Below are 71,436 nucleotides of genomic sequence, written 5' to 3'. Positions count from 1 at the left end.
ATGGTTTCTTGATCTATGTCCTGGGCTCAGTTTTCTTATTACACTTCATCACATTCAACATGGAAGAACTATCGACATTACTTACTAATTGTTTCCTCTGTGTTTGTCTCCCCCCAGTTAGACTCAAACTCCTTGAGGTCAGGAATAACTTCTTATACTTTGCTCTCTACCTGCACAGTAGGTGATTAATAAATACTTTCAGATTGATTAACTGTTGGGAGAATGCTCAGTGAGTGAGGGAAGAAATTTTAAGTCCAAGTTTCAGTAAAAATAGAGCTCAAAAGTTATTGTGTGTATGCCGTGCGCCACAACTACTGAGCCTGTGCTCTAGAGCCCGCGAGCCACAGCTACTGTGCCCACGTGCCACAACTACTGAAGCCCGCGTGTCTAGAGCCCATGCTCCGCAGCAAGAGAAGTCATCGCAATCGGAAGCCTGCGCACCGCAACGAAGAGTAGCCTCTGCTGGCCACAACTAGAGAAAGCCCCGCACGCAGCAACGAAGACCAATGCAGCCAAAAATAAATAAATAAATTTATTTTTTAAAAAAGTTATTGTGTGCATGTGTTTGCTTGTTTTCCAGGACCTCTGGTGGCAAATTTCTACTTCATTTACATTTGAATAACTGTGATGGTCATAGTGTTTGATATTAGCCATATCTTTGATAGCCCATTAGAGGGCAAAGTGCTTCAGTAAACCATCAGCATACAGATAGAGAGGAACTCACCTTGGATCCCTGGAATTGGAGATTTTTCATTTTAGCCTGATACTGTCCCAGACTGTGTGACTGGGGCAGATCACTGAACATCTCTGAGCCTCAGTTTTCCATCCACTACATGAAACTACCTCTACTTACGCTGCCTACCTCTCATGGTTTTTTTTTTTTATCAAATGAGGCTTTGGTAAATGAAAGAGCAGGGTATTACATAATTTGAAAGAGAGAAGGTGGTGGGAAAGAATAGTGATGAAATATTTTTGTGATTCATTTTATTATAGTCTGCATCAGAGGCTTATTGTTTGAAATAGGGCAGCATAAAAATACTTCCGCTTGCTGTTTTAGAATATATGAAAACTTCTAGAAGAGGGTTTTGATCATCTGAGTCAAGCTGAAGGACATCAAGTACATACCCTTTTTTTCTTTCTTAATAAATTACCCTCTAATGGGTTTGACGTATTCACCATCATTCTGCTGTTGTGGGATTATACCATTGTAGTGAGAATTCAGTGTATGCTTGCCACTAATGGCCGTAATTTTAGTAGGATGTCTCCTACTAGGGGAAAACATTTACACAAGGACTGAACCATCATTCCTACCAAATGTCCTACCAGTTGGTCAGTGGCCAGGTAAAGACCAACGGCAAGCTAGTGTTGATTACTCATCCGCATTCTATCTCATGTTTGTTGACAGCCATCAGAGCACCTTATAGTCATAGGTAGGTGACAGGAACAATTATCAGGTTACTCAGAAAGTTTTTTCCAAGAAGCCTCAGTGAATCTCTTACAGAACTTTAAAGATACACTATGATGGGGCTTCCCTGGTGGCGCAGTGGTTGAGAGTCCACCTGCCGATGCAGGGGACATGGGTTCGTGCCCCGGTCCGGGAAGATCCCACATGCTGCGGAGCGGCTGGGCCCGTGAGCCATGGCCACTAAGCCTGCGCGTCCGGAGCCTGTGCTCCACAACAGGAGAGGCCACAACAGTGAGAGGCCCGCGTACACCAAAAAAAAAATAAAGATACACTATGATGGCATCCTGACTGCCCTCATCTTTGGAACCAGAAATCAGCATACAACAAAAGGCTCTGAGAGCTAGATGCGGGATTAATTAGAAGGTACGGAATGGTTGCATCAAGGATAGAGCGCCCTGCCACCTTATGTTCTCCTCCTCCATCACCTCCCATGGATACTGCTACTGGACCGTATCTGAAGGTATGAAGGCAGCCGGGCAGAGGGCTCATCCACTGTCCAACCACCACCATTTCTTCTGTCCACATCCAGGGAATAGGAAGCAGATCAGCCTTGGAAGACGCGCCATAGGCAAGATCCACCAGCATGTAGATTGTTGAGAATAGCCAGGTTCGAGGGACACTTGGCCAGTCCCTTCCCTCTGTCTCCTCAGCAAGGAGAAGGAAGCCTCATACTTAGGAGCCATTCTGATGTTTAAATATGCTTACTATCATGAAATCTTTTGGAGCAAAGCCCAGGTGGAGATTGAGCCTGTGTGTGTGTGTGTGTGTGTGTGTGTGTGCTCCCAGCCTAAGGAGAGAGGCTTCAGAAAACCCCTTTGCAGTTTGGGAGAGACACTTTGGCCCTTGGGAGACAGTTTGGCAGACAATTTAATTGTCTGAGGGTTTGGATTCAAAGCAAGCTATGGGAGCAGGGGGAGTAGGAGGGGAGAAGAAAATATGTGTGAGGAAGGATGTGTTTCTGTGAGCTTGCAACTGCCAGAAGCACACTGACACTAAGCTCTGGACTCATTCTGCAGGTGCGACTATAGAGAGAAAGGAACTGCGGTGGGGACAGTACCCAGGACAGGAGCTGGAATAGCAGACTCGTCTGGGACCAAGTTCTAGGCCCCCTCACCCAGGCAAGATGCCATTTCAGATCAGGCCACCATCCATTTTTGAGCCTTTGGTTAGTTCCTTCAAGGCAGCCCAGATGTCCCCCTGGACATTTACAGCCTCAGGAGACATTTAAGGGGCAGGGGTTGGGGAGGGGGGGCCGTTGGGGACTAGGTTACTTTATCTTTCCAGGCCTCATTTTCATTATTTGAAAAATAAAAATTCTACTTAATAATCTGTTGGGGGTTTCCCTGGTGGCGCAGTGGTTAAGAATCCGCCTGCAAATTCAGGGGACACGGGTTCGAGTCCTGGTCCGGGAAGATCCAACATGCCGTGGAGCAACTAAGCCCATGCACCACAACTACTGAGCCTGCGCTCTAGAGCCCACGAGCCACAACTACTGAGCCTGTGGGCCACAACTACTGAAGCCCACGCGCCTAGAGCCCGTGCTCGGCAACAAGAGAAGCCACTGCAATGAGAAGCCCGCGCACCGCAACGAAGAGTAGCCCCCACTCGCTGCAACTAGAGAAAGCCCGCGTGCGGCAATGAAGACCCAATGCAGCCAAAAATAAATAAATAAATAAAAAATTAAAAATATCTGTTGTGGGGGTTTAAATAAAATAACATGTGTAAAGCATCTAGCATAGCGACTAACATGTAGTAAGAGTTCCATAATTACCAGGTTTTTATTGTTTCACATGATACTTCTAGTAGAGTAGTTTGCATATCGGCAAGTCACTCCCGTTAGATTATAAGTCCCTTGGGGGCAGACTCTGAGTCTATTTATCTTTGTCTTTTTTTAGGAACTAAGAGCTCCTTGAAAGCAGGGACCTTTTCTTATTCTTGTAGATATCTGTTCCTTAGCAAAGGGCCTGGCACATGGTAAACAATGTAGAAACAATGTTTTTGAGTGAATGAGTGAATGAATGAATGCATGAGTGAGTGAAAACCACAGTAAAGTGAAGAGAATGGAAATCTGAGAGTGGGGTGTGATTCCGTGTGTCTGTTATTTTTGCTTGAAATTAATTCTCAGCTCTCCTCTGCTGGGATCCTGGCTGACATACATTTACTGGGGCTGACTGGATTATATAATTGCCATTTTCTGTCTCTAACTACTGTGATTATGACTCAAGTAGTGGATATATTTATGGTGCTACGTAAATAATAATTATTTTAATTATGGTTTGACCTGTACAATATATTCTAACAACATAGCTGACTGTGCATTTGTGTATGTGCACTCTTGAGAGTGGTGGAAAAATCTCCTATTATGAAAGTACAAAGGAATCTCCCCTCTATGCACATGGTAATTTTAGAATTATAACATGGAGATGTACAATACCACTGTAATTATAGCAAGTTTGCAGAAAGAAATGGCTTTGAAATAGTATATAATTTGTGTTGTATTTAGAGAATATAAAATTTAATGTTATTGACAATATTTTATTTTTGATGCCAGGAAAAATTAGTAATGGTGATTTTTCAGGCTCCCTTTAAGAGTAGGAAAGTGCCTTGTAGATTTAAGTGTGATTTAAGCAACATAATCTGTGTACAATGCTTAGTCAAGTGCCTGGCATGTGGTAAGTGCTCAGTATTAGGTGTCCACTTGGCAAAAGCATACACCTAAGTAAGCATTCTATGTAAATGATGAGCTGTATGCTTTTTTTTTTTTTTTTTGGCCATGCCACACAGCATGCAGGATCTTAGTTCTCTGACCAGGCGTCAGACCCATGCCCCCACTGCAGTCAAAGCACGGAATCCTAACCACTGGACCGCCAGGGAAGTCCTGTATGCATTTTTTAAATGACCTACACAAAGAACTCAGGTTTTATCCACAAGGCACCTGGGAGAACTTTATCAATTGCAGCAACATTATTTTTTGCACTTGAAATGCACACAGGACCGTCTTAGACACTGGAGGGGGTGGAGAATGGTTGGGACCCATGGGTAGGGTACAAAGACGAACAGCAGAGTATTTGCTTCTGAGGAACGTACAATGAAGAGACAAGACACTCATGGAATAATAGTAGAACTCTTACTGAGCCCTTACTACATGCCGGGCACTGTTCTAGGTGCTCTGCTTATACTACTCCATTTAATCTTCACACAGAAGGGGAAACTGAGGCACAGGAAAATTAAGTAAGGTGTCACAGATAGCAAGCAGCAGCTGATTCCATTCTAAGCTGTCTGACCCCAGAATCTGCTCTCATGACCCTACACTAAATTGCCCCCTCTAAGGGCATGCAAATAGCAGTAATACAAGTATAAACTTTAGGGAGGGGTAAGAAAACCCACTGTGGGAAAATTCCAGCCAAGAGATTGGGAATGTTTCTCCAAGGACTGGCATTTGAGCTGAATTTTGGAAGACTGGGGGAAAGGAATGTCAAAAGAGAGAACAGCTTCCTAGAGACTTCGACAGCGACCCCCATTCTGGGGTAAACTTTTGTAACCCTTAGTACCTTTTATTGCAATAGCCTGTTTAGCTGTCTCCTCCCTTGTTAAACATAAGCTCTTTGAGGACAGAGACCTGTCTGGACATCTTTTTATCCTGAGCACCTTGGAGACCCTCAGGTTTTACTGATATGATCTCCCACCAAGTTTTTTTTCCCCCTGAAATAAGATATTTTACACAACAAAATGACTACATTTAATTTAAAATACCATATGACCTACAGAAATGCCTGTTTACATAGTGCTAAGATATGTTGAACAGCAGTTCATTATTTGAAACATACTTTTGTGGGTAAATCAGTAGGATTACTGGAGCCAAAGTAAACCTTTTAAATGTACATGCCATGGAGGATAAATGCCTTCCAATTATCTGGCAAGTTAATTTTAAATGAAAATGACAATAAATCCTTCTCTTGTTCTCATTTGAATACTCTGTACTTTCTATTCTACTCATATCTGGCGGGTGCTCAGCCTCTCCCGTCCAGTAGGAAATCTATAGTAGTGGTTGTCAGATGGGTGCTATTTGATGGAATAGACAATAGAGGGAAATCAGGTTAGCACAAGAGAGACCGAACATACTTAAGAAATGCACAAAATTACCAACTTATAGTAATTAATGTATTTTCAAAATTCTTGCCAGGAATACTACTTTTCACAATATCAAATTCTGTCCCCATTGTTATTGAAATGTTATTGAAATATCTGAAGGATATTCTTTCTTACACTAAAGTTACTGGCTTTAGGATCTGAGCCAGCTGATCCCTAATGCTTGCACCACTCCCTAGGAATGACTGAAGCCCTTAAGAAAAGGGCATTCCCTCTTGGAAGATATTAAGATGCTTCCTGGGGATAGGAAGGACTATTTGATTCTTTTAAAAATTTCACTTACTGGGGGACTTCCCTGCTGGCGCAGTGGTTAAGAATCCGCCTGCCAATGCAGGGGACATGGGTTCGAGCCCTGGTCCGGGCAGATCCCACATGCCACGGAGCAACTAAGCCCAAGTGCCACAACTACTGAGCCTGCCCTCTGGAGCCCGTGTGCCACAACTACTGAAGGCCACGCCCCTAGAGCCCGTGGTACACAACAAGAGAAGCCACCCCAATGAGAAGCCCATGCACCTCAACGAAGGGTAGCCCCCGCTCACCGCAACTAGAGGAAGCCTGCACACAGCAACGACGACCCAACGCAGCCATAAATAAATAAATTTTTAAAAAATTTCACTTACTGGAATACCCACACCTTCCCCCAAGGACTAGGTCTTTTACCCTTCTTTATAGGTAAACTGTCTTTTTCTGGAGACTCCTCACTCGTGGACAAGCTCTGGGCTGTTTGTCTAAGTGTTGCTGGTTCATCCCTCAAACCCTCTCCCTGTCCACGTCTGGCCACGTTTTTGCCACACACCCAGGAAAATATTCCTTCCTTGAGTGGATGTCAAAACTCCACACCCAAAGACGATATTAAACATTATTTTACTTATAGTCTAAAATAGACTGGAGTCATTCACTCGTTTTTTTCAGTTAACATTTGATGAGTGCCCGGTCTGCCAGGCATAGGGGCTATAGAGTGGGTTATGAAGCAGACAGACTCACAGTCTTCATGGACTTTACAATCAGACCAAAACAAGGGGGCGAGGGAGAGAGAAATATGTAACTACAAACTGCTTTAATCACTATGCAATTAGTTCTGTGAAGGGAAAAACAGGAGGGAGGGGTCAGGGACCTCTTACGGACAGACTTTAAATCTGAGATATGAAGGGTTGGAAGGAAGGCTTGTGACGAGGGCGGGATGCAGTGAAATTCTGAAGGCTGAGGGAGCTGTATGCAGGTCCAGAGTGGGAAGCAGCTTAATAGATTTTAAGAAGGAAAAGGCTAGTGTAAAAAGAGAGAAAGAGAGCGACATGCAGTGACATTGGAGGGGTACACAGGGCCATATTTAGGAGTCTGGGTTTTGTTTTAAATCCAGTGAGAAGCCAGGGACTTCCCTGGTGATCCAGTGGTTAGGACTCCACGTTTCCACTGCAGGGGGCACAGGTTCGATCCCTGGTTGGGGAACTAAGATCCCACATGCCGTGTGGCACAGCCAAAAAAAGAAAAAGAAAATTCAATGAGAAGCCATGGAAGGCCATTAAGTAGGAAGTGACACTGGTCAGATTTATGAAAGGGCACACTGCCCATGGCTAAAATTAAAAAGACAGGTAAAATCAGGAGTTGGCAAGGATACAAGGCAAATGGAGTGCTCACATCTTGCTAGGGAGAGCATAAACGGATACAACTACTTGGAAAATCGGCAGCATCTACTAAAGCGCTCGCACCCCACCACCCAGGATTTCCACTTCTAGGTATATTCTTGACAGACATGCGTACATAGGCTCACCAAGAATCAGGCATGAGAATGTCCGTAGCAGTTTTATTCTTGATAGCTAAAAACTGGAAACTACTCAAGTATCCATCAACAGTAGAACGGGTAAATAAATCGTGGTGAGTTCATAAAATGGAATACTTCCCAGAAATGAGAATAAACAAACTACGACTGCAAGCAACAACATGGATGAATTTCATTAACAAAATGTTGAGTGAAAGAAGCCAGACACGGAAGAGAACACACTGTATGATTCTATTTATATGAAGTTTTAAAGCAGGCAAAACCCATCTATGATGTTGGCAGTTAGGACATGGGTACATTTGGTAGGCGGGTAGCATGGAAAGCGTGTGAAGGGATTTCTGAGATACTGATCATAAATGTGTTTGTTTTATGTAAAATCACTGTCACACATTTTATGTAGAATCGCTGAGTTATACAGTATGGTTTGTGTTCTTTTTGTATATATATTTTTCATTTGCATAAAAAAGAATTTACATTTCCCAAAAAAAGAATTTACATTTCCAAAGGAGCACCCTGACTGCTATTTGGGGAATGAATTGACAGTAGGCAAGAGTAGGTGTAGAGAAGCAATTGGAAGGTGATGACTGGTGAGAGGAATCTCATGGGAATAGGTGGATATTGTGGAGATAGAGAGGAATGAACAGGTTTGAGACACTCTTGGAAGGAAAAATCAATAAAACCTGCTAATGGCCTGAATATGGGGGATAAGGGAGAAGAAAGAACAAAGTAAACTCCTAGATTTGGGACTTGGGCAACTGAATGGCTGGTGGTGTCGTTGCCTGAGATGGGAAAGACTAGGGGAGAATCAAGTTTGGGTGAAAATCTATAGCTTGTGAATCAGGACTTCCCACCACCTCTGTTGGTGCAAGGCTAATCCCCAGGGAAATGAAGAAGGTCAAAATGACTCAGAACATCTACACCCTTGCCAGCCCTGAACTCTCAGGAAAGAAAAAGGAGGAACATTTCCATTCGGAATGAGATACTCTCTTCCTAGGAGTCCATAGCCTCTCCAATTTCTTCCCACCCCTGTAGCTCTGGATCAACAAGCAAGCTTTTGCCACCAGGAAGGCCGCAAAGATATCTTTAACATTATTCTCTCTTGGCCGGAAAGTAGAAAATCTCCAGCTCTTCCCCTTAGGTCATAGATAGTTGAAATCAAAGAAAAATCTTTTAGTTGGAAAAAAAGGAAAGGAGCCCAAATACCAACCAGAGAACACAAGAGGGAAGAAAAAGTAAATGAGTGTTTTCTGAGTTGTCCAGGTTTGACCCAAACAACAGGATGTTGAAAGCAGCTGGGTGCATGCAGGGGTGTCCAGGGCAGGGCTGGGAATGTGATCAAGGGCTCTATGGTGGGCTTCGTAGGCAGTGCCAAGGATTCTGGAACTGGATCTTATAGTACTGGAGGACTACTGAAAAGCTTTGCGGGGGTCACAGCCAGATTTGCACTGTAAGTGGTTGTGAAGGGCATCAAATAAGCTAGCATATTCAGAAACACTTTTGGAAGGTGTAAAATGGCATTTAAAATGGAATAGAGAGAGTTCCCTGGCGGTCCAGTGGTTGGGACTTTGCCTTCCAATGCAGGGGGTGTGGGTTCGATCCCTGGTCAGGAAGCTAAGGTCCCACATGCCTCGCGGCCAAAAGAACATAAAACAGAAGCAATATTGTAACAAATTCAATAAAGACTTTAAAAATGGTCCACATCAGGCTTCCCTGGTAGCGAAGTGGTTGAGAATCTGCCTGCCAATGCAGGGGACACGGGTTCGAGCCCTGGTCTGGGAAGATCCCACATGCCGCGGAGCAACTGGCCCCGTGAGCCACAACTACCGAGCCTGCGCGTCTGGAGCCTGTGCTCTGCAACAAGAGAGGCTACGATAGTGAGAGGCCCGTGCACCACGATGAAGAGTGGCACCCGCTTGCCACAACTAGAGAAAGCGCTCACACAGAAACGAAGACCCAACACAGTCAAAAATAAATATAAAAATAAATCAATTAATTAAAAAAAAAAAGTGGTCCACATCAAAAAAAAAAAAAAAAGGAACAAGGCTTCCCTGGTGGCGCAGTGGTTGGGAGTCCGCCTGTCGACGCAGGGGACACGGGTTCGTGCCCCGGTCCGGGAAGATCTCACATGCCACGGAGCGGCTGGGCCCGTGAGCCATGGCCGCTGAGCCTGCGCGTCTGGAACCTGTGCTCCGCAACGGGAGAGGCCACAACAGTGAGAGACCCGCGTACCACGCACACAAAAAAAAGGAACAGAAAAACTGAAATGAAAGAAAAGTGACCCATATTTCCAGTGGTTTGTCAGGATTTTGAAAGTTTAGGATAACTGAAATATTTCTTTTTCATCCAACCTTCAGGTATTATGTAGACTTGAGGCATTTATCCTCTGAACGGTATGTGTGGTTGTAATAAGTTTGAGCTTTAGAATGAGACTTGTATGGTCATGGAGAAGGCTGTGCGTTTTAACCAGTCATCTTGGCAGGTCACTGTGCTCAAAGACCAAGGATTACGCAGCACCCAATCAGACAAGCTCTTTCTCTGTCTTCCAGGTATGGTAGGGGCAGGGAATTCTTGAGTGGCCAATTCTACTTTCTCAAGTTTTATTGGTGGCTTAGGGGAAAGCACCCAGTACTCATGCAGATAAGATAACCACTATTTGAAGTGTAAGCCTGCAGTTTTAAATTGTCTTCTATTTGGAAATACATTCGATCTCATTTGAAGGCCAGGGTGAAACTTAAATATTCAAGTATCTAGCTATAGACAATTCCTTCATTAAGTGTGCAGAAGAAATGTTTGATGTACCTTTCTACCTGCAATAATAGACTAGTTTAGTAGGCTAGGTATTAGGTTAAACCATGTTAATTGCTGATGTCCAACCATTTTTAGACCTATAGAAACAGCAGCTACAAATGGTAGAGTTGTCAACCTAATACAGATTCTGTCACTGGCAAATTTAGGTGACCCACAGGAAACTTCGATGAAATTTATATTAGCTATTCCTTTTGTGTGTGTGTGTGTGATAGTTTGGTGTGTCTCTATCTCAAGGAGTGTTGAAATACGTCTTAAAACAAACTTACTTCCATGTGCTTTTACAAATAAAATCATGTCATTGCACCCTTATTTAGTAGAAGATGGGTTAGTGGTAGAGAATTAAATTCAAAGATTGGAAGTCGGGTGCGGGGAGTGGTGGCGGTGGGGTGGGATGAATTGGGAGATTAGGATTGACATGTATACACTAATATGTATGAAATAGGTAACTAATAAGAACCTGCTGTATAAAAAAACAAAATAAAATTCAAAATAAAAGAAAGATTGGAAGTCATCACAACCATGCCTGAATTTGACTAGAATGGAAATAGGTATTGGGTCTGAATTATTAAGATTCTTCTTAAAGATGTGTGCATGTGTCAGTCAAGTGTTATTTGGGTCTATGGTAACATGACAACATAAAAACATGAGTCTCTTAGCTGGATATATCACTGTGGTTCAATTGACCTTAATGCTCCCAAGTTACATAATGGGGCTAAACTACAGTAATAATATCAGGTTTTTCACAGGGCTGCCATGGAAAATTATTTGAGAAGAAATATTTCCCATGTTGCCTGTTGATTTTAGAGTACTATCTCCATGGGAGAGCCTCAGAAAGTTAAATCTTGTAGCTCCACGATGCAGGACAGTCTGTCAAAATACTGTACTGTTTTTGTGGTGCTAAATGAAGAACTTACTATGACATTCCTTGCCAGCAGCTAAGGTTTTTGTTTCAGTGTTTGAGAATGCTAGCAATCGATGCAGACTCAACATTACGAGGCAGTGATATTTGTTACAGGAGCCCATTTGGGACATTTTAATTTGAGTTGAACTTAAGTTCAGGTCCTGAGTTGTCTCTTTGAAGTCCCTAGGGGCTGTCAGATTTCAAATCTGCTAGAGTTGCTCACAAAGGCAAGGGGTGCCCGTCCCTGCCTCTGATGGGGTACATGGCCTCCCCTCTCCCCAGCCTCTATGCCTGTGCTTAAGCCATTCCCTCTGCAAAGAACACATCTCTCGCCTTTCTTCCCGGGTTATTTCTACTTACTCTTCAAGACTTAGCTCAGGAAGAAAAAATAAATAAATAAAGACTTAGCTCAGACACAGCCAGGGGAAGTCTTCCCTAACCTCTGGTTTGGTAAAGCGCCCCGATTCTGTGCTTTCATGGCCTTATATTTGCACCTCTATGTTATCGCTGACCTTTTTATAGAAATTACCTGTCTACGTAGCACAGAGCCTGACACTTGGTTGGGGATGGAAACTGGCTGTAGTTTTAATTGCATCGTCCTCCCCTCCCCCTTGTACTGACACACAAACCTTAGTGTTCTAGGGATGACTCCAGACAGGGTCAGTCCTTCTGGTGGAACCTTAGCTTATTGAGGGCTGGACTGGAACTGAAGCGGTTTCTAGGGGTGACTGGGGAGTCTTGGGGGAAGGGAGAGGCCCTGACCTGGTTTCTCTCCAGAACATTTGGGAACACTTGGCTTGGTTTCAGGCACTAATTATGAACTCACCCAGAGTGGACTGAGATTCTGAGCTGGCCTCTTGCGCCCTCTGGTGGTATCAAATCACAGCTGAGCAGAGCTAGAACTCAACCAACTGGTTGGGTTTTCTCCAAGCAGGAATCATCATTAACTATTCAGACATCTACCACGCAGTGAAGTCATTTCATAAATACGCTTAGAGAGCAATAAAATAATTAACCAAATGCACACACGATCAGGAATTTGGAACCTCTTGTGGGATCCTTGAAGGGCCTTGGGTTTTTTATTTTGTAGCACAAACTCTAACAGGCTGTACGCACCCAGGGGATAATCGAAAATGTGCCTTAATCAAAGGCAATCACTCTGTCATTGTCAGCCTGTGAAACATTAGCTAAGGGGGCTGGATGACACTATATGTGTCTTATCTCCCCAAGACAACTCCACCCCCAGGATGACTGAAGCACCAGCTTTGGGGCTGTCATGAGGTCACGAGAGTCTCGATTACATTCAAATATCACGATAACCAATCCCAGGGGAAACAAATTCTCTCTCTCTCTCTCTCTCTCTCTCTCTCTCTCTCTCTCTCTCTCTTTGGCTGCGCGGTATGGCTTGTGGGATCTTAGTTCCCAGGCCAGGGATGGAACCCATGCCCCCCGCAGTGGAAGCACAGAGTCCTAACCACCGTACCGCCAGGGAATTCTCCAAATTGTCTCTGTTGAACAAGGACAGTTCGTCAGTTGAGTGTGTTCAATCATTTTGTGATTCAATCTCAGAATACTACAGTTCCTTTGGGGGCACTCAAAACTCATTTCTAGAAACAGGAGAGTGTGATTTGCTATCTTCGTAACTGCCCCAAACATACACTTCTTGTGGGATCTAACTTTCTGAATGACTTAAAAATAATAGCAGAATATAGCTACTTTCTTCAGAATTGCTCGCAGTTTTATTTATTTATTTTATTTTATTTATTTTTGGCTGCATCGGGTCTTCGTTGCTGCGCGCGGGCTTTCTCTAGTGGTGGCGAGCGGGGGCTGCTCTTCGTCGCGGTGCGTGGGCTTCTCATTGCGATGGCTTCTCTTGTTGCGGAGCACGGGCTCTAGACGCCCAGGATTCAGTAGCTGTGGCTCGTGGGCTCTAGAATGCAGGCTCAGTAGTTGTGGTACACGGGCTTAGTTGCTCTGAGGCATGTGGAATCTTCCTGGACCAGGGCTCGAACCCGTGTCGCCTGCATTGGCAGGCGGATTCTTAACCACTGCGCCACCAGGGAAGCCCTTGCATGAAGTTTTTTGTTTTGAATTTTATTTTATTTATTTAGTTATACAGCAGGTTCTTATTAGTTATCTATTTTACACATATTAGTGTATATGTGTCAATCCCAATCTCCCAATTCATCCCACCGCCACCACCACCCACCCCCGCTTTTCCCCCTTGGTGTCCATACGTTTGTTCTCTACATCTGTGTCTCTATTTCTGCCCTGCAAACCAGTTCATCTGTACCATTTTGTTCCACACATATGGCACGAAGTTTTAAATAGCACCTTCTCAGGGAAGATCCTTTGAGGCACTGGACCAGCTGAGGCTTCCTAGGATAGCCTCACACAGCCCCAGATGATGGCAGAGCACTTTAATCAGGGCCTGGTTTGTTTTTGGTCTGTCTCCCCCCAACAAAAGCTAAGCCCCGCAGTGCAGAGATCTTGTTTGTTTCTCCACCATGGTTCCACAGAGTCTAGCACAGTGCCTGGCACAGGTGGGGCTGAACGAACGTTTGTCAGCTGACTGATGCAATCCAGTGGGGTAAATGCTGAGGAGACAGGCCACAGAGGAAAACTGATTTTGATTCTTATTTAAGGCTATGAAGGACTCCCTTCCCTCAAATTTTGAGCAGAAAAAGTATATGATTCAAGACTCAGTGATAGCTGGATTGGAGGCTTGAGTTAGCACCCAGAGGTCGATGTACATTTGTAGCTGTGTTAGGGCAGGGAGAGGAGAAACTCAGAGTTCTCTCATTCAGTTCCTGAATCAGTCAGGAATCATCATCTCCTTGCCTCGTGGGGCTGCATTTCTCTGCCAAGAGCCTGGTGGAAGTTGGCCTAAACTCCGTGGATGGTTTACCTGCAGGATCGTTTTATGACCTCGAAATGTGGGCATGAAGTTTACCCTGAAGGCATATTTTTAAAGCATGAAAAATCGAACGAGGATGTAAATATGTTGAGGATCTGAAAGTGGCAAAGAGAGGAGGCCAGAAATGTACAGACTGTAAGAATATATGCAGGGTAAGAACAAGGATATCACGAAAACTGAAACCACGAGGCCAGGAGAAAGAAGATGAAAAGAGAGCTAACGTGTCCTTCCTTTTGTCTTCTTCCTGTTTCCTTTTGTGTCACTAACTATCCAAAGACAAATTAAGTTGAACAAGCAGCGCTTCTGAATGAGTGTTTTAAAACACACGCGCGCGCGCGCGCACACACACACACACACACACACACACTTAGAATTCCACAGGAACGTCGTAAATGTGAGCACGTCGCAGGGAGACATCCAGTCTTGGTAGGCTTAATGGGGATGTCATGCAGCTGTGTGTGTGTTTTCAGCCCTCCTCTCCCCAGACAGCTTTCATTTTTTAGTGAGGGTAGTTGTATTTGTAGTTAGAACGAGCAAACCCTTTCTGACTTCGTTAGTTAGGATCAAGCTTGGCTGCAAGTCACAGAAAAATTCAAAAGAAGAGACTTAACAAGATAGAACTGTATCTCTGCTACATTTCCCAGAAGACAATAGGTAGTTTATAAGGGGTTGTTTGGAGCTTCTTGGGTCCGGGACCTTCCATTTTACTGCATTACAGGGTGTAGTTTCCATTTTCAAGGTTGCCTCATAGTCTAAAATTGCTGCTGAAGCTCCAGTCATCACCTGTTTTCCATCCAGCAAAAAGATCAGATTGAAAACGATATGCCCTTTATTATTAAGGACACTTCTTGACAGTTGCACCCACAACTTCTGCTTACATCCTATTGGCCAGAACTTTTCTTCATGACCACATCTAGCTTCAAGAGAGACTGTGAAAGGAAGATTTTGTCCCAAGAAGCAAAACAAAACAAAAAAACCAAAATAACAACAACAGTGACCCAGAGGCTCAATTACTGAGTAGGAGGGGAGAATGATTACTGGAGGACAATACGCAATCTTGGTCACTGGAATCATACATATTTTTTTGTCTCTGAAAGTGAGCCCTGCCTTAAGTTCTCCAGTGCCTGCCAAAGACTGCAAGTGTGGGGTACAGAGCTAGCACTGAGTATCCTTAGGACAAGAATCTGGCTTCAACCTCACTCCGTGATCTGAAATCCAAATGTGGATACAAATATGGATATAAATATTTAAGAGTATGAAAAAAACAAAGGTTAGTTATTGTCTAAATGGAAAAGTATCTCTTCAGTTTGGGGGTAGTTTTTGCAGTTAATTTACATAATTCTGTTTATTACTATTAAAATGTTCTGCCTATTTATTCATGTTAGAAAACCTTGTAAAATAATGATTATTATTGATTTGTATTCCAAAAATTTCAATTGCAAATAAATTCTCATACTTGTCTAAAAAAAAAGAGTGGGCTTCCCTGGTGGCGCAGTGGTTGAGAGTCCGCCTGCCAATGCAGGGGACACGGGTTTGTGCCCCGGTCCGGGAGGATCCCATGTGCTGCGGAGCGGCTGGGCCCGTGAACCATGGCCGCTGAGCCTGTGCGTCCAGAGCCTGTGCTCCGCAACGGGAGAGGCCACAACAGTGAGAGGCCCGCGTACTGCAAAAAAAAAAAAAAGAAGAAGAATATGAGTGAGGGAAAAAATAATCTAGTATTGCCACTCATATACAATTAAAGCTTTCATGTTTTCATAGAATGTTTATAATCACTCATAAATATAAAATCACCTGATATGTCTGGCCACATTTTATAATGTTGAACTTAGATGGTAAGCATAGATAGCTCTTTAAATTCGACCAAAGCCCGTCATATGGATTCAGAGACAAGAGCTGAACATTCGGGAGATAAAGATTCCTAGCTGTTTCTCAGCAACTTCTTTGCTCACTGGAAAATGCTAGAGTTACTCAAGATTCTGTTCTGGATTTTCTCCTCATTTTAATCCTTCCCTGCCTAAGTTTTTTTCAAATGTATCAGGTTGAAGAGTGGACTCCATTTTCCTTCCCAAATTTGTGTTCCTTTTGTCCCCCAGCTGTGTCAACAGCACCAGCTATGGCCTAAGGTAAGGACTCCACTCTCTCTCACAGCTCACATTCAACTTCCCTCTCTCCGGATTCACTTTCTCCAAATTCCCTGCCCTCAGCCCCAGGCCAGGGAAGCACCCACTCCCGCTAGATTACAGTGGTAGCCTCCCTGCCTCTTGGCATCCTCCAGGCTAATCTTGCCTAAAATTCAACTCTGCTCCCGTCCTGCCCCTCCTTAAATCAATTCTAGTATCTCCATAGAATTCAGTCCAGATTCTTAACATGGCCTGGAAGGCCTCCAGGATCTGACTTCTTTCTAGCTCCTCCCCGTGTGGACCTTTACAAGTTCCAGTCGCTCCAAACTTCTTTCACTGCTGATGGCCTCCTGCTGTCTCTCATCTCCAAGCCCATGCTTGGAGACTCACAAGAGTCTTGCTGAACTAGATTCTTATTCCTTTTAGCTTCACAGAGAAGATGCCCCTTCCCTCTAAGAAGTCTTCTCCAACCTCCAAGTTGGGGTTAGGCTCCACCTATGTGCTCTGACATCACTGGGCACCCCAACATTCGCTTACAGCACTATATTCCAACTTTATGTTTTATTGATTATTTGCTCAACTAACTCTATGCAGGCAGGGCTGTCTCCTCAACCCTTGACATGGAGTCTTGGGCATTTCTGACTCTGTAAGTATTTATTATATTGAATTGGATAAAGATAAGCTCCTCTCCAGCCAGGCTGGAGATCCCAGTTGTACACATTCTGGAGAGTTCGGGGGTGGGGGGGGGTGTGTGTGCGTTCTGTGGCCCACGATTCAAGAGGTCTGCCTTCTCTAGTCATCTTCTTCATTACAGTTTCATGAAAAAATGAGTGTTATTCTAATGGGGGCTCTCTCATTGCAGCAGTGAGTCTGCAATGGGGAGGGGGCACTGGTGGCTAGACAAGAAAATTGTAGCAAGTCCCTCAAGGCAAGGACCATATCCATTCTGTTTACTATTGTAACCCTAATGCCTAATATAGAGCCAGACACAAGGCATATGCTCAATAAATGTTTCTTGACTCAATCAACTCTCTCTCTCTTTTCTTTTGGCTGCGCGGCTTGGATTTTAGTTCCCCGAGCAGGGATTGAACCTGGGCCCACGGCAGTGAAAGTGCTGAGTCCTAACCACTGGACCACCAAGGAATTCCGTGAACCAATTCTCTCTAGCTGAGAGGAAACTCTGATTGGCACATGCCATAAGTTTTTTTTTAAACTCCCTTTTTAAAAATTTTAAATTTTATTTTATATTATAGTTTATTTACAATGTTGTGTTAGTTTCAGGTGTGCCTTCAGTTTTTTATTTATTTATTTTTTGCAGTATGTGGGCCTCTCACTGTTGTGGCCTCTCCCGTTGCAGAGCACAGGCTCCAGACGCACAGGCTCAGCGGCCACGGCTCACGGGCCCAGCTGCTCTGTGGCATGTGTGATCTTCCCGGACCGGGGCACGAACCCACCTCCCCTGCATCGGCAGACGGACTCTCAACCACTGCGCCACCAGGGAAGCCCTGCCTTAAAGTTTTTGATGAATTGAAAAATGGGAAAAGAAATGCTTCCAAAATCAAGGTTGGGGGAAGTCTGGTGGGGGAGGGTGGCTGTCTGAGAGATGCATGCATGGGACACCTTGCCCTACCAAGTGCATCCTCTCAAAGTCCGGGCATCTGGTGCACAAGACACCCCAGAGGCTCCCTCACAGGTCCTCACCCCGAGGCTAAGGCCTCAACTTCTCTTTTTCCTGACTTTCTTACAGACCCTCTTGTTGGTGATGCCAGGCCTGTCTTCTCATTTCAGTTGGTTTTTCTACTCCTTCCTGGCTCCCCCCCTTGCGTTCTTGCCTAGGCCCCCTTTTTTGAGAGGGCCTGAAACATTGGGGGTTAATAGTCGGGAACCAAGATGCCCCTGACCCACCCTTAATTGAGAATATGAACTAGAAAACTAGACTGGCCTTCACCCAGCTCTGGAGGCCAATCCAGGGGAAGCAGAGAACTGGAGGTGACTGTGACAGTGACTGTGCCTGTGGAAAAGCCTGAAGAAAGATGAGAAAGAGAAAATTTATCTAGTGCCTTCCTGGGCTCTTATACTTCATTTCATTTAACCTTCCCAACAATCTGGGGGTGTAAGGCAGACATTACGTCCATTCATACAGATGAGACTGAGGCTCAGAGACATGACCTCTCTTCACCAGATCACACTGTACCTGGTACCTGTTAGGCAGATCCTGGCACTGCTGTGTACACATTGCTTAACCCCTCTGATTTCGTTTGCTCCTCTGTTAAACGGGGGTAATCATGCACAACACACGGGGTTGTCTCGGGGATTAAATAATACCCTGATCAAATAATGTGGCTCATATTCAAACTTAGGTACTATAATTAATGTAGTTGTGGAACCCAGTTTCCACTGGCTTTCCCCTGAACAACGTTTCAGCTGGAAGCTTTTTGCTTTGCTTTGCTTTTTTTTTTTTTTTTTTTTTTAAATAACATCACTGGGCCTTGCTGTACTCCTGGGACTTCCAGAGGACAAGGCCCTTTCTTCAGTCAAGCTGACCTAAACAGAGCCAGCCCTCCTTCCCCTCCCAAGCCACAGCTGTGTGTTGGAAAGCTGGATGCTGAGGCCCCTAATAAAGAGCAGACCTCCCAATCTCCTCTATCCGTCCCTCTCCCCTCACACGGGCTTCAAATTAAAAGTAACTAAAAGCTAAGGCCTAAGAGGAGGAGAGGGGAGTAGGAGGTACAGAAACATCCCTAGATTGAGGAAGTGGGGCTCTCTCCCTAGGAAAAGGGTGTCCATAAATCCAGATCCAGGAGTCTAGTCCTACCACATCTTTCCCAACTCCACAGTGTCTGGTCCTCAGGTCAGTAAGCAGGCTGAAGTGTTAGGGACCCTAGCAGAGGGTGCCTCTGGTCTCCAGCCACGGGGAACTGCTTTCTACGTCTCTCGGGAGAGAAATCTCTGCAGAGAGAGCAAGGAACCCAGAAGAGACGCTGCACCCTTAGCCAGCCACTGGGAAGAAGAGGAGGTGTGCTAGGGGCCCCAGAGAGAACTGTCACCCCAAGTTACACAGGCCAGTCTGGACCCTCTTTCTCCTCCCTTTCTAAGACTTGGGCCTCTCTGTGTTCTGAGCGTGCAGAGAGAGGCTCGCAGCAAGCTTCCAAGCCTCAGCCGGGGCAGACCCGAGGCAAGGGCGGGGTTCCCGGCGCTCTGCGGGGACTCCACACATCTGTGCACCACGTCCACAAGCCTCCTCCGAGCCTTCCCGACGAAGGTCCCTTCGGTGGGCCCACGGAGGCGTCTCTTCCAGGCCCAATCAAGAATTGAAGGGGGTGGGAAAAGAGACAGAGCCTTTTTTCCCTCCCAACCATCAAACGGCCCTTCATTTTCGATTCAAAAAGCCAGAAATGTGCCCCCCTCATCAATTTCATTTGAAAAACCAGTTGCAGGTTGGTGTAAATGTGGTTTTCGTTAACTAACGGCTTTGATAACTGCTGCAACCAAAGGTCTCCTAAAGCCGAAGGACCTTCTGAATTCTCCGCGGAAAGTAGAATTGGGGGGTGGAGCTGGAGAGGAGAGGAGGAGTAAAGGAGAAACAAAAAGCCAACTCAGCGGGGAACGCCCACGAAAGCCGAAGGTGTGACGCCCTGAGCTGCGGCAGCGGTCTCCCAGGGGTGGGGTGGGGTGGGGACCGAAAGCGCGAGCCCGGGAAGCAGGGCAGGGGGAGATTTTGTTTTTGTTCTCAGGAACCATTTCGAGTTGGTTGTAAAAACTTTGTGGAGTCCTCTTTTTGATGGCTGGCTCTGCTACATCTTTTGCTTCCACTTTCACAGTCGCTTGAGCGCCTAGATGCGCAAGGTCACGCCAGAAACACCGCACTCCCCAAATTTCCCACTTGGCTCAACTCCCGAGTTGGGCCTCCTTCCCAGAGGGTCGCAGCTGCCCAGACTCCGGGTTTGGGGAGAAAACCCTCATTCTTAACCCCATGATGATCCCTCAAGGGAAAAGCACAAGAGGTTGAAAATCAAAATCCGGGTGCAGGCTGAGACCTTCGCTCAGCTGCCCAAGCCGGCGAGGGTCACTCCTCGGGGCGCACAGGGTGGCCCCGTCACCCGCGATGCCCCAGGCAGAAGCCGACGATTAGAGACCCCTCCGTCCGCCTCGGCCAGGAGGCGCTTCTTGCCCGCTGCGGCTCCAGGACCACCCAGGACACCGGGCATCGGGGGAGCAATCTGGAGGATCTTAGAACAACACGGGGAGAGCGAAACTCGGCTCGCCCCACCTCCCAGCGACGCCCGGGCTGACTGACGGGCGCAGCCCCGACCTCTCCAAGCCTCTGGCCAGCGGCGGAGGGCGGACAGCAAGATTCAAACCCGCCTATGAGCAGTGGGAGGGGCAGCTGGGCAGGACTCGTCTTAAGGAACGAACCGCCCCTTCCCGAGGACCTCCAGCCCCGAGGTCGCTCCTGACCACTGGGTTTATTTTGCTTTTGCTGGAGAGGCAGATGGTTACCCTCTCTCCATCTTTGCTCGGCCCAGACTCGGCGAAAACTTCTCCCAACCATTTGCTTCTCTGCGCCACCCCCCACCGGTGCTCTATGCCGGGAGTCTGCTCCGCAGGCCTTTAAACCGTCTGGAATGTCACACATGGAAACCTTTAGCAAATGTTTGTTAATGATCATAACAAAGGCATCATTCAAATTAGGCAGGTAATTACTACCAGAAGGACAACGGAGTGCTTACTGGCTCATCCATTCTCTCTGCTTTAAACTCGCGAGGAGTTATGGTCCGAAGACACCCTCCGCCCAGTCCGTTTTTCGGGCCCCTTTAAGCTTCTCTGAAATGAACTGTGAAGTTACCATTTGTGGGCGGGGAGTGCTGGGGCCCTGCGTTCGGGAGATCCCGGCGTGACCGGTCTGGCAATCTCTTAGCAGCAAAGCAGGCCTTCCTGGGTAGGCCCTGCTCCCTGCCTCGCTTCCTACCCTCTTGGGTACTTGGTATAAAAACTTAGATCTCAGCTTGACTTTTTTAATTGCATGAAAGCCAGCACCCGCGTTCCCCCTATTATTCCGCACTCCAATTTTTTTTTGGGGGGGCGGTGTCTTTAGTTCCCGTTCGTTATCTACAAACATTACGGTATCCTGTTAGCATTCCGAACAAGGGGCTGTTCATATATTCGCCTTCAATGATTTCCTGAAGGAACATGTGGAAGTAATAGTGAGCAGGGCAGTCACCCGAACCGAAGATGCAGGAGAGGCGGTTGCGCAGAAGGGCTGGGGGTATAGGGCCCCTAGCCCAGCCTCAGGCGTCTTCCCCTGCCTGACATCCCAGGAACAGGTCCCAGTTCAATACAGCACCCCTTGGAGTACTTCTCTGGGACCATCCCCTGCAGGCTGTCCCGCGTCCATCCTCTGGATGAGGTAAAGGTGATGGCTGTCTCACGTTCCAGCCTAAACCAGGCCGCGCTGGCCGTTCTCAGGAGTGTGTGTGTTGTGTGTGGGGAGTGAGGGTGGGGGAGGGATGAGCCCCTCCACCCAGCAAGAGAATTCAAAATTAGAGAAGGCGGGTAAGGTGAACTCGCTCCCTTCCCCCGCCCTCGCTCGGCAGCCCCACTCCGCCCAGGTCTGGTTCCTGGAGCGTCAGCGCCCCCTTTCCTTCGCGAGCAGGATCGCTTTCTCCCGGCGTTGTCTCTTGCCTCGCGCCCCCGGCAAAGGGTTTTGGGCTCCGTTCTCAAACCCCAGGGCACAGGTAAGGTCCGACCTAGGCGGCGGGAGGGAGCGCAGGGAGAGTCAAATTGCACACCCACCCCCCCACACACACCCCGCCCCCCCCCACCCCCGAGCGCGGAGGTGACAGGCTGTTTGTAGAGGATTCCCCAGACGCTCAAGCCTGAGCCTTTTTGTGTGCGTGATAGAAGCCAGGACAACCTCGCCCAGATAACCACGAAAACAAAGACATGACAAGATAAGTGCTCCAAGGGAGTAAAGGTCGTTCTGTCGGAGAACGTTCCAAACCTATGCAGACCCTCGACTCTTTGTACCCTCCTTCAAACCCGTTTTCAAACAAAACCAAACAAAACCAAAGCAAACCAAAAAACACCCATCATCTTCTTATTAGACTCAACAGTTTGCCTAATCCCATTAAAGGATTAGCAACTGCACGGCACTTTCCCTAAAAGACCCCAGGTTCAAAACGACGCAAGCGCTCGGAGATCTCTCCTGACGGCCCCAATTATAGTCGGGCTAGGAATTCCTACAGAAGGGCCACTTCTCGATTCCAGATTTATATCCTCTCTGGGCATTAACTACAATTTAACGTGTTCTTTTTCTTCCTTTCAAAGAAAATACAAAGCAACATAGCTGCGTAGGAAAATGTCCCCCAGATCAGGAGGCAAACTCATTCTGGAAATGATGGGCAGTTTGTATCTTCGCGAACCCCTTCCCCGGCAGAGCATCCACACCACCCCCTTCCATCCCCCCCACCCCATCTGGTCTGTTTCTCCCCGCCCCCCAGTTGTTGTCGAAGTCTGGAGGTTGGGGCTGGACCCCCTGATTGCGTAAGAGCGAAAAGTGAAGGCGCAATCTGGAGGCTGGAAGATTCAGGGCGCACGGAGTTCGAGGGAAACTCTTATTTTGAAGAGGCCGAGGGGAGGGGGGGCCTTCATTTCCTGACAGCTATTTACTTAGAGCAAATGATTAGTTTTAGAAGGATGGACTATAACATTGAATCAATTACAAAACGCGGTTTTTGAGCCCATTACGGTTGGAGCTAGAGTGAGAGAAACAGAGGAGGGGACTACAGGAGAGGACTGAAGGCCGTGGACACATTTTTTGCTCCATATGTAGGATTTTCATTGCGAATTGACATAGGAGGAGAAGGTAAGGGAGGAGAAAAAGGATTTTTGTTTCTAAGAGAAGTCCCTAATCAGGCCCTTTGGGCTACAAGAAGTGAAGTAACTTCACTTAGTTTGGGCGATCAGAAAAAAAGAAGAAAATTGGAGTTGAATTCTAGTTGTGTGTCCAGAGAGTAATTTATTTTGAATAAACTTCACTTGGAGGAAAGATAACTATAGAGTTCGAAAGTCTAGGCATTTAAAAAAACCCACATTTTCCAGACCTATTTTTAAAAGCAGTGTTTTTCTAACAACTCTATGGCCTCCCAAAGAAATTGTTTAAGGTTACATTTTTGAGGTTTCTTTTGGGATTGGGGGTGGTGTTCCTGTATACTGGAACTAGCACCTAGTAATGCTGGGAGTTGGGGCAGAGGTGTTTGCCCTCTTCCTGGCATTGGGTCCTGGAAGGCGACAGGTTTTTAACGAGTATTTTCATTCCTCGCCCGCAGTTTGGCGCGACAGCGCTGTAGCGGGTGGTGTGGAGCGCGGCCGGTGGACCGAGGGAGGTGGGGAGAGAAGAGCGCGGAGCGGGGCGCGGAAGGGGTTGAGGGGAGGGGAGGCGTGAAAGGCTCGGCTGGAGAGGGCCGGACCTTGGGTGCCCGCCGGGTGCACATGGCGCCGACCCAGGGCGCGTAATTACTGGACGACGCTGCGCCCGGTGCGAGCCGGGGCCAGACTCACCACAACCTTGGCGGCTTCGAGACAAGCAGAGGGGGCGCGGATTTGAGCGAGGTTTGGGGAGCTCCTCGGAGGTTTGTGGGATCAGTGAAGTGCAAGGGAGAGCGGGCGCGAGTCCCGCAGTGCGCTCTGGTTGCGCGCTCTAGCGCGGGGGCGACGGCGGCCAGGGCAGGCAGGCAGGCGGTCTGGAGTAATGACAAACACATTTGGCCCCGAGTGAAGAAGTCATAGTCGCCTCGCATTCCAGCAACTGGGATTTGAGGAATTTCGAACTGCGCTCCAAGGGGCCCTCATTGTGCGCGGTGGTCCCCACCCCCACCAATCTCTGCGCGCCCCCTTCCTCGGTCGAACCGTTTATGCAAAGCCCGGGGCTCTGCTCCTGCCCAGTCCCGACCGCAGGAAGGAAAGAAGGAAGGTCGCCAAAAAAGTGGAGAACTTCTTGTGGGGGAAGTTAGGGACAACTCGTAACGGAGAAACTTGGTTCCCAGGTAAGACAGGAAGATGGGAGGCGAAATACCTCCCTCGGGGCACCCGGGCCCTGCACCCCCCTCGCATGCCCCTTTCCGCGCGGGGATGCGTGGCACTCGCCGCCCGTGCTTCACCCTCTCCAGTGTCCCTGTTTCTATTCCACTCCCTGCGCCGGCCAGAGTCTCTGCCTGCCTCGGAGCTCTCTCCTCGCGCCCCTCCTTCTTCCACCGTCTATCCCCATGGAAATCGGCTTTTATACGTGAGATTAACTTCTCCAGGCAGCGCCAGGGGAGCGGGCGGCGTCCACTTGGCTCGGAAACAACTGGGATCAGCGGTTCAGGTCGGAAAGGGTCTCGGCCAGCTGAGAGTGAGAGGGAGTGTGGCTTGACCCGAGCACCGCTGTCTGAGGGGGCCAGGAACCCCGGCCGCCTGGCCAGGTGTGAAGGAGCTGCCAGTAGCCTGGCCAAGCGTCTCGGCCGTGGAGGAAGCGAGGGGCTGTCGGTTCGCTGTGTCTCCCGCCGCCAGAGCGGCCCCCCACCCCCGCCCTTTGCTCCCCCAGCCCACCTCCAAGGGTGAGAGGCAGATTGGGGCTGGAGAGGGAGCGTGAATGACGCTTATCAGGTCCGGACTGCCCCGCGCCCGGCCCGGCCGCCTGGAAAAGCCCCTGGCTTCGCTGTGTGGGAAATGGCTTTTTGGCTCCGCAACCGAATTGCTCAACGTTTTGGACCGCCTCGCCTCGCCGCGGTCGCCTTCGAACAGAACTAGGCAGGTTTTTAGAGCAGGGAGAGACATCTGGGGCAAACGGGGCACGACAACCAGCCGCACAGCTCACGGGACTAACACCCCAGAGACCGGCGAGCCCCGGGGCCGCTGGAGGGGAGGAAGGGGCCCCCGGGACGTGAGCACCTCATTTGTTTCCGCTCTGGCTCTGGTTTTAACATTCCCTCCCATCCCCAATCTCCACCTCCATCTGACCGACCCAGGCTCTGGTACTGCTGCTTTGCTCCCCTTTCGTCTTTTCTTTCTCTCTTGCCTCTCTCCTCTTCACAGTCCTTACGGTAAAGGGGGCCCTTCCTCCACTCTCCGACAGGCGAGGGCCCGACCAGCCTCACTGACACCCTAGTGAGTCCCTGCTTCGGGCTCTTGGACAGTCTTGCTTTTGGTTTGACCCAAGTGTAGCTGGACTCCAGGATTGGAGTCCCAAGAGCGAGGGGTGGTGGCGAGTGGGAGATAGACGAGGTGGGAGAAGGCACCAGGAAGGAGCCCTCAGCTGCCCCTCGGCCCTTGCACCAGCCTTTAGACCGAGAGGGACTCGAAACGGAGCCTTGGCTCCCGGCCCCAGGGCCGCTTTCCTCCGGGGGCACGGACTGGGGAGGGGTGTAGGGGGAGGGGCATCGGGCCGGGCTTCCCAGCTGCAAACGCGTCTGGCGCCGAGGCGGGCCCGTTTTGTGCCTCCTGGGGACCGGCCGTGGGCGGCGCGCAGTGCCGGAACGCATCCTGGGGACGTGGTGACCGGCGCCTTCCTGCAGACCCCGGTGGGTGGGACTCCCTCTGGCCTCCGGGGAGCTACGATAGGGTTACATGTTGTTGATGGAAAAGTGGCAATTCATGGGGGAAAGCTAAAAGCTTGCTCGGTCGCCGAAAGGCACGGCTCTCAGCCTCCCTTGCGTCTGGTCTTACGGGGTCCGCGCGCAGCATCAGCCAGCGGGGTACGCGAGGCGGGGGGTAAGGTTTGTGGTCTTGCCTCGAGCGCGGGAGGCAGAGTCGGGGCAAATTGCTTTTCCCCACAACACTCTAGTCCGGGCTCTGCCGGTGTTTGTCTTTTGCTGTAGTGGCTTGGTGGCATTTCCTTTTGTTTTAAACTGAACAGTGAGCCAGGGATCCGTTGGAAAAGTAGATTGTAGGGGATGGACGACCTCGGAATCAGGGTGCTTCCTTCCCCGCCTATAGCAGTCTTCCCCTTCCCCGCGAAAGGGGAGCGAGAGGCGCAGGCGGCGCTTGTGTGCTCAGGGCAGCCGCGGCTGAGCGAGCGTCGGGCAAGGGGGGACACTGGGGAAAGGCTGGGTTCTTAAAAGCGCAGGAGGCGCAGCCACGGCGGCCTTCTCTGCGAGCAGCTGTCCGCGGCCGTGGCGCTTTCCGGCCCATAGGAGGCGCTAGCGTGCGACTGTAACCCTAAACCCACCCGGTCCTTCTCCCTCCACCCCGTCCGGCCCCCTCTCAGGTCTCAGCCGAAAACAATGCAAACGTCTAGCGTCGTGCCTGGGGCGCAGCGGCGGACGCGGGCGCTAGACCTGGGAGCGAGCGGTCGTTGCCCCAAGCGCCGGGGTGGCTGAGCTGACGAGGACGTGGACCAGCGGGAGGGGGAGCGGCCCGCTGGGTGTTCGTGTGGGCGTGGCGGGGCCGGAGGCCGGACTGTGCCAGCGCGGAACCACCCCGGCGAAGGTGGGCGAGCAGCGGTCCCCGCTGCGCTGTCGGGGACCCGGAGCCAGAGCGGCCGGCCGGAGCGAGGAGCTAGCCGGGTAAGATTCTCGGGGCTACCGCGCCCTCTAGCGGGCGTCCGGCTCGCAATCCGGCTCTCCACCAGCCTCCGGCGGTCCCCGCAGCCGCCGGGTCGGAGCGCAGCGCTGAGACCCAGGGGAAGACTAACCTCGGTCACCTTACCCCCTTCTGGAGGCCTCAGATTGACGCCTCGCAGGCACTTTGTGTGCCGGATGGCGCTGGGTGAGCGAGAGGGGCGGAGGTCTCCGGGTTTGGGGATAAGGGTAGGAGCGTCATAGTAATTGCATGTGGGAGAAGCGGAGGATGTAAAATCCTGGGCGCTCTTGGGTGGGGGTCGGTGTCAAGCCCCTCGAAAGTTCTCCTGCCGCGCAGGCGGCCTCTTGCTGTTTGTTTTACGACCCTGCGTTATTGTGCAATGGGAGCAGTCGTTTCCAATCAGCCCGTAGTTCCCGGGCTGCGCGGCCGTCGCGGCCCCCGCCGGGGGCTTTACGAGGGGTGACAATGGCATGCGAACAGATTGGGCAGCGCGGGCCCGGCCACGGCGTCGGGACCCCCACCTAGCGCTGCCCAGGTGGTCTCCCTCCCCTGAGCGGGCGGAAACTGCAAGGTGGGGAGAGCGTTGGCGAAACAAAACCCAGAACCGCCCGACCTCCTCCCGAGTGGCTTTTCCTGCTGAACTTTCTAAACCTTTGCGACCTGGGATGGCAGCGCCATTTTCCTAGCTCCCGAAGCTCAGTCTCCCCGGCCGACCCTCTGGCAGGGGTGATGGTGATGGTGATGGTGATGGTGGTGATGTCTGGCCTTCAGCGAATTCTCTTGGGGCCCCGCGGAACTTTAAGCCACTTCGCAGGCAGTTACCCTATTCCTGTTTCTATTCTGCGGGCTTTGAGCTGAGGTCACCACGAAACCTAAATGTACAACCCAATAAAATAAGAGATTGGAAGTTAAGATTTGGGACATTTTGGCACAGAACTTGTAGCAGCATCTAAGCCGGACTGCCTGTCCCTTGGACCAATACTGCCACCTGCTGGTTTTACTTGAGAACTGCAACGACTGGGCTTCGCGGATATTCTAAGCGAGTCGTGGCACCAGGAAGATGCATTTTCCACCCGGTAGGACCAAGTTTTCTTATTCTGTGAAGTTGCAAGAATCATTGGGCTGACAACATTTATTTTATTGACTTCTGGGTAGTCTTTCGCCTTAGTTGTTAATCCTTTGTATTTACCTAATGAGCAAAGTGCTGACCTACCACATCTGATTATCAGAACAGACCTGTGAAGAAGATAGGTGGGTTATTTTCATTTCCTTTTACAGTGAAGCCCTAGTGTTGGGGACTTGGTGAGATCAAGTATACTACAAGCTGCTACACCTAAGGTTGTCCCATTAGGTGTCACACCAGTTTGGTGACAATCAAAAGGAAGTTGACATTGTAGTCTTCTGTGGTTAAATATCTGGTGCAGGAGAGCAGAAAGGTTTATGAGCTCAGACGGTCCCATAAAATGTTCCCATGTAAAAATGTTCCAGCCCCCGCCCATCACTGGAATGTCTAATGGAACTCAAGGAGATAAAAACAGTAAAACAGGCTCTGGTGAGGTGCAGATCCCAGTAAACACACCCTCGCTGAAGTTGCCACCAGGGTAGACCAGCATTTGGATTGCCTGGGCTGAAGTTACAAGAACATTTGTCGCAGGGAAAAAGCAGCCCGTGTAATTTTCACAGTTAGAATTAACTGAAGAGAGCTGAAATTAACTGAACCTCGGAAATCTGAATCTTGAGGTCGTCAGTGACTTTTGGGACTGTGAGAGAGTCTTCTGTGGCTTCTAATCATGCCAGGGTGGGGTGAAATTCAGTATTCAGTGGCTCTGCAGCGGGATGCATTGTGCAGCTGGTGATCCGGAAGCCAGCTCTCTGGCTTTGTGAGACGAATGCCATGCTCTCTCTTCTGGAAATAGTGCCCTTGCATTGCTTGCCCTGTGTTTACTCTCTAGCTTAGCATGTTGTTTTTGACTGTAGAGTCATAGTTAATGGCTCTTTGCTTCTGTTTGCAGGGACAGAGATGGCAACCTGTTAAAGAGAAAGAATAGTGGCTGCAAACAGATTTGTTTCTCTGTTTACATGACTGTATATATTGGTTCAACTTGAAACAGTCTTGATAACTACACCAGGCTTCACCACATGCGAGTTCAGATTCAGTTCTCCACTATGCAGGTGGTACAGGGCCAGTCAAGTGGCCTCTGGGGCCTCTGGTCTCAGTAAGTAGAAGCTGCAGTAGCCCCTCTGATGTCCCTTTCATCTAAAACATTTTTGGAGCCTGCAGAAAAAGAGGCAGTATGAAAACTAACAGCTGCAGTTTCTGAAGCCCTTTCAATTACACTATAGAATTTAGTCTTTATAATAATGCAGTAAGGCAAGCCAGCGAGTCAGGTGTTAGTCTTGGTTTACAGAAGAGACTGAGGTTCAGAGAGGTGGCCTAGGTGTCAGATGTGGGATCAAAGCCTGCTCTAATGCCATTTCTATCATATCTTCTGAGAGAAGGAATGAAGGACCAGAGAATGGGGGGTGGGAGGAGAGACCACACTCATTTGTCTGAGAGTGAACACGGAAGAGATCTCTTTTCTCCAGTCGTTTCTCTAACCTGTGGCAACGAGTTGTGAGTATAGAGGATTGAGACTGAAGTCCAGCACACAGCTGGCGTGAGAGAAATGATTATGATTTAAAAAAATGTTTTTTGGATGAAATCCATCGTTCGTCCTTGCAAAGTGGTTTATTCTTGCTGACTCATAACATGCTGTGTTTCCCTGAATCTGTAACCTCAGTTACTTATATTTGCATGTCCGACTTTTGGAGGAGCTCTAGGATAGGGATTACCGATTAAGGATGATCATTTACTCCCAGAGTAGAAAAGCACTGGAAATAGCAACATGATTCCTAGAGATTCTCACTCCAGGGCCAATAGGAAGGGAAGCCTCCGTTCTTTCCAGTTGTTTTCTATTACCTCCCTGTAGGGCTAACAGTCTGCAATTATTCACGAGTAAATTGTCTGAGTTACAGACGAGTAATGACACGAAACTTCACAAATATGCCTCGATTTCTAGCCAGGGAACCACTCTTATCAGAGAAGGGAGGTTGAAATCATAAGTAAACACATGTTGATTTTCAGTATTTGTATCATTATCGCTTGCTCCGAGGCCCTGTTTTCATTGCCCACTTTGTATGGGCAATGTAAGTAATCCTCCCTGGCATCGGGTCCCCCATATCTGGATGCACAGAAGGAAACATGGTGGGGCCTGGCCGGGGCAAAACGCTCGTCAGAGCCTGCGCTGTAAAAGCAGTGAGCCCCTCTCTTAAGCTTGGGAATGCTTTAAAGATGCATCATTGGCAAGCCCAGCTGAAGGAATGCAGGATATAAATGTGATAAAACCCAAGACATCAGGCTGGCTCTGGAGGGCTCCTTTGAAGTTTGCTAAGTGGATTATCAGTGGGAGGTTGATATTTATATGTACAAACACACAGGCCCGTTACTGCTAATTGTGGTAAGTCCGTCTTTGCAGCCCGGCTCTGGGGCCCGCTGTGCCCGTCACCGCAGCAGCGAGGAGACCCTGCATCCCTGGGCACACGCCAGGATCCTTGGAAGCCATCAGCCAGCTAGCATTGTGCAAATTGCATTTGGGTTCACAGCACATTGTACTGCTCTCACTGTGGCAGAGAGCAGAGGAGGAAAGCAGGGCCCCGGTTTGCATTAGGAAATAGCTGGGGGTGGAGGGAGCACAGAAGGTTGAAACGCTGACCTTCCCTTGAGAGAGAACATATGGTGGATTGCAGAGAGCGTGGTTTTTGCATTACACAGACGCGGTGTTACAATCCTGGCTTTACCACCGACAGTGTGATTTTGGGTCATTTGCTAAACCTCTCTGAGCCTCAAGCGGCACTTTTTAAAATCAGATATTTCACAGGGTTATTATTAACAAACATGGCATACACATGACAACTTTGGCTTCATAAATATTGGTTTCTCGTTCCTGCTTTGGAGAAAACAGAATTATCATTTTTTTTCCTGTCCAGCCCACTCAGTGCTACCAGCATTCCATGGTTCACTCTGTCTTTCTTCCTCCTCCATTTAACTGGTAGAATTTAATAGAGCAGAAATCTGATGTCTGCAGGTAGACCAGTTGCCACTTCCAAGCAAGAATACATGATGAAGCTCTCATGCTCCACCAAAAATTACTAGGCTATTATCAACTGGATCCTCTGCAACCAAAAAAAAAAGAAAACAAGGGCTAAACACAGGCATACATGAATTTCTTCTTTTGTTTTGTTTTTTAGACAGCTTACTCAGGAATCATATACACACATCAAAGTCAGTGATGGAACAAATCAAGTCCCATGAACTCATTTCCATTGCATGAGTTGGGGTTTTGAGCAACCCAGAGACCCAGTACCTCCCAGGCCAAGGCTTAGGTGATTTTTATGGGTCATCTTAAAGCTTGCGCCCCTGCCCAGGCCCCTCAGCGGAGCCTCTTTAATTGAAACTTGGGTGCTTAGCAGCCCCAATACCTGGAAGCTCATCGTGGTCGACTTCAGGAAGATCACTTTCTCAGTGACTTCATGTGGGAAGTGAAGCGGGAGATAATAAAATTTGTGAGGTGTGCATGGAAAGAAAAGGATAAAGGAGGGGGGCCTTTTCAGAGGGTGGACCAGAATGGATTTTTCAGTGGTTTTACTGCAGGGCAATATGGGTCCTGCTTTTCATTTTTCCCTCCGTTAATTTTCCTTATCCCCCCCTTTCTTGCCCACTGCTTTTCCCTGTTTTCTCTTAGGGACGTTCAGTTTCAGTCTCTCTCTCTCTCTACTTCTCTTCCATTCCCTAGAATTTGTTGCAGGAAATCAGGGTGGAGAACTTGGCTTTTGCAGGTACAGGTACCTGTGTGAGAACGAATCATCCATTAAATTTTATCCCGTGGTTTACTGCATCCCTGAAACACAAGAATTTAGCCACACTTTTCTCTCGCACTTCCTCTCCCTTTTTCACTTCCTTTACGGATCCTCTTTCCATGCCTGTGCCCTCGGCTTTTCTGTGCCTTGTTTAGCTTGACTGTGAATGTAGCAGGTCCTGGGAGAACTTGGGCTGGGGGCCCAGGCCTGAGCCTGGTACAGGCCTGCCTATGACATCCTCTAAGTGACACTGGGTTAGTGCCACTTGTAAAAACGTCTATACCAGAATGGCTCTTAAGTATTAAGATATTCGTTGGCAGCCTAAGCATCTTTTCCCAAAAGTTGCCGAGGATGTGACCAAGTATTTTCTGTTAGCGAAACACGAAGCCAATGACAACGCATTTTGAGTGAAAACAGCTCAAGTTTAGCAGTTGAGTAAATACATGTTTATTTGTTTTTCACAATCTTAATTTAAATGGTTTAAGAGGAACCGTTCTTCTGTGCTTTTGGACATATTCCAAGACAATAAAGTCAGACTTTTTGGAATTTGAAAGCTGCAGACAATCAGAAAGGGTTTGGGCTTCAGATGGCTCCTGTCATGATCTCGGGGCCGCACAAGGCCATCTGATTTTTGCTTCTTAGGCATCTTACCGTTTTAACTGTGAATCTTAAAACCCAGGATGTTGTTGACTAAAATGATGCTGTTAACATAAAATTGATGACTAATAAGAACCTGCTGTATAAAAAAAATAATAAAATTAAATTTAAAAATAAATAAAAAGACAATTTAGTAACTAAAAAACGAAAAAAAAAACCATTTTCCATAGTGCAAAGCGCAAAGAGAACTAGGCTCATGGGATGTTTCATTGACTAACATTGTTTCTGTTTGACTTTTGACTTTTTCAGTTTTCCAGAACTATGGGGACTTCCCATTGGGCACTCCTGGTCTTAGGCTGTCTCGTCACAGGTATGGATCACAGGCCTATCTGAGTTCATTGTCCTAGGGGAAATCTTTTTTTCCCCTAAGTTCTGTGCTCTGCGGGTATATGACCTATACTGTGCATACTGCAAACAGTCCAAAAGAGTAAAGAGAAGTAGAAACCTATGGGACATTATCTAGAATGACCACAAACCTTCAGTTCTCTCTGCTGTATTGCACTAATTCCAGTTCAAAAAAGAATGTTCTTTATGTGTGTAATCATGGCGTTGAAATATTGTTAGGAATAATAGTCTAAATTTGCCCACCGCCCTCCTCCATCTCCTGGGACATGGGTTTCCAGTAGGAGTGGATTAGGGGAATTCAAGAATGCTCAAAGGGAAAACATAATGGAAAAATCTCATCTAGAAAATCATACCTGTCTAAAGTTATACCTGTCTTAGGTGGAAGATGCTTTAATTGCTACAAAATCTTAGAATCACCTTTGGCCTTGAAATTGAATTAATAGACTGACTTTTGGGGAAGCTTAGTAACTCTTTTCCAACAGGAGGGATGCCACTGGGGCCATTTGTTGAAATATTTATTGGACTTTCTTAGTTTTCATCCAGATATTTATAAATTGCAGGTGTTCACCATGACACCAGTGTTTTTCTAATCTGAGGAGTTAACTTAAGTCTATTAGTCTCTTTAGGTCGTATCTAGATGGATATGGTAGAACTAAGCACTGTCAGTGATTTAAGAGTTCTGAAGTCCACTCAGTATTCCCCACCTGCAGGATAGTGACCCAGGTGTACTTACCACTTCCCTGTTAACAAAGCTGATCCATCACAGTGGACAGATACTGAAGTCGGGTGGGATTCCCACACCAGGCTCAGAGGGAGGTTAGAGAACATTAATGAATAATTAATTAAGTCATAATATCTCTTCTACCAGTTTTATAGACAGAGGAAGCAGCTAGACTGACATTTTAGGTTCTAAGATGAACTTAAGCGTTTTTGCTCTTGGGCTTGACTATTCTTTTTGCATTGAAATCCACATCCTCCTGCTTTGGTTTCTGGAAGTCATTAGCGAGGAGGCACGCCAGAGGGTAGAGAGGAACGGAAGACGCGTACGTCTTGAGCACGAATCTGCCTTGTGTCTTTACTGTCTGCGTTCCCTGTCCACAGTAAAGAACGCGTGTGTGCTTGAGCTTATGCTATCTTGGGATATTTCATGGTCACACATAAGAGTCTAAAATATGGAGCTGGAGTCAGACGTCCTCTATCCATTGGAGTGTTTGGAGGGGTGAATCCAGGGGCGCTTAGCGGGACTATTGAGGCCTTAGGAGCATTTGCTGCTCTCAGCAGATGCGGTGCTGTTATAACGGGGGGCCTTTCACGGGCACCCAGGCTAGCGGATTTTTGCGTAGAAATGGTCATTGTTCATAGAAGCTGCTCTGGGTGAGACCGTCCTTTTGGCCTGCGTCCTGTTCAGAGCATGTTTCCTTTTACAGGGCCAAGCCTCATGCTCTGCCAGCTTTCATTACCCTCCATCCTGCCCAGTGAAAACGAGAGGGTAGTGCAGCTGAACTCATCCTTTTCTCTGAGATGCTTCGGGGAGAGTGAAGTGAGCTGGCAGTACCCCATGTCTGAAGAAGAGAGCCCCAATGTGGAAATCAGAGACGAGGAGAACAACAGTGGCCTTTTTGTGACGGTGCTGGAAGTGGTCAGTGCCTCGGCGGCCCACACAGGGCTGTACACTTGCTACTACAACCACACGCAGTTGGAAGAAAGCGAGATCGAGGGCAGACGCATTTACATCTATGTGCCAGGTGAGTTGCCTGGGTCCCCTGGACCAAGCTTATCGTCGTCCCGTCTCTCCCGTTGATTGCATGAGAGTTTTTTTATAGGTATAAAAATTATAAATTTTCTTCGGAGAAAATTTGAAAACTATAGGCGAACACACCAACTTAAATCAAGATCATGGGTCATGCCGGCATCTAGAAATATTCACTGTTAATATTTTGGAACTGGATTAAGTCTTGAGAATCGTTGTCATTGTGGCGTTTTTTAATTGGCATTGTGCAGAATGAAATGTACTCATTTCTCTTCAGTTTGATCGAGGTCAACCAATATTCACCGTGTATGCTTTGTGTGACAGGCACTGCTAAGTGCTGGGGCCACAGAGTAATTAGGTAGGCCTTATCGTGGACTTGCCCATAGTCATTAGAATAGTTTCCAAATAACCATGCTATTTCTTAAATTCAATAAAACATATACAGGTGTACCTCGGAGATGTTACAGGTTTAGCTCCTGACCCCCTCAATTAAAGCCAATATCACAGTAAAGCAAGTCACACACATTTTTTTTTTTTTTGATTTTCCAGTGGATATAAAAGTTATGTTTGAATTATACGGCAGCCTATTAGGTGTGCAATAGCCTTATGTCTTAAGAAAACAACGTACGTACTGTAGGTTTAAAATATTTTATCACTGGAAACACCATCATCTGAGCCTTCAGTGAGTTGTAATCTTTTTGCAATAGTTACGTCAAATATCACTGATCACAGATCACTGTAACAAAGATAATAACAATGAAAACGTTTGAAATATTAACAAGAATTACTAATATGTGAGACAGAGACACGGACTGAGGGAATGCTGTTGGAAAAAATGACACTGATAGATTTTCTTTTTCTTTTTTCTTTTTTTTTTTTGCGGTACGCGGACCTCTCACTGTTGTGGCCTCTCCCGTTGCGGAGCACAGGCTCAGCGGCCATGGCTCACGGGCCCAGCCGCTCCGCGGCACGTGGGATCTTCCCGGACCGCGGCACGAACCCGCGTTCCCTGCATCGGCAGGCGGACTCTCAACCACTGCGCCACCAGGGAAGCCCCTGATAGATTTTCTTTCTTTTTTTTTTTTTAACATCTTTATTGGGGTATAATTGCTTTACAATGGTGTGTTAGTTTCTGCTTTATAACAAAGTGAATCAGCTATACATATACATATGCTCCCATGTGTCTTCCCTCTTGCGTCTCCCTCCCTCCCACTCTCCCCATCCCACCCCTCCAGGCTGTCCCAAAGCCCCGAGCTAATATCCCTGTGCCCTGCGGCTGCTTCCCCCTAGCTATCTACCTTACTACGTTTGTTAGTGTGTATGTGTCCTGATAGATTTTCTTGATGCAACGTTGCGTTGCCACAAACCTTCGATTTGTAAAAACTTCAGTATCTGCGAAGCACAATAAAGCAAAGTGCAATACACCGAGGTGTGCCTCTATTTACTCTTGATGAGTTAGAATAGATTTTTTTCTTTTTAATAAAAATTCAGGTTGATGTTGTCTCTTATCCTCTAAGAAACACATGCCAGGATAGGAGTAAGGTGGGATTAAGTATGTAAGGGTTTTACTAGGAGAGAGGCTTATGAGAGAAAATGGGGAGGAATCCAGCAGAGGCTGGGAGACCTGTCTGCCTGCATTGTAAGTGTGACCCTGAATGAAGGAGAGTGGGAAGGAAGGTGAGGTAGATGAGTCCTAGACCTCTGGGCAAAGAAAGTTGGGGAGTCCTCCAGCCTAAGGAACCCCTGTTCCACACAGTCATTGTCTGGAAGCATCTCTGGAGGGCATGGCCTAGGGTTGTGATGGATTTCAGAGCCAGGCCCCGTTGCTGGAGGAAGGTGTGGTGCTTTCCCACAGCAGCCACCCTAATTAACTAGCCTTAGCCGTGAGCTTGAGATGCATTTGGTCTGCCACCCTCCTAGCATTGCCTGGGTACTCCTTTGTAATGATCTATGTCCATATCTGTACCTATATCTATATCTGTACCTGTATCTATATCTGTATCTGTATATATTGGCTTCTTCCGAGGACAGTTGTTAAAAGAAGGACCACCATGTTATTTAAACATTGCATAGGTAACACATGATGGTAGGGGAGACTTGCATTTTAAAGGAAGCTCTGGCTGATGTGTAATGGATATCAAACTGTATATTTTAACCTGAAATTAACTTGCAGCTTTGTTTGCTGGAATCTTTGCTAACAGAGTTCAAGAATTTGGAACTCTAAACACAAATTCAAGTCATGGCAATTGTAATATATAGATGGGTGAATTAAAGAGGAATACAGCCAGAGTAGTTAGTTTCAAATAAACATATAAACCACTTACAGCTCTTGCCAGCCGTGTCATTTTAGCAGAGGTAGAGTAAGGGGGTTTCAGAAGTGTACCTTCATACCTTTCTGTCTTTTCAAGTTTTTAAAATTGGCTCCTTTTCCTGCCTTCTGTTAACTGTGGGTGCTCCATGGATCTAGACCCTCTTCACTTCTGTTCTGACGCTCTCTCTTATCTGTATCAGCCTCCCTTCCTACCAATCAAAAAAAATTGTTTCAAAAAGAGTAGGTATTTAGAATGTCACCTGTCATTCCCACCATAAATACCACCCCCCCCCCCCGCTCCTGTTGTGAAGGCAATGGTAGGAAGGTAGGTTTGTTAAAGGTCCCTGGGTCTTAGAGTTTTGATCTGCCTAAGATCGCCCAAAGCTTCTTCTTTTTTTTTTTTTTTTTTGTCTGCGCTGTGCAGCTTCTGGGATTTTAGTTCCCTGACCAGGGATTGAACCCTGGGCCCTTGGCAGTGAGAGTGCGGAGTTCTAACCACTGGACCACCAGGGAACTCCCAGTCCAAAGGTTCTTCTTGTTCCTCCCTTGCCCTAGCACAAACATCATCTGGGTAGGCCCTGCATTGTCAGAGATCTTGTTTGCTATTATGAAGAGTTGCACATCCTTTGCGAAACTGATGCTTGAGACTCTCAGTCCTTCTTACTATACTAGCTTAAGTAGCTGGTTTTCTTTTGAAAAGGAAATTCTCAAGCTATGGGATTATACATTTTATTTATTATTTGAGAGTCATTTTTTTGATAGGTAGGTTTCTGTACTACTTTTCAATAATACTGACTATAGGCCATAAGCATTGTCAAAAGCATTGCATAATTTAAAAATTATAAGTATTTTCTCATGTTTTGAACAGACCTGATTATTTTGTTGTCCATTTTTTGTTGTTTTTAGTAGTTGTTTAAATTTTTACCTCAATTCCTGACTAACATTTATATTTATCATCAGTATTTTTTTTTTTTTTTGCGGTATGCACGCTTCTCACTGCTGTGGTCTCTCCCGTTGCGGAAGCACAGGCTCCGGATGCGCAGGCTCAGCGGCCATGGCTCACGGGCCCAGCCGCTCCGCGGCATGTGGGATCTTCCCGGACCGGGGCACGAACCTGTGTCCTCTGCATCGGCAGGTGGACTCGCAACCACTGCGCCACCAGGGAAGCCCTAGCATCAGTATTTTTTATGAGGGTATAGGCAATTTGGTATTGTTCATACTTTAAGAAGTATGAACCTTCTAGCTTTTATGATGACTAATGTCAGTGGGGTGACACTTTTATATATATGTGTGAAGGTAAAATTGATACCTTTGAATTTGATTAATGGCAAAGGAATAATTTTTCTGCATATATGTGTAAAGATGAAATTAATCCCTAACATGTTTTTCTTTCTTTTTCAAACCTCAGACCCAGATGTAGCCTTCGTACCTCTAGGAATGACAGATTACTTGGTCATCGTGGAGGACGATGATTCTGCCATCATCCCTTGTCGAACGACTGATCCTGAGACACCAGTGATCTTACTCAGCAGTGACGGGGTGGTGCACGCCTCCTATGACAGCAGACAAGGCTTTAATGGAACCTTCACTGTCGGACCCTATATCTGCGAGGCCACCGTCAGGGGGAAGAAGTTCCAGACCATCCCATTCAATGTTTATGCTTTAAAAGGTACTTGTGCCCTCTCCCTCCTTCTTTTTTTTTTTTTTGCGGTACGCGGGCCTCTCACTGCTGCGGCCTCTCCCGTTGCGGAGCACAGGCTCCGGACGCGCAGGCTCAGCGGCCATGGCTCACGGGCCCAGCCGCTCCGCGGCATGTGGGATCTTCCTGGACCGGGGCACGAACCCGTGTCCCCTGCGTCGGCAGGCGGACTCTCAACCACTGCACCACCAGGGAAGCCCCCTCCTTCTTAAAATAAGAGTTACAGGCAAAACAGTCAGATGCATGTAGCTTTTTTTTTTCCTTGATCTTAGTCCCTGGTGATGGGAGACCCCAAATTCTGATACGGGAACTTAGGATCCCACCTTTACCGTACAATGTTAAGCTGACTTCTGTGGCTGTAACAGTACGAAGCTTAGCAATACCAAAGGCAAAAGCTTTCCTACCCCTGGAAGATTTTGTGTTTCATCAGTTGACTTCAAAATACTCTAAGGAATGCTTTTCTTGCATAAGCCTCTTACCGTTTGGTCACATTCCTGACTACAAAGGCCCTAACAACAAACACACACCTGTGAGGGTTGGACCCCTAGGTTAATTTTAGTAACTTAAGAAAAGTGATTTTGATTTTGAGAAAAGCTGGCGGTTGTCGACTTCATCCCTTTGATGCGAGTGGTTAATGCAAATGGGAAAGTATAAACCACGCTTGGGGCAACAGATTTATCGAACACTTACGTGTAGGTGTGGTGTTAGCAAGAGTGTGCCATTTAACTTCTGTGAAGGGCTCATTTTATGCCCAGCTCTGTGCTAGGTTCTCGAAGTGCTGAGAATACCTGGGGAGCGGAGTGGGAGAGGAGAATGAGTGATGGGGTGAGAACTAGTGCCTATAGGGGAGTGCAGGTCAGTAAAGGCGGCTGCAGTCGTAATTAACCCAAATTAACCCAAATGCTTGTGGATTCAAATGTGGTCTTCTGTTTAATCGGAGTTTATTTTTACTATTGTTATTGTTCTGCGTGTGTGTGTGTGTGTGTGTGTGTGTGTGTGTGCGCGTGCGTGTCTTATTTTGTGCCAAATTAGGTATGTCAACGCAAATCAAGGTTTCTGAGATTTTCAATATTTTGTCTTGATCAAGGTGGTTTGCAAATTATTGTTCAGGGTCATCTTAAAAAAGCCCAAACCTTATAAGATCCTCACTATACTGTGGATATTTAGGTCCTTGTGTTTGTTCTTTTTTTAAATAGCAACATCAGAACTTGATCTGGAAATGGAAGCTCTTAAAACTGTCTATAAGGCAGGGGAATCGATTGTGGTCACCTGCGCTGTCTTTAACAATGAGGTTGTGGACCTTCAGTGGACTTACCCTGGACAAGTGGTAGGTACCCTCACGGCCCCTGGTGGCATGGAATGGAGTACAGGAGGGGTCCAAAGACCCGTCGCTGATGGGGCACGACATTGACCTCCTCTAGACCCCAGCTTCCCATCTCTACCTGCTCACTGACCAGATGGCTTCATGGCTCTTGGAGCAATGGGAGAGTCTGAGATGATGACAGCTGGACAGAATGCATAGATATTTCACACTGAGCCCTTTTTCTCATAAGTATGAAAGAAACCGGAAGGTTCTATGGCTACAAGATAACAACCAAAAAAATTAAAAAGAGAATGGATTTTAAAATTTGCTGATTGCTGAGAGAGTCATGAATTCTCCTTTTCTTGGCTCTCATGCCTTTGGGTTTTGAGGCATTTGATAATGTTGGTTGCCTGCCCCCTTCTATTTCTGCTTTGTGGACACCCATGACACTTCTGCCTCCTGCATGCTTAGGCTTTCTTTGCATGGTTTTCTTCAGTGAACAGGCATAACTCGAGTCATTCAACAAAGATTTAATGATGTTTGCCAAATCCCAAGCACTCTGTTAAAAGCTGGCCCATGTACAGAAAGAGGGAGAAGGAGGGAGGAATGGAGATGGAAGCGGGGAAGGGGAGCCACCGTGCCATCTCTGATCCCTGGGGATTTACACATAGGGTCTCATTCATTCTGTTTTTTTTTTTTTTTAATTGAAGTATAGTTAATTTACAGTGTGGTGTTAGTTTCGTGCACATTAAACGGATTCAGTTATACATACATATATTCTTTTTCAGATTCTTTTCCATTATAGGTTATTAAAAGATATTGAGTATAGTTCCCTGTGCTATACAGTAGGTCCTTGTTGTTTTCCTGTTTTATATATAGCGGTGCGTATATGTTAATCCCGGGTCTCATTCATTCTAATGCATTGTGGTAAGTGTATATGAACCATTGTGAAAGGCTATGATGGTCCCACGCAGAAACAATTAACAAGTATTGAATGTAGGGGCCTCATGGAGAACAAAAAACATATATGTATATATATGCTTTTTTGTCCCCTTCACTCCTAGTTTGGAAATTTCGGCTCCTTGCTCTTTTTTTGGCATTTTATAGTGTCTCTTCTTTTATCCATTTCTCTCCCCCATGCTTTTGCTGCCCCTTTCCTTTCTCTCCAGGGCATCTGATTGGAAGTTGGGCATTTTCACATATTGCCTTATAAACCTCATGTATTGAAGAGACATTCATAGACCTATATATATATATCTTCGCTGAAATGTAAAGCTATCTGACTTTTCTGTTCATACCTGATTGCCTTTAATCCTTAAAACAGAAACATTTCATTTATTGGAGATAAATTTTTTTTCCCCTCGAAACCAAACTATGTGCTGTTTGGCCCCAAATATATAATCGAAGTATTGGTTTATGAATCATATTTTTGTTTGATATCAAAAATAACGTAGGCTTATTGTTGTAACTTCATAAAATTTAGAGAAACAGAGGAAAAGTCACTTCCCAGAACACCCCCATTATAATTTGAGGGAGATAAATCCTTTAAATACTTTATAAATGTAATAATTAATAGCTACTCTACTTTAAATAGTACCTTGTTATGTATTTTTCCTGCGGCAGTAGAGCACAGACACCTTCCTATGTCATTAAATATCTTTTTAAAACAGGATTTTCAAAGGAGTGAGCTTGAAAAAACCCTTTTTTTCAATTAGACTTTATTTTTTAGGGCAGTTTTAAGTTCACAGCAAAATTGAGGGGAAAGTACCGAGATTTCTCACATAGCTCCTGGGCTCACACGAGAGCAGCCTCCCCCATAACATCCCCACAAGGGTGGTACACTTGTTACAGTCTGCCAACCCATACCGGTGCGTCGTTATCTCCCAGAGTCCGTAGCCTACGTGAGGCTTCACTCTTAGGAGCTAGCTTGTTAAAGTTGGTTTTCCTCCCCTTTTTCTGTAGAAAGGCAAAGGCATCACAATGCTGGAGGAGACCAAGGTCCCGTCCATCAAGCTGGTGTACACTCTGATGGTCCCTGAGGCCACGGTGAAAGATAGTGGAGATTACGAATGTGCTGCCCGCCAGGCCACCAAGGAGGTCAAAGAAATGAAGAAAGTCACCATCTCTGTGCATGGTACATTCTGCTTTCCAAAATGTCCACCGGCTGTGCTGCTCGGGGATCCACTATGCAGTAATCGTTGTTTAACGGAAACTTTTCCCTGTACAGAGAAAGGGTTTATTGAAATCAAACCCAACTTCAGCCCGTTGGAAGCCGTCAACCTGCATGAAGTCAAACATTTTGTGGTGGACGTGCAGGCCTACCCCCCTCCCAGGATAGCCTGGCTCAAGGACAACCTGACTCTGATTGAGAATCTCACGGAGATCACCACTGACATAGAAAAGATTCAGGAAATAAGGTAAAGAAACACCCTTCCTGAGTATGCCTTTTCTTTTTATTGTGTGTGTATTCCTAGATAGACTGAGGATTGTGCGTGTCTTACAACCCAAACCAAGGGTCCATATAGAAAATTTAGCGGTCAGAAATAGGAGATAGTGGAAATCAGGTACCTCTTCCGATAACATTGCAATGCGATGATAGTATGTTGGTAAGTTTATGATCAAACGAGAGAAAGAAGAACTGAAAATCTCTGCTCCCAATGAAAGATACGTTCCTGGATTCAGCAAGGGATGGAGGAAAGAAAGTAAAATTGGACCCACTTGTATGGTGATTACAGTTCCAGGGCAATTAGCACATAAACCTACATGAAACAAAACGTTGCTGGCTTAATTTGAAACGCATTTGCCCCAGTGAGGCCTCCAGGGGAAATAAGAGTAGTGTCTGGTTAAATGTGGTTAGGAGAAGATATACAGTGAATAGTTTAAATCCCTGCCCTCTCAGGAGTCGGGAGACTGCTGTCATCTCTTAACCAGTGGTGGAGTTTTGGGTAAGTCACCCTTCAGCCTCAGTTTTCCCATCTATAATGTAGGGTTAATAATACCTCGTGTCCTTCAAGGCAAGGAACTGGACCAGATGATATTTTGAGGTCTCTTGCTGTTTTAAGCTCTGATTAGAATTTAGGAGTAGAAGGTACCTCTTGAAGAGCTCAGCTAATCCAGTCCTGCACCTTTGTCAGAAACCATCCCAGGGAGACACAGTCCTCTATTTCAAGGCTTCAGGGAAGAAGAGAAGACAGAACCCCTCTCTCATCAGTTCGCTTAACCTCAGGATTTGCTTTCTTCTTTCTGAACTAAATTCCATGTGTAATTGAGAAGCAACATCTGGGAAAATGGACGTGGAAACCTCTGTGGAACAGTGATGGAAAAAGAAGTGGGATACTGAATCTGGAAGGCTTTCTGATGACACGAAATGGAGGTGCACAAAGAGGTGGGCAGTGCCCAACTTCCCACTAGGCTGTGAGGCCAGAGAGGAATAGGGTGATCCTGGCACAGCCAACACTTGAGGCACCCGTCTGAGCGCTGTCTGCGAGCTATAGTCAATAGCGACGGCCAGGTAGCGGTCGTCAGCTGAGTGGTCCAGGAGAGCGGCCTGTTCAGGTGCTTCGAGAGTTCCTCCAGCACATCTGATCCCCATGAAGGGCAAGGGAACATAGGATGCATATGATGGAGGGGTGTCTGGCTTACTTAAAACTAGTGGATCCGGGCTTCCCTGGTGGCACAGTGGTTAAGAATCCGCCTGCCAATGCAGGGATACGGGTTCAAGCCCTGGTCCGGGAAGATCCCACATGCTGCGGAGCAGCTAAGCCCGTGAGCCACAACTACTGAGCCTGCGCTCTAGAACCTGCAAGCCACAACTACTGAACCCGTGTGCCTAGAGCCCGTGCTCTGCAACAAGAGAAGCCACCGCAATGAGAAGCCTGCGCACCGCAATGAAGAGTAGCCCCCGCCCGCCGCAACTAGAGAAAGCCTACGCATAGCAACGGAGACCCAACAGAGCCAAAAATAAATAAATAAATAAAACCAAAAAAACAAACAAACTAGTGGATCCACCAGCTTCCTTGGCTGAACAAGTGCAGAAAATGAACGACAAAAGACTGTCTGGTCATTGGCAGCCAGGGTTGCTAAGGGGACTCTAAGGAAGTCCATTCCAGAGTGTGTCCAGTGTGGTGTGGCAGAGGGAAAGCCAGCCCAGCATGCTCCCGTCACAGGTCCCAGCACCTGGCGTCTTGGGCTAGAAGACTCTACATTAGCAGGGTATTTTGGAGCCTCTGAAATGCTTTCCTATAGATTATTTCATGTAATTAATTCTCAAAATGACACTTGCATACAGCTTTCCAATGCTACACATAAGGAACCTGAGGCATGGAGAGGTTCAGTCATGCCCCAGATCTCCTCCCTTCATGACCAGTGCTCTTCCTCTCACTCCACCTTCCTTTCACTCACAGTTCCACACTGTACTGTTTTTTTTTTTTAATTATAAATTTGTTTATTTTTATTTTTGGCTGTGTTGGGTCTTTGTTGCTGTGCACGGGCTTTCTCTAGTTGTGGCGAGCGGGGACTGCCCTTCGTTGTAGAGCACGGGCTCTAGGCGCGAGGGCTCAGCAGTTGTGGCTCGTGGGCTCTAGAGCGCAGGCTCAGTAGTTGCGGCGCACAGGCTTAGTTGCTCTGTGGCATGTGGGATCTTCCCAGACCAGGGCTCGAACCCATGTCCCCTGCCTTGGCAGGCAGGTTCTTAACCATTGCGCCACCAGGGAAGCCTATCACGCTGTGCTGTTTTGTTAATGACAGTCAAATGGGCCATTCCTTTATAGATGCACGCACACACACGTGCACGCACACACACACTCGTGGCCAAATGTCATTTATTGTACGTGTAAGAAACCTTTTGGAGAAACTTCCCATTAGTGAAGTATGAAGGACTATGTTTCTCTAATTTATTTATTTTTTAAGATGAATCCTGTGCTTTAAAATCATTCAAGCCTAAAGACAGTGCATTGTAAGAAAGCTTATTCCACTCCTGTCCTCGTGTTCCTCCGTACCCCCTCCTCTCCACCCGCAGGGGAATACTTTTGTTAGTTTTGTTAGGTTCTTATGAAACCTTCCAGAGTTTCTTAAAGCAAATACAAGCAAGCAGGAATTTTATACCCTAGTGACCTCTTCGTATTGATACAGAGACAGTGTCCTCATTCTTTCTTCCAAGGATGTTCCATTGTTTGGCTAATGACTCAAATGATGAATATTTAGGGGAAGCAAGTATTTCTTTAGAAGGTAAAAATCAAGGGTTTAAAAAAAAAAAAGGAAAGTTGGTGGGTTTATTCCCATTTAGAAGTCTGGCCTTAGCAGAGCTGACTGCTCTTGTAGCCACAGAAGCCATTGCTCATCTCAGGTTGTCCCGTCTTATGTTTAAGAATTAAGTGTCTATGACTCAGACCTTCAGTGCGTAGAAAGTGTATCAAAAATCCCAGAAAAGCGATGATACGGACAAGAGAAAAAGATGTTTTTACTTTTTTACAAAAAACAAAATTCGAATTGAATATGGTTATTACTTAATGATTAGAATTTATTTGGCTACAACTTGCTGAAACAAAGTCCTTTACTTTTAAGGTATCGAAGCAAATTAAAGCTGATCCGAGCTAAGGAAGAAGACAGCGGCCATTATACTATTGTAGTTCAAAATGAAGACGATGTGAAGAGCTATACTTTTGAACTCTTAACTCAAGGTATGTAAGGGCCATATAAAGGTAACGCCAGCTCAGTGGATGCGTGACTGAGAGTCTCCCGAGGAGAGCCTGGCACTTTTCCCCCAGGTCGTGGAGGGAAAAGCAGCCCTTTTAGGGGAGAAGCAGGGACTGTAGATGTCACATGTCAGGGATAGCTTTGTTGGACTTACAAATCCACATAATTCTGGGAGGTTCCAGGCTAGTCTGGAATAATTTGGGAATTCCTAGGCTCCACTAGCTTCCTTACCATCTGCTTCTCAATGTGGTCTGGGAAGAGTGACATGATGTTTTTTGGTCTGGATGACCTTAGATTGTTCCAGAGTGTTTGGCCTTTTTGCTTTGCTTTCCTTGTAGACCTCGTACAGTGGCCCTTCCCAGAAAGGAGTGCCCAAGTCTTTACATCCTGGTTCAGAACCTACTCACCTACCTTGGGCCACATACTATCTTGGGTGGGCTCATTTGACCCTCACAGTCAATCTATGATACAAGTATCGGCATATTTCTAAATTATTTGATCCCAGGTTGCAAAAACATCTTCAAAACCTAATAATACCCCATAGATGCACTTTGGTAAATGCTGCTTTAGATTTTACCATTTAGATGAATCCATTAGATGATTCCCAAGCTATAATATAATTTTAAGAGCCTTCTTGCCTTTCAAGCCAAATAACCACAGGGACTTTTTGCTTTCTTCACTGAGGATTTAAAACACCACGGGGCATAAATGCCAAATCACTGAAAATGTGACCATGCTCTCACCCAAGTGGGTCTGTCCAAACTGGAGTGTTACTGTGCTCATGACTCAGTGGCTGCTTGATTTGTGGGTTTGAATGTCACGCGGACAAGTTCTGAACTCTTGGAATTCCACTTCGTAATTCCCAGAAGTTCTGGGACACGAACCATTCAATTCTGATTTCTTTTCACCTCTTGCAGTTCCGTCATCCATTCTGGACTTGGTCGACGACCACCATGGCTCTAATGGGGGCCAGACAGTGAGATGCACAGCTGAAGGAACCCCTCTTCCTGATATTGAGTGGATGATTTGCAAGGATATTAAGAAGTATGGAAATCACACATTCCCTTTCCATTTGTGGTCAGAATGTTTCTTCCTTGGGACAAAGGACCTCAAGTGCATTTTACTTCTTTTGCTGGCCCTTTTTTTTGTGTTTGTGATTCTTAGTTGGCCTAAGTCTCATAAACTACAAGATAGGGTTCCGAACACGGAACACACGCGTGTGTGTGCGTGCAGGCGTGCATGCACGCAGGTGCACTTCTGTGTTCTTGAGTAGCTGTAAGAAGGTCGACAGCTTTCAGCAGATCCTCAAAGGGTCTCTAATCTGAAAAGAGCATGAATCTAAAGGACTGCTGTAAGAGGATTTTTACTACCCTGGCCCACAGTTTCATCTCACATTTCATCTGTGGGGAATGTTATTTGGTGGTTAGACTGGCACGTGAAAATAAATGAAGGTACTGCCCAGGTGACTTCTCACTACCTGCTCTGTGGCGGGAGTTAAGGTACCCGTCCCTCCTTCAGCCCCCATCCCTCACCCCTCTCCGACGGGCACGTGAGCAGCATGTTTGCACTCCCACCTGTAGTGACTGCTGTGCTCAGAAGCCTCACTGCTTCTCCTGGAGACGGAGACTCCTAGACCTACGCCCCCCGCAGGCCACAAGGCAGCAGACTTGGATCCAGACTGGAGCTGGTCTCGAGGTCTAACCCTAGTGACACCTGAGGGCGTCCTCACAGTGTGGGTGGAGAGAAGGGAGGACAGCAGGCCTTTTCGGAGGGGTGGGACGTTGGGATAGTTAAACATTCTTGAAGTCCAGGTTGCTCATGGGTTCAAGGCTTGGGATGGGTAGTTCTATTGGATTGAACTTGTTTATCTCTGCCTTGTCCTCATAACCAGTTAACTTTTAAATACCCACATGTAGCTTATTCTCTCTTGGAGAACAAGGTGTTGAATGTTAATCTGCACATAAAATAAGAAAATCGACCTGTAGCCCCCCAAATGCAGACAAAGTCAGGGCTGCTTGCCGTCTTAGATGATTCTCACTGCTCCACCCACCCCCATGACTCCCCGTAATTGGCTCTATACCTATACCCTTTTTCTCCATCTCCAGATGTAATAACGAAACTTCATGGACGATTTTGGCCAACAATGTCTCAAACATCATCACGGAGGTCCACCCCCGAGACAGGAGCATGGTGGAGGGCCAAGTGACATTCGCCAAAGTGGAGGAGACCATTGCAGTACGATGCCTGGCTAAGAATCTCCTCGGGGTGGAGAGCCGAGAGCTGAAGTTGGTGGCTCCCAGTGAGTAGCTCGTGGGTCAGGACAACGCTAAGTCAGCAGCCGAGCCCCTCCTCTCTCAAGCGGAACTTTGAATCCCAGATGGGGTCCCGTAGGAATGAAGGTCCCTCGGTGGAAATGCAGCTCCGGATGCTCTTAACGGGCCTTCTCTGGGCATCTCTGTGGGAGCCCTTTCTTTCAGATTCAAATCCCAAACCGCATTGTGCAGAGGCCCCTCGGCATTTTGCTTGTCTAACCGTATAGCTACCCAGTCTCTTTGAGCGTGTGGGGATGGAGGATGGGGAAGAAGGGTCTTCCTCCTTGTTGCTCTTCATAACAGTTGAGACAGGTTGAATTCTTAAAAAAAAAAAAAAAAATCAATGAAGCCAAAAGCAATATAAGTAAACTGCAACCTTTCAAAATAACTGAACTTGATTTTCTGAACTTACGTTCTAAACTTATGCTACTAATGGTAGCTCTCAATCTCACTTATTAATATTTATATTCCAATTCATATTTTGTCCAGAAGGTTAATGTTGGAGGACCTTTGGGGAAAGTATTTTGTTCCCAACTGAATTTTGTCCCTTTCCCTTCTAAGGGAAGAGCTGGAGTAGTTTCATGCGTGTAGATAACTGAGAGATGGTCTTGCCCATCCCCCAAATAAGCCTGGCAGCTCTTATGCTTCTCCACCAGTAGTGAAAGACTTCTGGCCCAGAAACAGCCACCCTGCCTTCCTGCCCTCCCGCGTGTTTGTGCAAGTTCTCCACCGTGCCTCTCTCTCTCTCTCTCTCTGTCTCTCGTCCTCTAGCTCTGCGTTCTGAACTCACGGTGGCGGCCGCAGTCCTGGTGTTGTTGGTGATTGTAATCATCTCACTCATTGTCCTGGTTGTCATTTGGAAACAGGTAGATATTTTTTTTAAAGAACTACAACTATTTGAAACCAATAAGAACAAGAAGAAGAGCAACCTAGTTCAGGGCTTGGCACAGAGAAGGAGCTCAGTAACAACATGATGAGTGAACGTTATTGAATCCTACTGTGTCCAGTCATTCTGCTGCTGCGGTTAAGCTTTGGTACATTCGGACGTTGGTAATTCACCGGTTACCTGTCCTGGTCATTTATAGAAACCAAGGTATGAAATTCGTTGGAGGGTCATTGAATCAATCAGCCCCGATGGACATGAATATATTTATGTGGACCCGATGCAACTGCCTTATGACTCGAGATGGGAGTTTCCAAGAGATGGACTAGTGCTTGGTAAGCTCCTACTGGGGTGATCTCCCAAGACTCCCTTTGATTTGTACGCAACTTTACTCTTTACAGGCCTGTGGAGGAATAAAGGATCTGCGCTTGTGCTTGGTAAAAGCTAAGCATTAGAAATTGGCTTTCAGAAATAGTTTTCTCTCTTGAAAATGAGTTAATTGAATCACAGCAATGATTTGTTTTTACCTCCTTCCCTAGCAAGTTACGGTTAAAGAACATTTGACAAAGGGAGAAGAGAATATGAGGCGGCCTGCCAAAGATACCCATCAAAGTGGCTTTGCTTCGGAAATGACACCAATGGAAAACGAGATGAAGTTCTACAACTAAAAAGGAACAGATGAGAAATGAATGAGGACAATCGGAAAATATATTTTGACTCAGTACATTCTGAGGATTATTAGATACTTCTTTAAAATACAGAATATAAAAATATAGGTTCCTTTTAAAACAAATATGTAAAAATCATCAAGCCAGCTTATCATAGACTTTTCAAATATTTCAATCTTGGGCTGAGACCAAGAACATGAAGCTTTAGTCCAAGGGAATTTTTTTTGATTTTTTTTAAAATCACACTCTGAATGAATGAAAACAGGACAAAGACAAATGAAAGTTAGAGCTAGAGGTTGTGTCATCATGACTATTCTAACAGTATGTACTTCAGAGATGCCAGAGGCAACATTATCCACTTGTCTCATTCCAAAATACAGCCAAGTTAGGTCTTCTTACAGAGTTACTTAAACTGAAATCAAACAAGACACCCTATTCACATACCTATACCTGGGAACGAAGCTTTCTTTATTATATTTTCTCCCCTGTTTTACAGAAAGGGATGAGGAGCTCAGGGAAGTTCAAAAGTAATAAAATATGGAGAAAAAGGGCAACATCCCTAACGTACCAAGAGGCAGTCCTGTGTCTCTCTGCTTCTGTGTATTGTCAAGTTGCTAGGGAAGCAGTACCTTTCCAGGAACAGTTTCCAGCCGTGCAGACATGCCGTCACAGGCAGTGTTGGCTGTTAGTGCCCTTTTGTGAGCCGAGTCTTTCCCTGGCTTGGCAGAAACATCTGTTTTAGACTGTGAGCTCTTTTAAGAGTGGGGACCAGAGCTTCCATTTCATTTTGTATCTCCCAGCGTGCGGCAAAGTGTTGTGCTCCTAGGGCATGTTTAGCCTTTGCCCTTCCTAGTCTTTCTAAGAAACAGGCAGCAAGGGAGCCAGCCCGAAGTTGTCTTCATCACCGCTTAGAATCCGTGATGTCTTGAATACTGAAGTATTGCCAGTGGATAAAGGCTTATTGATGCAAAAGATGGCCCTGTTTGTGTGCGGAAAACAGAAGGGTAGAGAACCAGGAGGTTTGGGCCAGAGCCACAGAAAGCAAGTGCCACAGAGCCCACGATTTGGCCCGGTTCTCCAGCTGGTAGACAGAGTGCTCACACCAGCGAGGGCTACACCCTCCTTCTTCCCGCCTGTGTTTTCCTTTCCTTTGCAAATGTTATTTGACAAAAGCAGTTATACTAATTTCCTTCCCTGTGGGCTCAGTTCTGGTTTTGACATGATGACTTGGAGGAATCATTATGCTTCCTCCATATGGGAGAAACACCACCCAGCTGTGTACCCATGAGCGCTGGCCGCGGTAAATGAAGCTGATGAGATGCCTGATTCTGCATGTGTTGATGGTGCTGGTTGCCCACAGGTCGTATCCTGGGCTCTGGTGCATTTGGGAAAGTGGTTGAAGGAACTGCCTATGGATTAAGTCGGTCCCAACCTGTCATGAAAGTAGCAGTGAAGATGCTAAAACGTAAGTGCCCCTTTCTGAGGATTTTTTGAACATGGAGATATTAAGTAAATTGCTCAAAATCACACAGCCAGTAAATGCCAAGTTTAGGACTAGATCTTGGTTCTTTTGATTCTAGGATTTGTGCATATTTAGACTCTTTTGTCAGTTAGTTTTATTTAGATTGTTCTTGTTGCCTATATGTTGGAAAACCAAGAGTTATTTTTAGCGGCTTCTTTTTACCCTGAAGACTAGGGATTAGTTATTAGCATCTAGACCGAGTCACTGTTTCTCTTTTAGACTGTTGTTAAATAAAATGATGTCCAGTCGTAGGATTAGCCATGTTTGGGGCTTTTTCTGGGAAGTAAATAGTTTAGTTGAACCGATACGTGATCTATTTCTTCAATAGCCACAGCCAGATCCAGTGAAAAACAAGCCCTCATGTCCGAACTGAAGATAATGACCCACCTGGGGCCGCATTTAAACATTGTGAACTTGCTGGGAGCCTGCACCAAGTCAGGTAGGCTTGCTCACCTGAGAGTGAGGATTTTCCTAGAACACTACGGTTGTGAAGACTGTCTAGGCTGTTAAATTCCCAAACATGCCAGCAAATATAAGTCCCTTCCTTGAATGGAGTTGTTGACTAGATTCTATTGAGGGAAGCTCACTGTTCTTGAGCAGCGTCTCTTACCAGTGTAGACACAGTGTAATTCATGGCTCTTCTGTTCCTCACTTTCATGCTCACCTCCGACTGGTTTTGGACCCCACAGGCCCCATTTACATCATCACTGAGTACTGCTTCTATGGGGATTTGGTCAACTATTTGCATAAGAATAGAGACAGCTTCTTGAGCCGCCACCCAGAGAAGCCAAAGAAAGAGCTGGACATTTTTGGATTGAACCCTGCTGACGAAAGCACACGAAGGTAGGTGCGAAGAGAGACGCTGTTGTGAATCGTCGTCTTATGAGCTTCACCAGTGGAGAGAACCCATGTCCTGATAGAGACCGTGTCTGCAGATTCAGTGCCAGGAGGTAGCAAGACTTAGAGTCAACTACCAGGCTCCATCATCCTGTAACATGGTGCAGAGAGATACCTGATGTCTGCAGATGTTTTGAACCAGGATGTCATGTTGGGGATAGGTTTGCTGATAGGTTTGAATGAGAGTGAGGGTTGGAATAGTTCTGGGAACCAGTTTGCTGTTTATGTGTGTTCTACTTAAGACCTCTAAATGCATCTCTGGCCAGGGATGCCCCAGTACTCATACCTTGTGAGAAACTTCTAAGTTTGAGATACTGGTCCTTGCTGAACCCTGTGCCTCTCAGTCAAGCCAATGAAGTGACGATCCCCACTGCAGAAGTCTAAAGTGGCTAAAAAGATCTCTGTAGATACAAAGTTCTGTAAGATCAGAAAGGACGTGAGTTCACTTCATATTAATTTACGCAATGGACACCAAATTGGTGCTAAAATTATTGAGTAGCAGGATTTGTCTGCCCAAGCCACTTGGTCATGTGGTGCAGGTCTGTGGCCCGTGAACTGAAAAACAGAATAAAGACAGACACAGCTGAGTTGAGATGGTCCATGTGTTTGTGTGATCATTGATTGATGCTCATCCCCCCGACTAGACCACCCTCGTGAAGGGCATGGGTGGTTGTGCTTTTGTTCCCTGTGCCGCCCCCACAGCCACCGCTGCCTCGCACGTGGTGGGTACCTAGTTGTCATCTACTGAATGTCGGGCGATCACTGCAGAGGACAGCCCGGTTAAGGTTTCTTTTTCTGTTTTTACAGTTACGTTATTTTATCTTTTGAAAACAACGGTGACTACATGGACATGAAGCAAGCTGACACGACACAGTATGTCCCCATGCTGGAAAGGAAAGAGGTTTCTAAGTACTCAGACATCCAGAGAGCGCTGTATGATCGCCCAGCCTCATATAAGAAGAAATCCATGTTAGGTAAAGGTGTCTTTGCTTATGCTTTGGGTGTTGTGATCTTCCAGTGGTTTAATATGATACCTAAAATACTCAGAAGTTGCTGAGCAGGCCTGGTAGGTAGGACCGCCAGGCCCCATGCTTCCTAACTGCAGATCTGCACACCTGAGTCTATGACATGTTTTTGAAGGTCTGTGGCCTGTGAATTGAAAAAAGAAAAAGAATAAAGATAGACCTAATGTAATAAATTTTTCAGACTTTAAATGTAATTATTTTATTTTATTAATTTTATCTTTCTGTCCAGTTTTATTGAGATATAATTGAGATACAGGACTGTGGTAAGTTTAAGGTGTACAGCATAATGATTTGACTTACAAACGTCGTGAAATGATCACCACAGTGAGTGTAGTGAACATCCATCATCTCACACAGATGCAAAATAAAAGAAAAAGTTTTCCTTGTGATGAGAATTCTTAGTATTTACTCTCTTAACTTTCATATATAATATCCAGCAGTGTTAATTATATCGATCATGTTGTACATTATATCCCTGTAATGTACATTATAAAATGTAGTCATTTTAAAGAATTGTTTATTCTGACATAGTGATATGCATTTTTTGGTGTTAGCATGACTGTTTTTTTTTCTTCTTCAAATGAAAGTATGGTGGTAGTTGATGTTTTCTCTCAGTACCCTTACTTGGAACAATTAAAAGCTGGCAATCTTATATTGGTTCCTAATATATTTTTTAAATTGAATTATATAAATCTCTAATATCTGTGAGTCCAATAGCCCTTGTTTTTAGCTTTGCTAATATCCAGTTTGTGTTAGAAACTGGAAAGTGGACAATTTGAGGTTATATTTTCTGACAAGGGTGTTGGGTTTTTCTACTGAATGTCGTTTGAAGGAAGATCCGTTTGTTTTCAAAGCAGATGAACATGTGGCAGGGTTGAACTGATCTGTAAACTCCAGGGAGCCTAGCTGATGCCCATAGCAGATGGACCACCCCACATCTGCTGGGGGGTGGTCCTTCCAGGCTTCTACTCTCATCACAGGCTTGGCGTGGGGAGGAGGCCGCTAGATAGATCTGATGATGCCTTGTTCCATAATCTTGTATTACTGAGACCTCCCGTTGGTCCCTGCAAAAAGGTGTTGAGCTGTCATGGAAATTGTCTTGAAAATCATTAATGTACTCTGGATGCTTTCAGGGTTCTTAAGTGAAAGGTACAGTCATTAAAAAAAGAATGTGCTTGTTCTGCAAAGCGCAGTACAGAATAATATTTTCCACTCCTGCAGCTCCAAGGTCCATTCACATCTCATTGCCAACTGGGTAAACTTCCAAGCCCTTTTAAAAGATTAGCCAGTGAGACTTGTCGGAACCAGTCCTTCCTCTCCCCTCCTGGATTGTTAAAAATAGTTTACGTTGCTTCCCAGGCTGGACGTGGCTCTAGATGTCAGGGGAACCTGATTCATGCTCAACCCAGGCCCAGTTGGCAGGCAGACCATTGCTTTCTGGCTGGAAAAACGTGAAGGGCTGCAGCTACTCTTCACATGCCTGAACCTTTTCAAAAAGTGCTGAGAACTGCTGGCCTAGATTGCCTCCTTCCTCGAAAACCCTGGGACCCTTCCAGAGGGGACCAACTGGGGAAAGTGGACAAGTTACAAAGAAAGGGAACTACGCGCAAAGTCTTTGGCACTGACCTTTAAGATCGCTACCTCTAGTTGGACTGGTGGCTAATTTTATTCACAAAGTAAGCCAAGTACTATGAAGGTGGCTTTAGAAAGAAAAAAAAAGCAATTCCTAGAAGCTGCTTTTTCAAAGAGCCCTCGTGTACATTCCTCACGGAAGATTTGCGTGTGTGTGTGTGTGTGTGTGTGTGTGTGTGTGTGTGTGTGTGTGTTTAAAGTGGCTGAGGTGATTTGCTAACTAAGATTGAAAAAAGAAATTTGGGAGGCAAACAACAAAGTATGTGTGAGAACCCACGATACTGGTCCTTATGGAATCATATATACTTATATATATATACTTAAACCAGGTATATGTTTCTACAGATGTACTTCTCTTTAAAGAGAGCACTTTTGCATATTTTACACACCCCCCTGTGAGGTTTAGAAACTATAACAAAATGATCTTAAGTGTGTTCTTTGGACAAGCCTCCGCAGTCTGCCGAGTGGCCCAGCCCTTCGGGAGTATCAAGGTGCGTGATGTTTCATGCTGTCCGCCAGCACCAACACACTTAATTCCTTTCCTGCAGACTCAGAAGTCAAAAACCTCCTTTCGGATGATAACTCAGAAGGCCTTACTTTGTTGGATTTGTTGAGCTTTACCTATCAAGTTGCCCGAGGAATGGAGTTTTTGGCTTCAAAAAATGTAAGTGTATTCGGGGGACAGAGACTTCTTTAGACCCAGGCCACAGATCTGAGCAAGGTGAGCATGGAAGGGAGATCGTGGAGAAGCCTGTAGCGATGGCTGCTTCTCTCTTCCTCATCCCCAAAGCAGAGCGGGGCATCCAACAGGATCAGGTGTCTACTTTTCTCCAGAGCGTTGTCCCTCTCGGGAGGGACTGGGATGAGAGCCTGAGAGAGGGGAGCTCTTTATGCCAGGACAGCCTCCCTGAGGCTGTGTGCCAGGCAGCTCCAAGCGCCCCCGTGAAGTGGCCAGTCTTGCAGGGGTGATGCTGTCTAGCGCAGGTGGACTGACACTCCCCGTCATTTCTTCCCTTTCTGCGCAGTGTGTCCACCGGGACCTGGCCGCTCGCAATGTCCTCCTGGCGCAAGGGAAAATCGTGAAGATCTGTGACTTTGGCCTGGCCAGAGACATCATGCATGATTCGAACTACGTGTCAAAAGGCAGCGTACGTGCTCTCACCTTGTTTGGCGTGCTCGCCCTCCCTCACTTGCATCTCTGAAAGCAGGTGTTGCTTCCAGCCATTCAGTGCCCCAGATTTTTAACACGGAGTCCATGACATTCATGAACGGGCTCCAGGGGTCAGTACGAAAAGCACAGGCTCTACAGACAGACTCCCTGGGTGTGAGCACCATCTCCAGCACCTACTAGTGTGGGAACTTGGGGCAAGTTACTTGGCCACTCTGTACCTCGGTTTCCCCGTCTGTATCAGGGAAGTGACATTAGTACCTGTCTCCTGAGTCGCTGCGGAGTATTAGATCACTGGATTCATGTGAAATTATTGGGACAGTGCCTGGCACGTACAAAGCAGCCCGTAAGTGTTAGTCATTAATACATAACTTGTGCATTTATTTCCAAGGAGAGCACCTCTTTTATCAAATTTTCAAATGGTGTCTACGACCCCTAAAATGTTAAAACCATTTGAGTTAATACATCTTAGAGGCACAGTTTCCTTAAAGACAGTCGTTCTGTCCTACACTTGAAACTTCTCCCCACTATTTCTTATAGTTCAAAGATGTAATTGGCTCTCGGGTCACTAGGTCTGGTCTTAATTTTGTTCCTAGGAAGACCTGAAAATAGGGGACAGGTCCATTCAGGGCTCACGCTTTTGGGGTAGAAATTCAGGATTAAGTATCTTGGCATGTTATTCCTTGGAAGGGTGTAAGAGGCAGCGGTGACCATCCATCATTCATTAGATACGTATTGAGCACCCACTAGGTGGCAGGCACTCTTCTGAGTGCCGAGAGTACAGAAGTGAACTAAAGAGACACTCCTGTGGGGCAAGGTTGCCAGTGTAAGCTATTAGCCCAGAGAGGGCCCCTTTCTATTCCTGCTGCTGTAGATCACAGCTGCATATGCTGGGTTTAACGTCCTCCCCGCTTCCCTGCAGACCTTTCTCCCGGTGAAGTGGATGGCTCCTGAGAGCATCTTCGACAACCTCTACACCACACTGAGCGACGTCTGGTCTTACGGCATTCTGCTCTGGGAGATCTTTTCCCTCGGTATGGGCCTGACATCTCTGCTTGTTTGGGTTGTTCTGGAACAACACTGGAAGGGAGATGCTGTGTTTTCCAAGCTCCAGGATGTAAACAATGTTAAGATACCTAGTGTGGGTCAGGTGCACTGCAGCCGATTCACATGTTGTGCACTTACGACGGCTAGTGTGTTTCCGAGCAGACCGAGAAGGGGTCTTGGGGAACTGTGCCCTCACCCCTGGCCTTTGCCCCCCTTCTCCTCTGAGCTACATCAGAGGGACTGTCTCCTACTGGAAATCCTCCTGATGACATTCACTCACCCGCTGCTTCTTCACCTTGGACTTTGGGTTAAGTGGGTTCACCAGTGGGGATTCGCCCTCCCTCACCTCATGGTGATGGACACTCAGTGAAAGCAGTGCAGTGAGGGAAGGGGAATGGTGACTCCCTTCCTGGTCATCATTCTGGAGGAGAGAAACCTTCTAGTCATTCAGTAAGTCAGGTACCGGTTACTGAAGAACATAGGTGCCCCGAGCTACCAGGTGAGGGCCCTGCGACGGGGTGATTCACGCCCCTGACTTCCAGATAGTTCTCCTGGGGAGATGAAACTTACACATTTAATGATAAGCTGTGTGGTCCTGATTTAAAATTGTAATGGAAGCTCGGAGAACAGAGGAGTCCTGGAGTAGTTTTGGAAGGAAACTAAACTTGACCTGGCCTTGGCCACAAAAATGGGAAATGTTTCATGAATCCACTATTGTCCTGATGTGACAGTAAAGGGCTTTCCCTGCCTGTTCTCCTTTTTCGACCCTAGTTCATCCCTCCATAGATGTCACTGTGGGTCACCCAAGTGTGTGGCTTAACTGAGTCTCGTATTCTGTGACAAATAGAGAATTATCTAGACATTTCAAGACTGCTGCCTTAATTATGTGAACATTTCTGATGGAAATGACTTTCCACTGGGCAAGGCTGTGAAATCAAGCAGATGGTAACACTTAATTTCTTTGGAAGAACCGCTACTTCAAGGCGGGGATCCCCAAACATTTTCTAAAGGTGCCAAGTGTTCCAACAGTGTACCACACACTCGTCAGTCCTGGTCATTTTCTTCTTGGGTCCTCAGGTGGTACACCCTACCCTGGCATGATGGTGGATTCTACTTTCTACAATAAGATCAAGAGTGGGTACCGGATGGCCAAGCCTGACCACGCCACCAGTGAAGTGTGAGCCCCCCTTGCTATCCCGTGGGCCTGTGTTCATGCCCGGTGGGTCTATGGGGGTAGGGGGTGCCCTGACGTTCCTCCCTGTGCCCACTGTGAGTCCTGTGCTTCTCCAGCTATGAGATCATGGTGAAGTGCTGGAACAGTGAGCCAGAGAAGAGACCCTCCTTTTACCACCTGAGTGAGATTGTGGAGAATCTGCTGCCCGGACAATATAAAAAGGTTTGTCTGAGCCTCTTAAGATGGGTGAGTGGAAAGGAATGGGCAAAGGGAGGAGACAGCAGCTGGTCATTGCACAGGAAAGCAGTACTGTTCAACACCACGTTAAAGGAGCATTTTCAAAGGAGGAAAAAGATTGTGTGATCCAGTGGCCGGGGCTTCAGGGAGTGCTCCCTGGGCCCTTGGTAGCAATGATGAGTAGAAACCCTCCTCTTCCTGCACGGCTCCCTTTCATCCTGAGTGTGCAACACCTGTAAGCACTTCATTCTCCATATGTTTGAGTATCTGAAGCCTCTGTGCAGTTAGAAGTCTCAGAGCATCCACAGCCATTAAATCGCTAATTTGAATGCACTTAAATCCATGCGAAATTGGCTTTTACCAGCCGACTGGAAGGAACAACCTCAGCTGTTATCTGTGGCTCCAGCTGGTTTTTTTGTGGAATAGGAAGCATTGTTCAAAGGAACAAATGTAATTTCATGGAACCAAGCAGGATACAGTAATGAATGCAACAAATTTTTGCTGAGATGCTGAGAAGGAAACCCAGACACACTTGTGTAACAAACTCAGTTTCTTAGATTCAGTCACCATGTAGGTTTTCCATACTTATTGCTTCTCTTCCTTCTTCTCGAGGAAGAGCAGTGTTAGCTGAACTGGAAGTTAAATACTTTTGTTTCTCGATTATCTCACTGCCCCTTACAACTGCCATAAGTGAGGCAGAAGGAAGGAAGGAAATTAACGATAGGAAAGTCAGAGACACTCTGGTTGGTGAAATTGTGTTGATGGGAACAGACTGGAACTATTGTTGAAAATGGGGTCTTTTTTAGATCGATGGTCCCTAAGTTTTGAATTACATTTCTCCAGTGTTTGGGGATTAGGAAGACTTCTGGTGTGGTGCTCCCAGTGGAAGCCCTGTTCACCTCTTATTGGGACCCATCCAAGCCCTGGAGAGGCTGTGTGATGCGGACCAGAAGGGTCCATGCTAGTCCCAGAGAAGGGAGTGTGTGCGTTTGGGGACACAGTTGTAGCTACTGACTGAGAAGGGGTTCTTGGTATCTCAAGACCTACCAGCAGGAGATCTCTGCCACGGGTGGCCCTTTCTTCATGTTACACATCTCTGGGGAACAGTTAACACCTGACTCTCCTTCAGTTGTCAACAGTTAAAAAATAGTAAGCTCTGAGCATCTGTGTCCTTTTTTGCAGTTCTATCGGTAACCCTTGAGTAACTATGTGAAATGAACATTTGCAGAGTTATGAAAAGATCCACCTGGACTTCCTGAAGAGTGACCATCCCGCCGTGGCACGTATGCGCGTGGACTCCGACAATGCGTACATTGGCGTCACCTACAAAAACGAGGAGGACAAGCTGAAGGACTGGGAGGGTGGCCTTGACGAGCAGAGGCTGAGCGCAGACAGTGGCTACATCATCCCTCTGCCTGACATTGACCCTGTTCCTGAAGAGGAAGACCTGGGCAAAAGGAACAGACACAGGTAGACACGAGACCTCAGCTTCCCGCCGAGCTCTCTCCCCTCCCCTCCCCCAGTGCACCTGAAGGGGAGGAGCCATTGCCCCATTGTGAGGCCCTCCTGGTGCTGAATCTGTCCTGGGGGAGCCAGTGGCAGAACCCCCAGGGGTCTGTTTAGTTTTGAAAATGCTTCCCAGATGATTCTTTAAATTTTTTTTTTTTAGTTTGCTCAGATATAGTTGGCTTACAATATTATGTTAGTGTCAAGTGTACAACATAGTAGTTTGATATTTTTATAGATTATACACCATATAAAGTTATTATAAATTATAGATTATTTCCCTATATGTGCTGTATATTACATCCCTGTGATTTATTTATTTTATAACTGGTAGTTTGTACCTTTTAATCCCATTCACCTACTTTGCCCCTCTCCCCTCTGGTAACCACTAGTTTGTTCTCTGTGAGTCTGTTTTTGTTTTGTTTGTTAATTTGTTTTGTTTTTTTAGTTTCCACATATACATGAAAACATACAGTATCTGTCTCTGACTCATTTCACTAAGTATAACACCCTCCAGGTCCATTCACGTTGTCACAAATGGCAAGATTTCATTCTTTTTTATGGCTGAGTATTTCGTTGTGTATATATACCGTATCTTCCTTATCCATTCGTCGGTTGATGGGCACTTAGGTTGCTTCCATATCATGGCTATTGTAAATAATGCTGCTAAGAACACTGGGGTGCACGTATCTTTCTGAATTAGCGTTTTCATCTTCTTTGGATAAATACCGAGAAGTGGAACTGCCGCGTCGTATGGTAATTCTATTTTTAATTTTTTGAGGAACCTCCATGTTGTTTTCCATAGTGGTTGCACCAATTTACATTCCCACTAACAATGTACTAGGGTTTTCTTTTTTCCACATCCTCACCACCACTTGTTATTTCTTGTCTTTTTGATGATGGCCATTCTGACAGGCATGAGATGATACCTCATTGTGGTTTTGATTTTCATTTCCATGATGATTAGTGATGTTGAGCATCTTTTCATGTGCCTGTTGACCATCTGTACGCCTCCTTTGGAAAAATGCCTATTCAGGTCCTCTGCCCAATTTTTAATTGGATTGTTTGGGGTTTTTTGATTTTGAGTTGTATGAGTTCTTTATGTATTTTGGTTATTAATCCCTTATCAGACGTATTGTTTGCAAATAGCTTCTCTCATTCAGTAGGTTCCCTTTTCATTTTGTTATTGGTTTCCTTTACTGTGCAAAAGGTTTGATCAGGTCCCATTTGTTTATTTTTGTTGTTGTTGCCCTTCGCTGAGGAGACAGGTCCAAAAATGTTGCTTAGACCAATGTCAAAGAGTGTACTGCCTATATTTGCTCCCTGGAGCTGGTGGAGGTCTGGGGCAGGAAGGGACATGTTTCCCTGATGGAGAACCTTTGACCTAAGTCCTCAAGTAATTTGATCAAACTGACACAGCAACTATGATTACTGAAATAATATAAGCCTCTCTTGCTGATTTTTTCTTTTCTTTTTTGGCCCCACAGCATGTGGGTGGGATCTTGTGGGATCTTAGTTCCCCGACCAGGGATCTAACCCACATCCCCTGCAGTGGAAGCTTGGAGTCTTAACCACTGGACCACCAGAGAAATCCTTCTTGCTGTGTTCTTATTTAGTTTCTTAATTCAGACCGAGGAGAAAGTTGAGAGGCGGGCTGTACTGGGCTATTTGACGCTACATCGGTGGTTTCATTTATTCATTCATTCATTCATGCTACGTTGGGTCTTTGTTGGTGCACCTGGGATTTCTCTAATTGTGGAGAGCGGGGGCTACTCTTCATTGTGGTGCGTGGGCTTCTCATTGCGGTGGCTTCTCTTGTTGCGGAGCACGGGTTCTAGGCGTGCGGGTTTCAGCAGTTGTGGCACACGGGCTTAGCTGCTCTGCGGCACGTGGGATCTTCCCCACCCAGGGCTCAAACCCACGTTCCCAGCATTGGCAGGCGGATTCTTAACCACTGCGCCACCAGGGAAGTCCCCATCAGCGGTTTTAAACCCTGGCTGCAAGTTGGAACCACCTGGGGAGATTTGATAACTACTGCTATACAAGCCTCACCCAGGCCACCAAATGATAATCTCTGGGAGTGAGGCACAAGCAGTCTCTGGCTGATTTGTTCTTTCTTTCTTTCTAACTTTGTATTATGGAAGATTTCTAACGTGCATAATTCAAACAGTGTAGTGAACTGTCAGGTACCCACCACTCAACTTCAGTGTTGATGAACTCATGACCTGTCTGCTTGCATAGCCATATCTACTCCTCCTCTACCACTTCCCTCTGGATTATTTTGAAGCAGATCCTAGACATCATATCATTTCATCCATAATATTTCAGCATACATCTCAAAAAGATAAGGGCTCTATTTTAAAAAATAACTATAGTTATTAAAAATAACTGCAGTACCATTATTTCACCCCCCAAATGGACAATAAATAGTTAAAAGCATCAGATTTCCAGTCAGTGTTCAAATTTCCTTGATTCTCTCATAAATATTATTTTACATTTAGTTTGTTCTGTTCAAGACCCAAATAAGGGTCACACATTGACTTTGGTTGATAGAGCTCTACAAGTTCGTTCTGCCTCTTTTAGCCCCCTTGCATATTGTTTGTGTAAATATCAGAGCATTTGCCTGTAGAGTTCCCACATTCAGAATTTTGCTGCTTGCATTACTGTTGTGAGTTTTATCATATGCTTCTGTCTCCTATATTTGTTGGAAATTGGTAGTTAGTCTAGAGGCTTGATCTGACTCAGTAGGTTTTTGGTAAGTGTGCTTCAAAGATGATGCTGTGTACAGGAGGTACATGCTGTACCGTTGTCTCTTTCTGTGACAAGAGCAGCCACTGGTGATCATACCTAGACCCGTTAATTTACTACCAATGTGATGCTAATGCACAGCCAGCACTAGGACCATTGGTTTGTATGGTCCAGGGGGAGGGGCCATGCCCCACTTCCTTGCTCTCTTTGCATAACCCTTGGACAGAGGCAGGAGAAGGTAGGTGGTGATAGTGGCCCCAGGTTCAAGGTCCAAGTTGCTTATGAGTTTCTCTCTTTCTCGCTTCATTCAGGATATTGCTGTCTCTTTCTCATTCAGTTGAATACATATGAATATTTAGGCAGAAGTACATGACATTATTATTTTGGAGGCTTATAACTGTGACCTCTCTCAACCAATTTAGGTATAAGATATAGACAGCCCTTGTTTATGTGTATGCACCAGGTAATTTTAAAAATATAGGTTTTGTTTGTTTGTTTTTGTGATGAGATTTAGAGATGGGGAAAAGTGGGCTGTCTGACTTACCTTTCTATTTATCCTCTGCTCAGAACAATTTTTAAATGTATTTATGTTCCTTTAGTAAACAGTGTTTCTTCAAGTTTTGGGTAGTTTTTGTAGAACTTCTTGGGGGTGGGAAGAAGGTTGAACAGTGGGTCTTGGAGCGCTCACTATACCCCAGATCTGTCATCCATTTGGTTACTTTGTGTTTGAGGGCCCTGAATATTTCAACTGTAAAAAAGGGTTCTGCTTCTAAATAAAGTTAGAAAATCACTTTGGGATAAATAACATAAGAAAGGTGCCAAGAACTGTTCTAGGGGTACACAAGCCTGGACTTCAGAATTTGACATGTATTCCACAGAGAGAGCAATTCTAGTTGGTAGGTAGTTGTTGTATTAGAAAACTGGGACTTCTGTAAGGGTGATACATTTGGTTTTCTCTGAATCACACAAAATATGTCCCAAATGATTACACTAGGTCAGCGAGACTGGCCCTGACAGGTGGGCTGAGATGGTGAGTGTCTTAGCTTGTGCTGCCTTAACACAGTACCACAGACTAAGGGGCTTAAACAACAGGAATTTCTCACAGTTCTGGAAGCTGGAAATTCAAGATCAAGGTGTTGGCAGGTTTGGTTTCTCCCAAGGCCTCTCTCCTTGGCTTGCACATGGCCACCTTCTTGCTGTGTCCTCACATGGGCTTTTTCTGTGTGTGCATCTCTGGTGTCTCTTCTTATAAGGACACCAATCCTACTGGGCTAGGGCCCCATCCTTATGACTTCATTTAACCTTAATTACCTCCTTAAAGGCCCTGTCTCCACATTTTTCACATTGGGGGTTGGGGCTTCAACATATGAATTTGGTGGGATACAATTCAGCCCATAAAAGATGGGGGATTCCAGATCTGGGATGCTCTGGGTGTAGGCAGGCAGGAGTGAGCATGGTGGTCTTGTGGAACACCCTCCTCAGGCTCGGGATGCTTGGCCTTGGGAGGCGAGTGGGCCTGAGAAAGAAAGGGCCTTGCTGTAGAGGACTTGGGGATGCTAGGTCAGAGCCTATCAGGAGTCAGGTCCTGGGCTACAAGATGAGCACTGTGGCTTGGGAACCAGAAATAAGCCCAGTCATCAGCATTAGGAACCCCCGTCCATGAAGCCTGATGAGCAGCAAGGATGATGTGGTGCTGAGTCTTGGTGGAAGCTAGCTTCTTCTGTGCCCACAGTCCAGCCATTGGCCAAGGTCCCAGGAACTGGGTTTGGCCTCTTGGGGAGAGAGGCTGCCAGGACTAGATGGTTATTAAGACCAGCCAAGTGGACTAGGATTCACAGTGAGGCTTTAGGACTAGGGTATAAGTGGGGAAGGAAGGTGGAGTACAGACTAGGAACTGAGCAAAAGCTCAGTCTTAAGGAAGGGCCCAATCTGGAGGGTTATGAAGGGGAACTCAGTCCAGTAGCCCCATAGGTTCTAAGAGCTCTCTGGGCCACAGGGGCCCCACGGTGGAGGGTAGCAGACTGTTTCCCATGGGCTTCTATTGGCCAGGCTTGGTTCTCTGCTTGGAAACTGATATGGAAAGGAGGGGAGAGAGCCTCTTTTTTGGTATGCATGTGTGAGACTCTGTCACGTGGCCACCCAGCTGATGGTATGGTTTCTATGCCGTGTGTGTAGCATGGTGCTACAGCCTCGCCATGAGGAGGTGAAGCTGTGGTCCTGCCTATCAGCAGGTGATAATCTGCTTGGAGCTAAAAGAGATACATGAAAATTTAGCAACACCGGGCAGGATAACAGTAAGAGAGTAAGAGTTCAGAGAAGGGAAGACAGGCAATAGTGACAGTCTGGAGACGCTAGAGAATATTTTCTAAAAATTTTTGTGAAAAATTTTAAGTGTCCAGAAAAATTGTAAGAATATATCTACCACTTAGATTTAGCTGTTGTTAACACTGTATCACATTTGCTTTACCTATATATTATATATATAATATACATACATATGGTAGGTGTTGTGTGTATCACAAACACACACTCATACTTTTTTTTTCTCGCTAAGTCACCTGAAACAAAATCGTTTGAAATTCCAGCACACATCTCCTAAGAATAAGGAGACCCTCCTACATAACCATAATAGCATGACCACACATGAGAAAATTGACAACTATTCCTTGATATCATCTACTATCCGGGCCCTATTCAAATTCAGAGTTGGGATAACAGCAACAATAATCATAACTAACATTTATCGAGCACTTATTATGTGCTAGGTACTCTGCCCAGTGCTGTATGGTTATTGCCTTACTGCTGTATTTAATCTCCCTAACAAACTGGAATATTGTCAGGCACTGTTGTCACCTTATTTTATAGGCAAGGGAACAAGTTCAGGAGGTTAAGGGACTTGTGTGAAGTCCCACAGCTGGTAAGTGGTGGACCATTCCAGATCTAAGGCTGTCTGACTCTAGAACTCCCTTCTCAGACGCTACTCTAGTAAGTAAAGAGCCTTCACCTGGGCCTTTAGGACTCAAGGGGGGATTGGATGTAAGAGGAGGGGAAGGAGGGCATTCCTGGGGCGTGGGGTGAAATCCTGAGATCACAGTTTGGACGTTCAGGAGCTTTCAGGGCTAGCAAGTGACTGACCCGGCTGCACTTTGCCCCAATTTCATCCCTCTGCTTTTTCTTCCCCAGGCCTTTTGATCGGGCATTGCTTCTTTTCTCTTCCACTGGGGTTGAGTAGGGAAAACAGAAATTGTCATAGCTTGTTAGCAACTTTGATGGAAGATCTGGCAGAAGAGAAGGGAAGCTGAAGTGTGGAGATGACCTGTGGATCTGGGTTTTCCATAAGGCCCACTGCAGTGTGATGGGGGCTGCGTCTGGCTTGGTGGCAAAATCTTGCCCAGCTGGGTAGCCTGGGTTTGAATGCCAAAGGATGTTGCAGAAAGAGCTCCTTTGCCTTTGGGGGGCCACCTTGGAAATGCCCCCATGGTCTAGTTGGTCTGACTGTGATCTTTTCTATTCTTTCCCCTCTCCAGCTCGCAGACCTCTGAAGAGAGTGCCATTGAGACAGGTTCCAGCAGTTCTACCTTCATCAAGAGAGAGGATGAGACCATCGAGGACATCGACATGATGGACGACATTGGCATAGACTCCTCGGACCTGGTGGAAGACAGCTTCCTGTAACTGGCAGATTCGGAGGGGACCTTCCACTCCTGGAACCAACTTGGATCCTTTTAAGAAAACCACTTTACTGCAATGCAAAGTTTGAGGGGAGGACTTGGATGATGTGTAAAGAGAAGTTCCCAGCCAAGGGCCTCAGGGAGCCTTCTAAATACGAATGAATGGGATATTCTGAAATGAACTTTTTTGTTGTGGCCTCTGGCAATGCTTCAGTAGCATCTCATTGGCATGTGAAGTATGGAGGTAGCTGGACAAGGAAATAACGGGCCACAGGAGACAAACTTTGCGATTCAGGGGCATTGGTGAGATTCCAACGTACACAACTTTTACTGCAGCAAAACTCCAGCATTGTAATTATGTAAATAACTCTAACCAAGGATGTGTTTTGATTTGTGTTAACTATCTTCTCTGGACTTCTGGAGAGACCACTCAGTCCACCCATGTACTTCACGCTTGAAACCTGGTATCAGCTGCTGTTGGACTTTCTTATGAAGTACATGCAAAACCACTTTTGAACCTTAAAAGGTACTGGTACTATAGCATTTTACATTTTTTTTTTTTTTAGTGTTGAGGAGATAAAAGATAATAATTAACCAACTTTGTTTATTAGATTTGGGTCATTTATAAGCCCGACAACTCATTTTCATATTGTAATCTACGTTTATAATCATGCTACTGTTATCAGTAACGCTAAATGTGTAATATGTAACACGTTTTCCCTACAGAAAAAGCACAATTTAAAAAAAATCCTTACTAAGTAGGTGACAAGTTTGACAGTTTTTGACATTTATATTAAATAACATGTTTCTCTATAAAATATGGTTATAGCTTTAGTGGATTAAATTTAGTTGAACATAGAGAACAAAGTAAGAGTAGTGTCTTCCAGCAAGTCAGAGTTTTTAACTATGTACTGAATAGTTTCCTAATCCATTGTACTAAAAGCAATTAACTGCCCTTTGAAGTAATGCGATTTGGAATAAATAAACAAAACCCCTAAATCCTAAATGTTCTCAATATTAAGGCATGAGTCTCTGCCTAATGTGACTTCTCATATTATTACCCAGCGGAAAAAGCAGTCATCAGCAAAAAGACTGGATTTGCAGAGATTTTTTTTTCATGCCTGGTGATAATTCTGGTGGATCTCAACACATAGATATTTTTAATTCTGCGAACCCTGAAAAAGTCAGAAGGATGCCCTGAACAGGAGCCCCCTTCCTTACCCCCAGGAGAAATAGTTTGGAACTCTGAGACAATAAAGGCATTGTTCAGTGAAGGCTGTGTGTGCCATAGCCTGGATCCTCGGTCCCCATATGTAACTGGCAACGAGAATCATGAGATTCTGTGTCCCCATCTGAGAGATTCTGAATTAATTAGGTCTGGGGGAGCAGAGACCTGTATTTTTATAAACATTCTGGCTGTTCTGATCAGCCGGATTTGGGGAACACCGGCGCAGATGACAGGAAGTTGCCATGGGAAAAAAAATAATTTGAAATAGAAATCAACCATGTAGGAAGCCTCCATCTGAATCTTTGGCTCTGGGTCAGTGACATTTAACGCCATATATCTGGTAATTAATTAATTAATTTAATATCACAGTCTTAGCTGAGACTGAGTAAGCCAAGTCTTGGTTTAGTAGATCTCACTGCATGGGGAACTGAACCCCCTCCCCACCAGTTTCCCGCCAAAAGGCATGTACAAAAATGATGCAAGTCAGTGTACCAAGTCTCTGTATGACCAGGTCACTATTTTGGTGAAAAAATTGTTAAGTTTTACTGATATTTTGGGGTTAGAGGGGAGGACAGATTGTCACATCCATCCAGATTGTCAAACCGGTTGTTGTGGGTTCATTGGCATTCTGTGCGATACCACTTAATTGCTAACACCATATGAATGAAACATGGGCTGTGATTACTGCAATCACTGTGCGTACTCGTGGCAGGTGATGCTTTGGAAGATGTAGAAGCAATAACAAGGTACTTGACTACCTACTGGTGTAATCTCAATGCAAGCCCCACCTTTTTCATGGTAAGTGTGAAGACTGAGCCAGATTGGCCAATTTAAAAAGAAAACCTGACTAGGTTCTGTAGAGCCAATTAGACTTGAAATACGTTTGTGTTTCTAGGATCACAGCTCAAGCACTCTGTTTATCGCTCCCTGTTTATCGTACAGCCTCCTTCTGTTGGTGCTTTGCATTTTGATGTCCTTTGAGTCCTGCATGACATCATGAGGCTGGATGAGAATTCTCAGACCAGCAGGATCTAGTCCTGACGAATGCTGTCACCTGAGTTTGTATGTGGCTGCATTTTTTTCCCTCTCTCTCTTAAATAGTGTTTTCAGTGTGTGACAGATTTGTTTCCTTTCTGGCCTCCTGCAAAGACCCCAGATGAAAATTTGTCAATCCTTCCTGCTTTCTATTTTTATGAAGACAATCAAAGTTGGCCTGAGAAACACAATTTGTGACTTTTTAAACGATTGATGATGTCCTTAAAATGTGGTCTGCCAATCTGTACAAAATGGTCCTATTTTTGTGAAGAGGGACGTGAGATAAAATGATGTTATACATCAATATGTATATATGTATTTCTATATAGACTTGGAGAATACTGCCAAAACATTTATGACAAGCTGTATCACTGCCTTTGTTTATATTTTTTTAACTGTGATATTCCCCACAGGCACATTAACTGTTGCACTTTTGAATGTCCAAAATTTATATTTTAGAAATAATAAAGAGAAAAATACGTAAATGTTCCCAAAACGGTGGTGTGGTGAATGTTGGAGAACTAACTCGATAGGAAGAGTCTACCGATACAATTGTATTACAAATTGCCCCGTTCATGTTTTTGTTTTAAAACGTGTAAATGAAGATCTTTATATTTCAATAAATGAGATATATATATAATTTTAAATTATGCTAAGGTTTTAGCATTTTTGTCTTTAGTTTAACCACAAACTAAACCAACCCTGTTTAATTTACTTTAGTGACATTCTAGTAGGACTCTGTATTATGGGTTTAATGAAACCAATAGAAAATTCTAGTTTCAAACATAATTTGAGGTCGTTTGTTCTCAGAACCAGCATTTGGCTTAAAGATGACTGGCACCTAGCTCATCTTTGATCCTGTCTATTGTTTGTTATAGTAGCATTTTGTGCATTTTCCCCTGCACAAGGAATACAAGACTGCATTTACTCTGGACCCGGTTCAAACATTGTTCAAGTACGTAAAATAAAATGTTAAAGTCTTTTTTCACCGTATCTTCTTCCCTGTCCCTGTCCCATTTCCCAGAGGAAGAACTGCATCTTTTTTGTGTGTTCTTTTATCCTTTCAGCCCCCTTTTTGTTCATCTGCTTATATACATATATACACATCTCTACTTTGCTTTATATTTTACCTAAATGGGATTGTACTTTATGTAATGCTTTATAATGTGCTTTGTTCTTTCTTTTTAATAGACTTAATTTTTTTTAGAGCAGTTTTAAGTTCATAGCAAAATCGAGCAAAGGTACAGAGATTTCCCTCATGCGCCCCCGTACATGCACCGCCTCTCCCATTATCACCATCCCCCACAGAGTGGTACCTTTGTTAAGACTGAGGAACCTACATTGACACATCATTATCACCAGAGTCCACAGTGTTTTTTTTCTTTAAGTGCTATCTTTTAGAGATCTCTGTCACAAGCATACATAGGTAAACCTTCCTAATTTTTTATCAGCTGCATAGTATCCTATTGTGTAAATATACCATAATTTATGCACTCTCGTTCCTGTAGATAGATTTATGGTTTCCAATCCTTTGCTATTAAAATGACTTCATGGACTTCCCTGGTGGCGCAGTGTTTAAGAATCCTGCCAATGCAGGGGACACGGGTTTGAGCCCCGGTCTGGGAAGATCCCACATGCCGCAGAGCAACTAAGCCCGTGCACCACAACTACTGAGCCTGCGCTCTAGAGCCCGTGAGCACAACTACTGAGCCTGTATGCCACAACTCCTGAAGCCTGCGTGCCTAGAGCCCGTGCTCTGCAACAAGAGAAGCCGCCGCAATGAGAGGCCCGTGAACCGCAACGAAGAGTACCCCCTGCTCACTGCAACTGGAGAAAGCCCGCGCACAGCAACAAAGGCCCAACGCAGCCAAAAATAAATAAAATAAAATAAATAAAATAGAGGGAGGGGCTTCCCTGGTGGCACAGTGGTTGAGAGTCCGCCTCCCGATGCAGGGGACATGGGTTCGTGCCCCGGTCCGGGAAGATCCCACATGCCGCAGAGCGGCTGGGCCCGTGAGCCATGGCTGCTGAGCCTGCGCGTCCGGAGCCTGTGCTCCGCAACGGGAGAGGCCACAACAGTGAGAGGTCCGCGTACCGCAAAAAAAAAAAAAAAAAAAAGAGGGAGGAGCTTCAAGATGGCGGAAGAGTAAGATATGGAGATCACCTTCCTCCCCACAAATGCATCAGAATTACATCTGCATGTGGAACAACTCCTACAGAACACCTACTGAATGCTGGCAGAAGACCTCAGACCTCCCAAAAGGCAAGAAACTCCCCACGTACCTGGGTAGGGCAAAAGAAAAAACAGAGACAAAAGAATAGGGATGGGACCCACACCAGTGGGAGGGAGCTGTGAAGGAAGAAAGGTTTCCACACACTAGGAAGCCCCTTCGTGGGTGGAGACGGCGGGTGGTGGAGGTGGGAAGCTTCGGGGCCGCAGAGGAGTGCGCAGCCACAGGGGTGCGGGGGGCAAAGCGGAGAGATTCCCGCACAGAGGATCGGTGCTGACCGGCACTCACCAGCCCGAGAGGCTTGTCTGCTCACCCGCCGCGGCGGGCGGGGCTGGGAGCTGAGGCTCGGCTTCGGTCGGAGCGCTGGGAGGGGTTGGCGGCGTGAACACAGCCTGAAGGAGTTAGTGCGCCACGGCTAGCCGGGAGGGAGTCCGGAAAAAAGTCTCAAGCTGCCGAAGAGGCAAGAAACTGTTTCTTCCCTCTTTGTTTCCTGGTGCGCGAGGAGAGGGGATTAAGAGCGCCACTTAAAGGAGCTCCAGAGACAGGCGCGAGTCGCGGCTAAAAGCGCGGACCCCAGAGACGGGCATGGGACGCTAAGGCTGCTGCTGCCGCCACCAGGAGGCCTGTGTGCGAGCACAGGGCACTATCAACACCCCCCTTCCGGGGAGCCTGTGCAGCCCGCCACTGCCAGGGTCCCGGGATCCAGGGACAACTTCCCCGGGAGAATGCACGGCGCACCTCAGGCTGGTGCAACGTCACGCCGGCCTCTGTCGCCGCAGGCCCGCCCCGCACTCCGTGCCCCTCCCTCCCCCCAGCCTGAGTGAGCCAGAGCCCGCGAAGCAGCTGTTCCTTTAACCCTGTCGTGTCTGAGCGAAGAACAGACGCCCTCAGGCGACCTATACCCAGAGGCTGGGCCAAATCCAAAGCTGAACCCCCGGAGCTGTGCAAACAAAGAAGAGAAAGGGAAATCTCTCCCAGCAGCCTCAGGAGCAGCGGATTAAAGCTCCACAATCAACTTGATGTACCCTGCAGCTGTGGAATACATGAAACAGACAACGAATCATCCCAAATTGAGGAGGTGGACTTTGGGAGCAACAATA

The 71,436-nt window shown here is 46.3% G+C and overlaps 1 protein-coding gene across 1 annotated transcript; it reads left to right on the top strand.

Annotated features, from left to right (window-relative positions):
• Positions 1–22,829: 22,829 nt before the first annotated feature.
• On the top strand, positions 22,830–69,100 carry PDGFRA (platelet derived growth factor receptor alpha). The gene is made up of 23 exons (XM_065877870.1): positions 22,830–23,002; positions 32,500–32,560; positions 34,023–34,340; positions 38,065–38,325; positions 39,552–39,682; positions 41,621–41,792; positions 41,886–42,075; positions 45,221–45,336; positions 46,270–46,396; positions 47,458–47,651; positions 48,436–48,530; positions 48,750–48,882; positions 50,576–50,680; positions 51,066–51,176; positions 51,427–51,580; positions 52,442–52,608; positions 54,840–54,955; positions 55,317–55,439; positions 56,382–56,493; positions 57,584–57,683; positions 57,797–57,902; positions 59,146–59,387; positions 65,699–69,100. The coding sequence occupies exons 2-23, from the start codon at positions 32,512–32,514 to the stop codon at positions 65,844–65,846; spliced, it is 3,270 nt and encodes a 1,089-aa protein (XP_065733942.1). The 5' UTR covers positions 22,830–23,002; positions 32,500–32,511; the 3' UTR covers positions 65,847–69,100.
• Positions 69,101–71,436: the final 2,336 nt, after the last annotated feature.

This window comes from Phocoena phocoena, chromosome 5, assembly GCF_963924675.1.
Source record: "Phocoena phocoena chromosome 5, mPhoPho1.1, whole genome shotgun sequence".
Taxonomy (NCBI): Eukaryota; Metazoa; Chordata; class Mammalia; order Artiodactyla; family Phocoenidae; genus Phocoena; species Phocoena phocoena.
Note: the sequence above shows the minus strand (reverse complement) of the source record. Positions and strands in the feature narration are given on the sequence as shown.

Excerpts from the sequence above, each read along its gene's own strand:
- PDGFRA (XM_065877870.1), top strand. The coding sequence starts at position 32,512 with ATGGGGACTTCCCATTGGGCACTCCTGGTCTTAGGCTGTCTCGTCACA. Across the intron at positions 47,652-48,435 it reads GCTGAAGTTGGTGGCTCCCA|CTCTGCGTTCTGAACTCACG; the intron begins GTGAGTAGCTCG and ends CTCGTCCTCTAG. Across the intron at positions 59,388-65,698 it reads GGCAAAAGGAACAGACACAG|CTCGCAGACCTCTGAAGAGA; the intron begins GTAGACACGAGA and ends TCCCCTCTCCAG.